Source organism: Chiloscyllium punctatum, chromosome 33, assembly GCF_047496795.1.
Source record: "Chiloscyllium punctatum isolate Juve2018m chromosome 33, sChiPun1.3, whole genome shotgun sequence".
NCBI lineage: Eukaryota > Metazoa > Chordata > Chondrichthyes > Orectolobiformes > Hemiscylliidae > Chiloscyllium > Chiloscyllium punctatum.
The window spans coordinates 8,473,672-8,538,698 of record NC_092771.1 but is presented as its reverse complement, the minus strand read 5'-3'; the positions used below and the strand labels follow the sequence as shown (position 1 = coordinate 8,538,698).

The 65,027-nt window shown below is 57.9% G+C and overlaps 1 protein-coding gene across 1 annotated transcript; it reads right to left on the bottom strand.

Moving 5' to 3' along the window:
• Positions 1-9,943: 9,943 nt before the first annotated feature.
• Positions 9,944-64,507, bottom strand: LOC140458401 (TP53-binding protein 1-like). The gene is made up of 12 exons (XM_072552902.1): positions 63,627-64,507; positions 62,838-62,990; positions 61,573-61,862; positions 60,587-60,751; positions 58,694-59,112; positions 52,986-53,177; positions 52,019-52,195; positions 50,661-50,873; positions 15,761-15,855; positions 14,220-14,419; positions 11,608-11,753; positions 9,944-10,317 (listed from the first exon to the last, which is right to left on the bottom strand). Exons 1-12 carry the CDS (start codon positions 64,023-64,025, stop codon positions 10,127-10,129), a joined length of 2,640 nt encoding a protein of 879 aa, XP_072409003.1. The 5' UTR covers positions 64,026-64,507; the 3' UTR covers positions 9,944-10,126.
• Positions 64,508-65,027: the final 520 nt, after the last annotated feature.

Sequence of the window (65,027 nt, the reverse complement as noted above, 5' to 3'; positions counted from 1 at the left end):
CCCGTGTCTGCGTGGGTTTCCTCCCACAATCCAAAGCTGTGCAGGTCAGGTGAATTGGCCATGCTAAATTGCCCATAGTGTTAGGTGCATTAGTCAGAGGGAAATGGGTATTGGGGGCGGGGCGGGGGTGACTCTTCGGAGGGTCAGTGTGGACTTGTTGGTCCAAAGGGCCTGTTTCCACACTGTAGGGAATCTCATCCAAATAAAAAAGGGCTTTTGCCTGAAACGTTGACTTTCCTGCTCCTCGGATGCTGCCTGACCTGCTGTGCTTTTCCAGCACTACTCTAATCTTGACTTTAATCTCCAGCGTCTGCAGTACCCACTTTCACCCAACTCATTCAAAATGTAATTTCACTCAAAAAATGGGTTTTACAGCAATGGATAATAGTTTTGTGGTTCACTTTCACTGCGAGCAGCTCTCCATTCCAGATTTTGTTAATTGAATTCAAATTTCAGTTGATCCTGTGTACCCAAAGGATTAGCCTGGACCTCCATCCACAATGCCACCATCCAGTTGTTCTCTGTCAGCCCCTGCCCGGACACACCTTCACATGCCTATTTACCCGCCGGCCGGTGGGAATGCCCAGAGGGAGGGTTCTGAATGTGGCAGTCCTCCCTCTTTCCCGTGGAGATCTGGGTTGGTGGGTGCTGCATGCAGCAGTCCGGTATAACCGGGGATTGTGGTGGTTCACCAACTCCCAGCCCAACTGCTTATTTTGCGGCGCCGTGAAGTCAGGTGCAAGTTGGTTGTGGGAATCTGCGTTCCCTTTTCAGTTACCTAAAAGAAACCCTGTTATTATCTTTATGATTGCATTTCAGCCCCATGCTCCTGATCTTTGGGCACCTGGTGCTGAGGCAGATCGGAGGATCTCCTGGTGGGTTTGTTCCTGGGCCTGACCAGACTGGCTATAAACAGCTCCAGGCAGCAGGCACTGGAGGGGTGCCATTTCTGCTGACTGTCTGCCCCTCTTCCGTGGTTATGTTCAAGCCTGGGTGTCCCTGGAGAGGGAGCACCTGGTGTCCATCAGTGCTCTCAATGCCTTTCGAGAGAAGTGGGCACGTAGGGGATACAGTGCTTTATTTCCCCTTCCAGCTCTATTTTGATTTGATCTGCCCCAGTCACTTATTTCACGTAAGCATTAAACTCGTCGGGCTTTGCTTGCAACTGGTTCACTGGCCATGTTGAAAACATCTATTTAAAAACCAATTGCAATCCTTACTTCCTTTTATTAAAACCCAAGGTGATCTCAATGGGTACTGGAGATACATGTGTATAGACCTGTCCCTCTGTTGATTGATTTATGGTTACAGAACACTTCAGAAACACACTCTAACTAACTCTGGGAGGCATGAGTTTATGTTTTGGGACAAATTGTCCCTGGCTTTGTCTTGGCACTGCAACCTCTGCCCCTGACACTAGATGGCAGCATTGCTACACCACAGTGAGTTTGCCATTTGTGAGCTCCCTGGAGAATGGGGTCATGTGAGTGGATTCTAATTAACCGAACAAATTAGGACAAAACACAAAGTTTGTCATTTTGTTGCTATCTTTAAATTGGATGGGGTGGAGACGTCACTCAGGTGAAAAGCTGCAGCAGAGGGTTAAGAGCAGAATATTGAAAAGGGAACATATTCTGTAGGGATGGAGGAGAAGGGTAGCAGGGAGTGGTGACTAACTGGCTAGCTCTTACGAAGAGCCAGCGCAGGGACAATGGGCTGAAGGATCTCCGTCAAGCTGCATTACTGTGTGACCCTGTGAATCAAAAAACAGTAGCTCAGGTTTAGGAATTGACACAAAAAGGCAGACAAAGAAAAATATTCAACAGCAGCAACATAATTCAAATGATGTTGGCTGTATATTTAACATCACGTTGTCAGGTTAAAATAAGGATATCCACACTCACTCCTGGAAGGGTTGGTGTTTGCTAAGGTACAGTCCCCTCAGCAACACACTACATTTGGTCCCTCAGCCGTAGAACCCTAGAAGCAGGACATTCAGCCCATTGAGTCACACCTACCATCTCCCATGGCTAATCCAACTCACCTCCACATCTCTGGACTGTGGGCGAAAATTGGAGAACCTGGAGGAAATCTGCGCGGACACAGCGAGAATGTGCAAACTCCACACAGGCTGTCACCACAGGATTGAATCGAACCCAGGCCCCTGGTGATATGAGGCAACACCGCTAACCACTGAACCACCGTACTGCTTCCTGCTAGTGCCCACAGCTTCTTCACTCTATCAGCAAGCTGTTCACCTGTAAGGGGGCATTGTGGCCTGAGCCAAGCTCTGTCCTGACCCTTAGACTGGGAACAATCCCACTGGGAGGGGCAGGGTCTGGGCTGCGTGATGGGAACTGGTTTGAATTTGCTGGGATGGAATATTGTTCAAGGTGTTGGACAAGTTCACTCAATGCGCTCTCCAACCTCATTCTCCCCTCTCCCATGCACTGCCCTCACCTAGAACCTTAGAATATAGACCCCTTATAAATGATTCTGGGAAGACAGTTATGAGGAACGAGGAAATGGCAGAGGAGTTAAACAGATATTTTTGCATCAGTCCTTATAATGGAAGATGTTTTAAACATCCATTAATCCTAAAAAATACAGAGAAGGAACTAAGTACCATCACCATCACTGGAGGAGGAGTAATAGTCAAACCTAATGCGACTAACGGTAGATAAGTCCCTGGCCCTCATGGCTTGCATCCTAGGATTCTAAAAGAATTAGTTACATAGTAAAGGATGTAATGGTTATAATTTTTCAAAAATTGTTGGATTCTGAAGACATTTGAATTGGAAAACTGTCAATGTAACACCCCTGTTCAAAAAGGGAGGGCGGCAAAATGTGGATAACTATAGAGTTATTAGCCTCACATCAATTGTTAGGAAGGTATTGGAATTAATTATTAAAGAAAGTAGTAGAACATACAGAAGATCATAACTCGCAGGCAGATAGGATAATGGAGAAGGCATTTGGTATGCTTTTCTTTATTGGTCAGAGCATCGAATATAGGGATTGGGAGGACATGTTGTGGTTTTACAGGATATTGGTTAGGCCACAGTTGGAATATTGCGTTCAATCCTGGTCTCCCTCCAACCGGAAGGATGTTGTGAAACTTGAAAGGGTTCAGAAAAGATTTATAAGGATGTTGCCAGGGTTGGAGGATTGAGCTACAGGGAGAGGCTGAACAGGCTGGGGCTGTTTTCCCTGGAGCGTCAGAGGCTGAGGGGTGACCTTATAGAGATTTGTAAAATCATGAGGGGCATGGATAGGGTAAATAGGCAGGTCATTTTCCTGATGTCGGGGAGTCCAGAACTAGAGGGCATAGGTTTAGGGTGAGAAGGGATAGATTTAAAAGAGACCTAAGAGTCAACCTTTTCACTCACAGGGTGGTACGTGTATGAAATGATCTGCCAGAGGATGTGGTGGAGGCTGGTACAATTACAACATTTAAAAGGCATTTGGGTGGGTATATGAATAGGAAGGGTTTGGAGAGATATGGGCCGAGTGCTGGCAAATGGGTCTAGATTAATTTAAGATATCTGGTCGGGATGGGCAATTTGGACTGAAGGGTCTGTTTCCATGCTGTACATCTCTATGACTATATAATCTAATCAAGCAGTGTTAACATGGGTTCACGAAAGGGAAATGTGTCTGATTAATTTATTAGAGTGATTCAACCAGAGTAAATAGAGGGGAAGCAGTTGAAGTGCTGTATTTTGACTTTCAGAAAGTGACAAAGGGTGAAATGATAAGAATCAGTTAATGGGCATGATACAGTGTGGGAATAAGGAGTTACTTTTCAGGTTGGCAACCTATAACCAGTGAGGTTCCACGGGCATTAGTGCTGGGGTTACTCATGTTTGGAGGACAGGAGTGAATGTCTTGTACCTAAACTTGTAGACCACACAAAAGTAGGTGGAAAATGGTAGATTACGAGAGGAATACAAATAGTTGATGGAGACATTGATGGGATAAGTAAGTGAACAAAAAGTTGACAAATCGAGTATAATGTGGGAAAATGTAAAGGTGGAAAATAGAGCAAAAGAATGGGGTATTATTTAATTGGAGAAAACCTACAGAAAGCTGCAACACACAGGGACTTGGGGAGGACTTACATATGAAACACAGAAAGCTAGCTCCCAGGAGCAGCAGTGAATCTGGGAGGCTGTTGGGATGTTGGCTCTAATTTCACAGGGGGTTGGAGGGTAAGTAGAGACGTCTTACTCTACAAGGGGCCAGTGAGGCCACATCTAGAGCACTGGGAGCAGTTATGTTCCCTTAATTTAAGGAAAGCTATAATTTCATTGAAGGCAGTTCAGAAAAGGTTCACTGGGATGACCCCTGTTATGGAAGAATTGTCTTATGAGCAAAGGTGAAACGGGTTGGGAGCCTACATACTGGACTTGAGAAGACTGCGAGGTAATCTCATTGATACACATCAGATTGTTAAGGCACTTGACAGGGTCAATATTGAGGGGGATCCCCCCCCTCCCCCCCCGATAGGAGAGTCAAGGACCAGAGGGAGCAGTTTCAGGATAAAAGGACACCAATTTCAGATGGAGAGGAGGAGGGATTTCATCTTTCAGAGTGTCTTTGGAACTCCTAGGCGCAGAGAGAGCTGTGGGAGAGGGTGCTTGTTAAGGCTGAGATAGAGAGATTCTGAATCAAGGGGAATCATGGGGAACGGGCAGGAAAGTGGCCGTGAGGAATGTCAGATCAGCCAGGACCCTACTGAATGGTGGAGCAGCATCAAGGGGCTGAATGACCTCCTCCTCTTCATGTTTCTTATGGTCTTCACCCTCATCTTCCCCCTCACTGACTCTACTCTAACCACTCAAATGAACAAGGTGACTGGGGACAGTGACAGAGCCGCATCCAGCCCACCCCACCACATGCCCACTCACATCCACATCCAACCCACTGTGTGAATCAACGTCCCACATTACCTCTTCAGGCCTTCCTGGCTGCTGAGAGGATCTAGCAATTTGGGCATGTGTCCCATCAATCCCCACCCTCCCCCTCACCATTACCCCCACCCTCCCCCCCACCCTCCCCCTCCCCCTCACCATCACCATCACCCTTACCTCCTCTCACCCTTAGCTTCACCATCACCCCCACCCTCACCCTCCCCCCGACCCTTCCCCTTCCCTCCACCCTCACCTTCACCCCCACCCTTTCCCTCCCCCTCACCCCCACCCTCACCACCACCCCCCCCTCCACCCTCACCCTCCCCCTCACCTTCACCCCCACCCTCAACCCCACCTTTCCCCTTCCCTCCACCCTCACCTTCACCCCCACCCTATCCCTCCCCCTCACCCCCACCCCCCCTCCCCCCCTCCACCATCACCCTCCTCCTCACCCCAGCAAATGATGTCTGTGTTAAGGCAAGTTGGAACCGTGTTACAGAACCCTGTTCTGTAAGAGCCTGCCTTGTTTATGTCCTTGATTGTAACCTTCCCTTGCACTGTTTATCTCATCACTGACCACCATGACAAAGCACTGCTTTGTTTCTGAGACTTTCAATCCCATTATTAAGAAACATAATGCAGCAATGTTCAAAGTGATTGTGAAATGGCAAATGGCCAGAAATCCATCAGGTTCACTCATGCTGTTTTGTGGGGGAATATTGTTGTAGGGAATCAATCTCCAAACACCACCTTGCACATCCCCAATTTTAAAAGCCCTCCCTCCTGCGGATGGGAATCAAACCGGTGTCTTTGGTGCTGTGAGGCAGCAGTGCTAACCACTGAGCCACTATACCACCCAATCTGTGACCTGTGCTGGTTTGTGAAACGAGGCTTGTGTTATCGCAAAGGGGACAAAGAGAAATCCACAGATTCGCCCAACAAATAAAAGCAAAATCCTGCAGGATGCTGGAAAACTGAAATTAAAATAGGAAGCGCTGGAGGAACTCAGCAGATCTGACAGCATCTGTAGGGAGAGAAAGAGTTGACGTTTTGAGGCCAGTGTGATTCTTGAGCATTGATTTCTAAAGGGAAAACAGACACAACTAACTTGCTGATGCATTTTGAAACAATAACAAAGAGGGGTGAAGCTGTTAATATGATGTTTATGGATGTTTCCAAAAGGCAGACTTGTGAGGAAAGCAATAGGTCAAGGAATAAAAGGGACAGGAACAACATGTGTAGCAATTGACCGAGGGAAAGGAAACAGACCGTCATGGTCAATAGATATTTTTGGGCTGGAGGCAGGTTTTTAGTAGAGTTCACCAGGGGTTGGTATTGGGACTCTGGCTACTTTCTGGTCTAGATCTTGATACAGAGCGACCAATTTCAAAGTTCGCAGATGACACACTTGGGAGATTTGTAAATTGAGTTGTGTAGTGATTATTAATGAGGTCAGCCAGCTAGACCTCATAGAATAGGAGTTCCCTAATTGGGGCTGTTAATCTGGTCCAATCAGGGAGCCCTGGCTGACATGGAACAGTTGTGTTCTTGATGAGGGGCTTTTGCCAGAAACGTCGATTTTCCTGCTCCTCGGATGCTGCTTGACCTGCTGTGCTTTTCCAGCACCGCACTGATCTTGACTCTAATCTCCAGCACCTGCAGTACCCACGTCTGCCATGAAAAGGTTGGGTGTCAGGGATACTGTCACTCTGGTACCTGACTCTGAATGGGGCAGTGCTAAAGTCAAGGACTGTTCGTGTGGAAATGAAAGGTGACTTGGTGACAGGATACTGGCCTCTCTGGAGTTACCTCAAGGTGGAGCAGAATTTCAAGAAGATCTCGACAACTTAGTGGAGGGGGCAGAGAGAAGGCAGATAAAGTTTGATGCAGAGAAGCACGAGGGGATGCTCTTTTCTACTGAGAACGTGGAGAAACAGGGAGGGTTCTGTTCGGAGGGGTGTGCCTAAGTTATTCAAAGTGGCAGGATCAATGAAGAGAGCTGTAAAAAAAAGCATATAGTGTTCCAGATGTCACAAGTGGGCACAAAGAGCAGAGAGGTTCTGCTGACTGAGTGGAACAATCTTCAATTCTGGTGTCCCTCCTATTGGAAGGATGTTGTGAAACTTGAAAGGGTCCAGAAAAGATTTGCAAGGATGTGGCCAGGGTTGGAGGGTTTGAGCTATAGGCAGAGGCTAGGGCTGTATGCCCTGGAGTGTCAGAGGCTGAGGGGCGACCTTATAGAGGTTTATAAAATCATGAGGGGCATGGATAGGATAAATAGACAAAGTCTTTTCCCCAGGGTAGAGGGTCCAAAACTAGAAAGATAGGTTTAAAGTGTGAGGGGAAAGATTTAAAAGAGACCTAAAGGGGCAATGTTTTTATACAGAGGGTGGTACATGCATGGAATGAGCTGCCAGAGGAAGTGGTGGAGACTGGTACAATTACATTTTAAAGATGTCAGGATAGGTATATGAATAGGAAGGGTTTACAGGGATATGGGCCATGTGCTGGCAAATGGGACTAGATTAGTTTAGGATATCTGTAATGTATGGAGGAGTTGGAGTGAAGGGTCTATATCTGTGCTGTACATCTCTAGGACCCTGATAGTTCCACCTTAGCTGCAGTGTTGGCTCCGGGTTCGGCTGTCCACACCACTGAAAGGGTATGAATGCATCAGTGAGATCGTGGAAGGGGTTTACAGGAATGGTTCCAGGAAGGAGAAACTGCAGTGATGAGGAATGACTGGAGAACTTGGGACCGTTTTCACTGGAGAGAAAAAGGCTAAGACAATAGTCTTCATAACGAGAAGGGGGTCAGGAGACAGCGATTGGGAACAACTGCTCCACTCATAAAAGGATGGGGAACTCCGAGGGAACAGTTTGATAAAGTGTCATAAAAGACGCAAACACGTGATGGGAATGAACTCGAAGACAGTAAGCGGTTGGGAGGTAGGACCCACTGCCTGAGACTTGTGAGGGCAGACCCAAATGAGGCACTCAACAGGGCACCGCAAAATTATTTGGAGAGAAACACTGCAGTTTATTGGAGAAATGGCAGGAGATCAGTACCGAGGCAAAATGCCCAGAGAGCCAGCGCAGACACGATGGACTGAATGGTCTCCGTCTGCACTGAAACAAATCTGAGATTCCAGGGAAGTGCTGCACTGTTGGAGGTGCCAGGAGGAGACATTAAGCTGACGCCCCACCTCTCAGCCCACGAACGGGGACCCAAAATGGGGCAAGGCTTTTCCCAGTGGCCTGGTCATGTGACTCCACCATCAATGGCACCAAAGCGAAATTAATTACCCCTTCACCTCATTGGCATTTGTATGGATCTTCCTGTGCACAATATGGCAGGCCCACTCAGCAGGATCACCTCTCAACATATTTAACATCCTGAGGAGAGTGACAGGGCACAGTATAGGAAAAGGCCTGTGCTAATGTGTGACTTTCTGCAGTCAGGACATCTCTAAAGACGAAACTGGGGGCCAGTGGTTTAAAGAGCTCAGCCAAAGGGCCTGAGGGGAGATGAGCAGAATATTTTTAATGGGGTGAGTCATTGTGATCTGGGATGTGAGGCCTTTTTGGGAGCTGGTTGCAAAGTAACTTTTCAAAAGGGGTAAAAGAAATCGATAGGTAGGTGAACAGCAGCTGTTGGCGGGGGGGGGGGTGCAGAGTGGGCAGCAATGGAATAATTGGATCACTCTTTGAAGGGGCTGACACAGGCACCCTGGGCTGAATGGCCTCACCTCGTGCTGTACAATTCTATGAATTGATTAGAGCTGTACAGGAGATGCCCTTCAGCCCATACCACCAAACCGATACTAAATCTGTACTAGTCCCATCAACAGGCAATAGGTGCAGGAATAGGCCATTCTGCCCTTCAAGCCTGCACCACCATTCAATATGATCATGGCTGATCATCCTTAATCAGTATCCTGTTCCTGCCTTATCTCCATAACCCTTGATTCCACTATCCTTGAGAGCTCTATCCAACTCTTTCTTAAATGAATCCAGAGACTGGGCCTCCACTGCCCTCTGGGACAGAGCATTCCACACAGCCACCACTCTCTGGATGAAGAAGTTTCTCATCTCTATCCTAAATGGTCTACCCTGTATTTTTAAGCTGTGTCCTCTGGTTCGGCACTCACCCATCAGCGGAAACATGTTTCCTGCCTCCAGAGTGTCCAATCCTTTAATAATCTTATATGTCTCAATCTGATCCCCTCTAAGTCTTCTAAACTCAAGGGTATACAAGCCCAGGCGCTCCAGTCTTTCAGTGTAAGGTAGTCCCGCCATTCCAGGAATTGACCTCGTGAACCTACACTGCACTCCCTCAATAGCCAGAATGTCTTTCCTCAAATTTGGAGACCAGAACTGCACACAGTACTCCAGGTGTGGTCTCACCAGGGCCCTGTACAGCTGCAGAAGAACCTCTTTGCTTCTGTACTCAATCCCTCTTGTTATGAAGGCCAGCATGCTATTAGCCTTCTTCACTACCTGCTGTACATGCTTACCTTTATCGTGTTGAACGTTTGTGACATTTCAGGTTGCTCATCCAAGGGGGTTTCCCACCTCAACTCCCCTCCCAGCCTGGGCGTTCCAGACCCCCAGGGTGCAAACATTTTCAACAGAAACAGAAACTTCTGGAAAAGGGTGACTGGACCCAAAATGTTAATTCCATCTGCGCTCCCCAACCGGGTGCTGATAGACTTGCTGAGTTTCTCCAGCACTTTGTTTGCCGTTTCAGATTTCCAGCACCTGCAGTTATTTGGGTTTTTTTTTGAAGAAAACCCATTTAATTTGTTTGATGTGGACAGGAAGCAGGTTTAGCCTTCCCCTTAAAACGACCGAAAGAAATTGACCAACAGCAGAGCTAGTTATCGGGTGAAGGTGAATTTCACTCACTCAGTGAAAATAACCACCATAAAACTCCGGCTGGAATTACACCGGGCTCGGACTTGGCCTTTCTGACCTGGTCACAAATATCTCCAAAATAAAATGGATTTGAAACTGACACACAAACACCAGTTTATTCGATTATTTTTTAATAAAAATGAAACCAATAAAACTATGTACATTTTCATACATGCAGTTACAAACACAGACGATTAAAAGCTTCTAAAATGTAAAACAACGGCACAATTGATTGGCGGTTGAGGGAGCAAGGAAGGGGGAGGGAGGAGGAGAAGGGACACAATGGGACATTTCCCTTTAACTGGGTTTGTAGGTGTGTTTGTACTTGGGGTGGCTGTTGTTACTGACTCTCTGTCCCGTGATCAAACTCTGGATGATGACCCACTCCTGAGACACCACAGGGAGAGCAAGTGATTCCGCACATTTCAGCAAAGACACTGGACAGGAGGGATCCGTGATCACCATGTCGAAGATTCCCAACGGGACGTCTGAAAACACAAACAGCAAACCTTAAGCGAGTTCAAGCGGGAACTCAGAAGCCCTACAGTGTGCAAAGCAGGACATTTGGCCCACTGAGTCCATACTGACCCTCTGAAAAGCCTCCCATCCAGACCCAACTCCCCCCCACCCTGCCCAACCTCTGTAACCCTGCGTTTCCCATGGCTAACCCACCCTAACCTGGGCATCTTTGGATTGACAGAGGATACCGGAGCATCTGGAGGAAACCCACGCAGACACGGGGAGTGTGTGTAAACTCCACACAGACCGTCGCCCGAGGCTGGAATCGAACCTGGGACCCTGGTGCTGTGAGACAGCAGTGCTAACCACTGAGCCACCGTGCCATCCAAGCATGCAACTCAAGTAATCAAAGGTCAGGTAAGGTGGCAAATTCTTTTACAGGATTTGAGCATCACACACAAGCGCAGCATTGGTCATCCCTGGACATGAAGGTCCTGTCACCCATTTCAGTAGCATTACTGTGGGCCTGGAGTGACGTGGACACAAGAATGGAGAAGGAAGGCAGGTTCCCCCCCCAGCTGGGGTTTCTTTTCACAACTGTCACTATTATGATGACCAGTTTTCCAACTCCAACTTCACTGGGAGAACTAAATCGATTAATGAACTGAACTTCCAATAGCTTCACTGGTGGCTATTTGAACCGGTGACTCCACAGCATAAATAAAAAGGTATGGAGAGGAAGCAGGAATGATGTGCACAGTAGGACAAATCAACCATAGTCAGACTGAATGGGTAGCAGGGTTGAAGGGCTGAATGGCCTACACTCTGTCCAATATTGACCCAATGTCTCAACCATTCATCATGTGCCAACCTCAGGTCAATCCAGTAAACCTTTCCTAGAGCTTTTCCAACACAACGTTCTGCTGAGGCTGCATAAGGTTCTGATCAGATCACATTTACTCTGCATCTGACCCCGTGCTGTCCCTGTCCTGGGGAGGGTATGATGGGGACAGTGTAGAGGGAGCTTTACTCTGTATCTGACCCCGTGCTGTCCCTGTCCTGGGGAGGGTATGATGGGGACAGTGTAGAGGGAGCTTTACACTGTATCTAACCCCGTGCTGTCCCTGTCCTTGGGAGTGTTTAATGAGGTTGGTGTCAGAAGCACAACTTGCTGCAATCCTCATTTCCAAAACTCCACATTTTAGGAGGAAGAACCCGCTCCCCTATTTCCACAGTAAAGCAGATAAACAGTGTACAGACTTCCCATAACATCACGGACTTCCCCCAGGACCAGGCCATGGGGTCAGGCAGACGCTGACCTTTGTTGTGAGCTGAGGAGTTGTGTTGTCTGACTGACATCGCCCCTCCCATCATCAGGATCTCTGACCACAGGCTGAGGAAACCCTCCTGCTGGTCCGACACCAACAACAACTTCATATTCTTGAACGGAGTGCTCCGGGGATGCCTGAGGAATGGAGAGAGCAAGGAGGGAATGGTGAATGAGAGGAGGGAAGGGGTGAACGAGAGGGGGGGAAGGGGTGAACGAGAGGGGGGGGAAGGGGTGAACGAGGGGGGGAGAAGGGGTGAACGAGAGGGGGCAAGGGGGTGAACGAGAGGGGGCAAGGGGTGAACGAGAGGGGGCAAGGGGGTGAACGAGAGGAGGGGGAAGGGGTGAACGAGAGGGGGGGAAGGGGTGAACGAGAGGGGGCAAGGGGGTGAACGAGAGGGGGGGAAGGGGTGAACGAGAGGGGGGGGAAGGGGTGAACGAGAGGGGGGGGAAGGGGGTGAACGAGAGGGGGGGAAGGGGTGAACGAGAGGGGGGGAAGGGGTGAACGAGAGGGGGGGAAGGGGTGAACGAGAGGGGGCAAGGGGTGAACGAGAGGAGGGGGAAGGGGTGAACGAGAGGGGGGGAAGGGGTGAACGAGAGGGGGCAAGGGGTGAACGAGAGGGGGGGAAGGGGTGAACGAGAGGGGGGGGAAGGGGTGAACGAGAGGGGGGGGAAGGGGTGAACGAGAGGGGGGGAAGGGGTGAACGAGAGGGGGGGAAGGGGTGAACGAGAGGGGGGGAAGGGGTGAACGAGAGGGGGGGGAAGGGGTGAACGAGAGGGGGGAGAAGGGGGTGAACGAGAGGGGGGGGAAGGGGTGAACGAGAGGGGGGGAAGGGGTGAACGAGGGGGGGAGAAGGGGGTGAACGAGAGGGGGCAAGGGGTGAACGAGAGGAGGGGGAAGGGGTGAACGAGAGGAGGGAAGGGGTGAACGGGGGGGGGGGAAGGGGTGAACGAGAGGGGGGGGAAGGGGTGAATGAGAGGGGGGGGAAGGGGTGAACGAGAGGGGGGGGGGAAGGGGTGAATGAGAGGGGGGTAAGAAGGGGTGAACGAGAGGGGGGGAAGAAGGGGTGAACGAGAGGGGGGTAAGAAGGGGTGAACGAGAGGGGGGGAAGAAGGGGTGAACGAGGGGGGGGAAGAAGGGGTGAACGGGGGGGGGGGGGGAAGGGGTGAACGAGGGGGGGGGGAAGGGGTGAACGAGAGGGGGGGAAGGGGTGAACGGGGGGGAAGGGGTGAATGAGAGGGGGGGAAGAAGGGGTGAATGAGAGGGGGGGGAAGAAGGGGTGAACGAGGGGGGGGGAAGAAGGGGTGAACGGGGGGGGGAAGGGGTGAACGAGGGGGGGGGGAAGGGGTGAATGAGAGGGGGGGAAGAAGGGGTGAATGAGAGGGGGGGGAAGAAGGGGTGAACGAGGGGGGGGGAAGAAGGGGTGAACGAGGGGGGGGGAAGAAGGGGTGAACGAGGGGGGGGGAAGAAGGGGTGAACGAGGGGGGGGGAAGAAGGGGTGAACGAGGGGGGGGGAAGAAGGGGTGAACGAGGGGGGGAAGGGGTGAACAAGGGGGGGGAAGGGGTGAACGGCGGGGGGGGGAGAAGGGGTGAACGAGAGGGGGGGAAGAGGGGGGGGAAGAAGGGGTGAATGAGAGGCGGGGAAGAAGGGGTGAACGAGGGGGGGGGGGAAGGGGTGAAAAGGGGTGAACGAGAGGGGGGGAAGCGGTGAACGAGGTGGGGGGGGGGGGGGAAGGGGTGAACGAGAGGGGGGGGGAAGGGGTGAACGAGAGGGGGAGAAGGGGTGAACGAGAGGGGGGGGAAGGGGTGAACAAGAGGGGGGGGAAGGGGTGAACAGGAGGGGGGGGAAGGGGTGAACAAGAGGGGGGAAGGGGTGAACGAGAGGGGGGGGAAGGGGTGAACGAGAGGGGGGAGAGAAAGGGTAACGAGAGGGGGGGAGAGAAGGGGTAACGAGAGCGGGGGAAGGGTGAACGAGAGGGGGGGGGAAGGGATGAACTGGGGGAAGGGGTGAACGAGAGGAGGGGGAAGGGGTGAACGAGGGGGGGGAAAGGGGTGAACGAGGGGGGGGGGGAAGGGGTGAACGAGAGGGGGAGGGAAAGGGGTAACGAGAGGGGGAGGGAAAGGGGTAACGAGAGGGGGGAAGGGGTGAACGAGAGGGGGGGGAAGGGATGAACGGGGGGGGGGGAAGGGGTGAACGAGAGGAGGGAAGGGGTGAACGAGAGGAGGGAAGGGGTGAACGAGAGGGAGGGGAAGGGGTGAATGAGAGGAGGGGGAAAGAGGGAGCATGAATATATTGGGAAGGAGAGGAGTCAGAGATCGCATCAACGATACCTCAGTTGGTTTTGGGATGTTAGAATGTTTTGAGACTTGAACAAGGTCAAGTATGAGGGGGCAAACGGGTGGGGAGAGTCAGTGATGGGGGGGGGGGGGGGGGGAAAGAGTGTACACGGGGCTGTGTGAGGGGGTAAATGGATGGGGGGAGTCAGTGATGGGGGGGGAGAGAGTGTACGTGGTGGAAGGGGGTGTGGGGTAAATGGGGGTGGGTGAATGTGTTTGGGGGGGGGATTCGGGGGCCCGTTCTAAGCAAGGTTCCATGCTCTCACCATTCCAGGATCCGATCCGCCTCCACACTGTATCCCGCCGGAAGCAGGTAATTCTTGTAAGGCTGCAGCTGATTGGCCAGGGCGCAGTCCCGCACCCAAAGGTTAGACACACACGGGATGCCGCTGGCGATACACAGGAAGTATTTCTTGGTCCGACAGTGCTGGTCTGCGATCAGGATACACTGGTACGCAGCTTTACACTGAAACACAACAGCTACACAGTGTCAGTGTGACTGAGGCCAGTGATGGGCAGCTTGGAAATGATCAACATCCCTCTACGTTGGGAGATTCAGCTGATGAGTATTGGCCCAGGGTTTCACACTAACTGGACCACATTTTCAAACGACAGTGTCCAGTCCTGAAGCAAACGGAACTGGGCACCTCACCAGCCCTTACTCCCACAGGGGCTCTCTCTCTCTCTCTCTGTCCCTGCTGGGATCAGACAGGAGGTAGGGGTTCTCTCTGTGTCCCTGCTGGGATCAGACAGGAGGTAGGGGCTCTCTCTGTGTCCCTGCTGGGATCAGACAGGAGGTAGGGGCTCTCTCTCTGTCCCCGCTGGGATCAGACAGGAGGTAGGGGCTCTCTCTCTGTCCCCGCTGGGATCAGACAGGAGGTAGGGGCTCTCTCTCTGTCCCCGCTGGGATCAGACAGGAGGTAGGGGCTCTCTCTGTGTCCCTGCTGGGATCAGACAGGAGGTAGGGGCTCTCTCTCTGTGTCCCTGCTGGGATCAGACAGGAGGTAGGGGCTCTCTCTGTGTCCCTGCTGGGATCAGACAGGAGGTAGGGGCTCTCTCTCTGTCCCCGCTGGGATCAGACAGGAGGTAGGGGCTCTCTCTCTGTCCCCGCTGGGATCAGACAGGAGGTAGGTCAGTGCTGAGGTAGCTGCACCTCCCCTCGAGCAGTCGCAGCCTGCATGTGGGACCGGGGAGACTCTGACTCCCTCCCGGCCCCATGGCAATGCTGTCCTGTGGGGGTGAGTGCACACTGCTGCTGCAGTATCGGCTCTCTCTCGGAGTACCGCATGTCTGTCTCCGATGTGACAGGGGTGGCTCAGAGTTGGGGGGGGGGTGGGGGGCTGACCACGCAGCCCCACTGAAGAGGAACAAGTCCGTCCTCCAGCACCGCGCACGCCCCTCCAACCCGAGGGAATGTCAGGTCCGTTGTTCAATCAAAAGGCCCCGTCTCCCCCGGTTTTAACAGATCCCCAGCCTGTCTCAGGGGGCAGTCCCCTCCACCGCCCTGGTCAACACCCGTCCCTCGACCAAGACCTAGGGTTATAGCCCTCATCATTACACTGCTGCCTGTGGGATCTTGCACAAATCTGCAGCCGCCATTACAGCAAGGGTTACACGCTCAGAACCATTAAATTGGCCGTGACATGCTCCAGGGCGCCCGGAGCTGGGCAAAGGCACTATATAAATGCAAGTCTTGTTGAGAACAATCTTATCTGGAGCTCATTGCCCCCGCTTTTCTGCTGGTGCTCTTCCCCGAGATGGGGTAGGGGACAGGCAGGGGGAGTGGGGAGGGGGAGATCTCTCTTACCTGGGCTTCATTGAAATCCTGCAGAATATAACCCCCACCAGCGCGAAGCTGTCTCTCGGTGTACTGCTTGTTGTAGGCTGCAGTCTCCACGTACTCTAACAGAAAAACACAGGCACAGTCAGATCCCAGCACCAATCACCCCCCTCATCCTTAACCAGCCAGATACTTGGGGGAGGGGAGGGGAGGAGAGGGGAGGAGAGGGGAGGGGAGGGGAGGAGAGGGGAGGGGAGGAGAGGGGAGGGGAGGGGGCTTAAAGAGGTGCCTGATGTCTCCATTCCCTTCCCCCTTCTCTGCTCCAGGAGCGAAGGGATCACTGACAGAATCTCAGCAGAGCCCTGGTCTGGGATCTCCCTGTGTCTGTGCAGGCCTCACAGGATTGGTGGGGGGGAGCGAAGGTAGAATCACTAATTCAGTTTTGACCTGCCCCCAATACACTCACTCCCCCTCCACCCCCTTTTAGGCCACAGTGGTAATGTCCCTACGTCTAGGCTAGGAGCCCCGGGCTCGAGTCCCACTTCTCCCTGTCGGGTATCATATCGTCTCGGAACAGGTTCATTAAAAACCGGGCATTAACTCCCAGTGTCTTCACTCATTCACAGGGATTGGCTGGAGATTAAAACGATTCCTACTCCATTGTACCCCTCCTTCCCACCCACCCGTGTCTCCCTCCTCCCCCCATTGCTCCACCACCCCGTATCCATCCCTCCCCACCCTGTATCGATCTCCCACTGCCCCGTGTCTCCCTCCTCCGTCCCTATCCCTGCCACCCCCTCTCCCCTGCCCCATATCCATCCCTCCCACCCACCCACCCATCCCACCCCACCCCACACCATGACTCCATCTCCCTCTCCTCTGGTATCTCCCTCCTCCCCATCCTGCAGTAGCTCAGATGAAGTGGTGTAGTCCCTTGGTCTCCAGGTCTCTCTAGACCCTAACAACAGGCTGGACCAATCAGCAACCAGCCGGGGGCCTGGCTACAGTAAACAAGCAGTGGACACGGTTAGACATTACAGTGAGGGTGGGGGGAAGGGGGGGAGCGCAATGATGACGACGACAAGGCGGGAGGCGATGATGATGATGACGGGGCAGGGGGCTATGACGATGACGACGACGGGGCGGGATGATGATGACGATGGGGCAATGATGATGACAATGATGGGGCGGGGGGGCGATGATGATGACAATGATGAAGTGGGGGGGGGCGATGATGATGACGATGGGGCGAAGGGGCGATGATGATGACAATGGGGCAGGGGGCGATGATGATGACAATGGGGCGGGGGGGGCGATGATGATGACAATGGGGCGGGGGGGCGATGATGACGACGACGATGGGGCAGGGGGCGATGATGATGACGACGATGGGGGGGGAACGATGATGATGTTGGGGCGGGGGGAGACGATGATGATGATGGGGCGGGGGGACGAAGATGATGTTGGGGCGGGGGGGACGATGATGATGATGACGGGGCGGGGGGCCGATGATGGGGCGGGGGGGACGATGATGATGATGACGGGGCGGGGGGAGACGATGATGATGATGTTGGGGCGGGGGGAGACGATGATGATGATGTTGGGGCGGGGGAGACGATGATGATGATGTTGGGCCTGGGGGACGATGATGATGATGTTGGGGCGGGGGGAGACGATGATGATGATGTTGGGGCGGGGGGAGACGATGATGATGATGTTGGGGCGGGGGGAGACGATGATGATGATGTTGGGGCGGGGGGAGACGATGATGATGATGTTGGGGCGGGGGGAGACGATGATGATGATGTTGGGGCGGGGGGAGACGATGATGATGATGTTGGGGCGGGGGGAGACGATGATGATGATGATGGGGCGGGGGGACGATGATGATGATGACGGGGCGGGGGGAGACGATGATGATGATGTTGGGGCGGGGGGAGACGATGATGATGATGTTGGGGCGGGGGGGACGATGATGATGACGATGGGGCGGGGGGACGATGATGATGATGTTGGGCCTGGGGGACGATGATGACGATGGGGCGGGGGGACGATGATGATGATGTTGGGGCGGGGGGAGACGATGATGATGATGTTGGGGCGGGGGGAGACGATGATGATGATGTTGGGGCGGGGGGAGACGATGATGATGATGTTGGGGCGGGGGAGACGATGATGATGATGGGGCGGGGGGAACGATGATGATGATGTTGGGGCGGGGGGAGACGATGATGATGATGTTGGGGCGGGGGGAGACGAGGATGATGATGTTGGGGCGGGGGGAGACGAGGATGATGATGTTGGGGCGGGGGGAGACGATGATGATGATGATCGGGCGGGGGGGACGATGATGATGATGGGGCGGGGGGACGATGATGATGACGGGGCGGGGGGGACGATGATGATGATGGGGCGGGGGGGACGATGATGATGTTGGGGCGGGGGGACGATGATGATGATGATGGGGCGGGGGGACGATGATGATGATGATGGGGCGGGGGGGACGATGATGATGATGACGGGGCGGGGGGGACGATGATGATGACGGGGCGGGGGGACGATGATGATGATGATCGGGCGGGGAGACGATGATGATGATGACGGGGCGGGGGGGACGATGATGATGATGACGGGGCGGGGGGGACGATGATGATGACGATGATGATGACGGGGCGGGGGGACGATGATGATGACGGGGCGGGGGGGACGATGATGATGATGATCGGGCGGGGAGACGATGATGATGATGACGGGGCGGGGGGGACGATGATGATGACGATGATGATGACGGGGCGGGGGGACGATGATGATGATGATGATGATGACGGGGCGGGGGGACGATGATGATGATGGGGCGGGGGGACGATGATGATGATGGGGCGGGGGGACGATGATGATGACGATGGGGCGGGGGGGACGATGATGATGACGATGATGATGACGGGGCGGGGGGACGATGATGATGATGATGATGATGACGGGGCGGGGGGGACAATGATGATGATGACGGGGCGGGGGGACGATGATGATGATGACGGGGCGGGGGGACGATGATGATGATGATGATGATGACGGGGCGGGGGGGACAATGATGATGATGACGGGGCGGGGGGACGATGATGATGATCGGGCGGGGGGGACGATGATGATGATGGGGCGGGGGGACGATGATGATGATCGGGCGGGGGGGACGATGATGATGATGATCGGGCGGGGGGACGATGATGATGATGATCGGGCGGGGGGACGATGATGATGATCGGGCGGGGGGGACGATGATGATGATCGGGCGGGGGGAACGATGATGATGATGGGGCGGGGGGAACGATGATGATGATGGGGCGGGGGGATGACGATGATGATTGGGTGGGGGGGACGATGATGATGATTGGGTGGGGGGGACGATGATGACGATGATGGGACCAGGGGAACGATGATGATGATGACGGGGCGGGGGGGACGATGATGACGATGACGGGGCGGGGGGACGATGATGATGATGATGGGGCGGGGGGACGATCATGATGATTGGGTGGGGGGGACGATGATGATGATTGGGTGGGGGGGACGATGATGATGATGATGGGGCGGGGGGACGATGATGACGATGACGGGGCGGGGGGACGATGATGACGATGACGGGGCGGGGGGACGATGATGATGATGAAGGGGCGGGGGGACGATGATGATGATGAAGGGGCGGGGGGACGATGATGATGATGTTGGGGCGGGGGGACGATGATGATGATGACGGGGCGGGGGGACGATGATGATGATGACGGGGCGGGGGGACGATGATGATGATGTTGGGGCGGGGGGACGATGATGATGATGTTGGGGCGGGGGGACGATGATGATGATGACGGGGCGGGGGGACGATGATGATGATGACGGGGCGGGGGGGACGATGATGATGATGATGGGGCGGGGGGGGACGATGATGATGATGACGGGGCGGGGGGGACGATGATGATGATGACGGGGCGGGGGGGACGATGATGATGATGACGGGGCGGGGGGGACGATGATGATGATGACGGGGCGGGGGGGACGATGATGATGATGACGGGGCGGGGGGGACGATGATGATGATGACGGGGCGGGGGGGACGATGATGATGATGATGGGGCGGGGGGGACGATGATGATGACGGGGCGGGGGGACGATGATGATGATGATGATGGGGCGGGGGGGACGATGATGATGTTGGGGCGGGGGGACGATGATGATGATGATGGGGCGGGGGGGACAATGATGATGATGATGACGGGGCGGGGGGGACGATGATGATGACGATGATGGGACCAGGGGGACGATGATGATGATGTTGGGGCGGGGGGGGACGATGATGATGATGACGGGGCGGGGGGACGATGATGATGATGGGGCGGGGGGGACGATGATGATGATGGGGCGGGGGGACGATGATGATGATGACGGGGCGGGGGGACGATGATGATGATGGGGCGGGGGGACGATGATGATGACGATGATGGGACCAGGGGGACGATAATGATGATGACGGGCCGGGGGGGACAATGACGATGATGACGGGGCGGGGGGGACAATGACGATGACGGGGCGGGGGGGACAATGATGATGATGATGGGGCGGGGGGGACGATGATGATGATGACGGGGCGGGGGGGACAATGACGATGACGGGGCGGTGGGGACGATGATGATGATGACGGGGCGGGGGGGACGATGATGATGACGATGATGGGACCAGGGGGACGATGATGATGATGACGGGGCGGGGGGACGATGATGATGATGGGACGGGGGGGACGATGATGATGACGATGGGACGGGGGGGACGATGATGATGACAACGATGGGGCGGGGGGGACAATGATGATGACGATGGGGCGGGGGGGACAATGATGATGACGATGGGGCGGGGGGGACGATGATGATGACGATGGGGCGGGGGGACGATGATGATGATGATGATGATGATGACGGGGCGGGGGGACGATGATGATGATGTTGGGGCGGGGGGGACGATGATGATGATGATGACGGGGCGGGGGGACGATGATGATGACGATGGGGCGGGGGGGACGATGATGATGACGATGATGATGATGGGGCGGGGGGACGATGATGATGATGATGATGATGACGGGGCGGGGGGACGATGATGATGATGACGGGGCGGGGGGACGATGATGATGATGATGATGATGTTGGGGCGGGGGGACGATGATGATGATGATGGGGCGGGGGGGACGATGATGATGATGTTGGGGCGGGGGGACGATGATGATGATGACGGGGCGGGGGGGACGATGATGATGATGACGGGGCGGGGGGGACGATGATGATGATGACGGGGCGGGGGGGGACGATGATGATGATGACGGGGCGGGGGGGACGATGATGATGATGACGGGGCGGGGGGGACGATGATGATGATGACGGGGCGGGGGGGACGATGATGATGATGACGGGGCGGGGGGGACGATGATGATGATGACGGGGCGGGGGGGACGATGATGATGATGATGGGGCGGGGGGGACGATGATGATGACGGGGCGGGGGGACGATGATGATGATGATGATGGGGCGGGGGGGACGATGATGATGTTGGGGCGGGGGGACGATGATGATGATGATGGGGCGGGGGGGACAATGATGATGATGATGACGGGGCGGGGGGGGACGATGATGATGACGATGATGGGACCAGGGGGACGATGATGATGATGTTGGGGCGGGGGGGGACGATGATGATGATGACGGGGCGGGGGGACGATGATGATGATGGGGCGGGGGGGACGATGATGATGATGGGGCGGGGGGACGATGATGATGATGACGGGGCGGGGGGACGATGATGATGATGGGGCGGGGGGACGATGATGATGACGATGATGGGACCAGGGGGACGATAATGATGATGACGGGCCGGGGGGGACAATGACGATGATGACGGGGCGGGGGGGACAATGACGATGACGGGGCGGGGGGGACAATGATGATGATGATGGGGCGGGGGGGACGATGATGATGATGACGGGGCGGGGGGGACAATGACGATGACGGGGCGGTGGGGACGATGATGATGATGACGGGGCGGGGGGGACGATGATGATGACGATGATGGGACCAGGGGGACGATGATGATGATGACGGGGCGGGGGGACGATGATGATGATGGGACGGGGGGGACGATGATGATGACGATGGGACGGGGGGGACGATGATGATGACAACGATGGGGCGGGGGGGACAATGATGATGACGATGGGGCGGGGGGGACAATGATGATGACGATGGGGCGGGGGGGACGATGATGATGACGATGGGGCGGGGGGACGATGATGATGATGATGATGATGATGACGGGGCGGGGGGACGATGATGATGATGTTGGGGCGGGGGGGACGATGATGATGATGATGACGGGGCGGGGGGACGATGATGATGACGATGGGGCGGGGGGGACGATGATGATGACGATGATGATGATGGGGCGGGGGGACGATGATGATGATGATGATGATGACGGGGCGGGGGGACGATGATGATGATGACGGGGCGGGGGGACGATGATGATGATGATGATGATGTTGGGGCGGGGGGACGATGATGATGATGATGGGGCGGGGGGGACGATGATGATGATGTTGGGGCGGGGGGACGATGATGATGATGACGGGGCGGGGGGGACGATGATGATGATGACGGGGCGGGGGGGACGATGATGATGATGATGGGGCGGGGGGGGACGATGATGATGATGACGGGGCGGGGGGGACGATGATGATGATGACGGGGCGGGGGGGACGATGATGATGATGACGGGGCGGGGGGGACGATGATGATGATGACGGGGCGGGGGGGACGATGATGATGATGACGGGGCGGGGGGGACGATGATGATGATGATGGGGCGGGGGGGACGATGATGATGACGGGGCGGGGGGACGATGATGATGATGATGATGGGGCGGGGGGGACGATGATGATGTTGGGGCGGGGGGACGATGATGATGATGATGGGGCGGGGGGGACAATGATGATGATGATGACGGGGCGGGGGGGACGATGATGATGACGATGATGGGACCAGGGGGACGATGATGATGATGTTGGGGCGGGGGGGGACGATGATGATGATGACGGGGCGGGGGGACGATGATGATGATGGGGCGGGGGGGACGATGATGATGATGGGGCGGGGGGACGATGATGATGATGACGGGGCGGGGGGACGATGATGATGATGGGGCGGGGGGACGATGATGATGACGATGATGGGACCAGGGGGACGATAATGATGATGACGGGCCGGGGGGGACAATGACGATGATGACGGGGCGGGGGGGACAATGACGATGACGGGGCGGGGGGGACAATGATGATGATGATGGGGCGGGGGGGACGATGATGATGATGACGGGGCGGGGGGGACAATGACGATGACGGGGCGGTGGGGACGATGATGATGATGACGGGGCGGGGGGGACGATGATGATGACGATGATGGGACCAGGGGGACGATGATGATGATGACGGGGCGGGGGGACGATGATGATGATGTTGGGGCGGGGGTGGGACGATGATGATGATGACGGGGCGGGGGGACGATGATGATGATGGGGCGGGGGGACGATGATGATGACGATGGGACGGGGGGGACGATGATGATGACAACGATGGGGCGGGGGGGACAATGATGATGACGATGGGGCGGGGGGGACAATGATGATGACGAGGGGGCGGGGGGGACGATGATGATGACGATGGGGCGGGGGGACGATGATGATGATGATGATGATGATGACGGGGCGGGGGGACGATGATGATGATGTTGGGGCGGGGGGGACGATGATGATGATGATGACGGGGCGGGGGGACGATGATGATGACGATGGGGCGGGGGGGACGATGATGATGACGATGATGATGATGGGGCGGGGGGACGATGATGATGATGATGATGATGACGGGGCGGGGGGACGATGATGATGATGACGGGGCGGGGGGACGATGATGATGATGATGATGATGTTGGGGCGGGGGGACGATGATGATGATGATGGGGCGGGGGGGACGATGATGATGATGTTGGGGCGGGGGGACGATGATGATGATGACGGGGCGGGGGGGACGATGATGATGATGACGATGGGGCGGGGGGACGATGATGATGATGACGGGGCGGGGGGACGATGATGATGATGACGGGGCGGGGGGGACGATGATGATGATGACGGGGCGGGGGGACGATGATGATGATGATGGGGCGGGGGGGACGATGATGATGATGTTGGGGCGGGGGGAGACGATGATGATGATGATGGGGCGGGGGGACGATGATGATGATGACGGGGCGGGGGGAGACGATGATGATGATGTTGGGGCGGGGGGAGACGATGATGATGATGTTGGGGCGGGGGGGACGATGATGATGACGATGGGGCGGGGGGACGATGATGATGATGTTGGGCCTGGGGGACGATGATGACGATGGGGCGGGGGGACGATGATGATGATGTTGGGGCGGGCGGAGACGATGATGATGATGTTGGGGCGGGGGGAGACGATGATGATGATGTTGGGGCGGGGGGAGACGATGATGATGATGTTGGGGCGGGGGAGACGATGATGATGATGGGGCGGGGGGAACGATGATGATGATGTTGGGGCGGGGGGAGACGATGATGATGATGTTGGGGCGGGGGGAGACGATGATGATGATGATCGGGCGGGGGGGACGATGATGATGATGGGGCGGGGGGACGATGATGATGACGGGGCGGGGGGGACGATGATGATGATGGGGCGGGGGGACGATGATGATGTTGGGGCGGGGGGACGATGATGATGATGATGGGGCGGGGGGACGATGATGATGATGATGGGGCGGGGGGGACGATGATGATGATGATGGGGCGGGGGGGACGATGATGATGATGACGGGGCGGGGGGGACGATGATGATGACGGGGCGGGGGGGACGATGATGATGACGGGGCGGGGGGACGATGATGATGATGATCGGGCGGGGAGACGATGATGATGATGACGGGGCGGGGGGGACGATGATGATGACGATGATGATGACGGGGCGGGGGGACGATGATGATGACGGGGCGGGGGGACGATGATGATGATGATCGGGCGGGGAGACGATGATGATGATGACGGGGCGGGGGGGACGATGATGATGACGATGATGATGACGGGGCGGGGGGACGATGATGATGATGATCGGGCGGGGAGACGATGATGATGATGACGGGGCGGGGGGGACGATGATGATGACGATGATGATGACGATGATGATGACGGGGCGGGGGGACGATGATGATGATGGGGCGGGGGGACGATGATGATGACGATGGGGCGGGGGGGACGATGATGATGACGATGATGATGACGGGGCGGGGGGACGATGATGATGATGATGATGATGACGGGGCGGGGGGGACAATGATGATGATGACGGGGCGGGGGGACGATGATGATGATGACGGGGCGGGGGGACGATGATGATGATGATGATGATGACGGGGCGGGGGGGACAATGATGATGATGACGGGGCGGGGGGACGATGATGATGATGGGGCGGGGGGGACGATGATGATGATGGGGCGGGGGGACGATGATGATGATCGGGCGGGGGGAACGATGATGATGATGGGGCGGGGGGACGACAATGATGATTGGGTGGGGGGGACGATGATGATGATTGGGTGGGGGGGACGATGATGACGATGATGGGACCAGGGGGACGATGATGATGATGACGGGGCGGGGGGGACGATGATGACGATGACGGGGCGGGGGGACGATGATGATGATGATGGGGCGGGGGGACGATGATGATGATTGGGTGGGGGGGACGATGATGATGATTGGGTGGGGGGGACGATGATGATGATTGGGTGGGGGGGACGATGATGATGATGATGGGGCGGGGGGACGATGATGACGATGACGGGGCGGGGGGACGATGATGATGATGAAGGGGCGGGGGGACGATGATGATGATGTTGGGGCGGGGGGACGATGATGATGATGACGGGGCGGGGGGACGATGATGATGATGATGTTGGGGCGGGGGGACGATGATGATGATGTTGGGGCGGGGGGACGATGATGATGATTGGGTGGGGGGGACGATGATGATGATGATGGGGCGGGGGGACGATGATGATGATGTTGGGGCGGGGGGACGATGATGATGATGTTGGGGCGGGGGGACGATGATGATGATGATGGGGCGGGGGGACGATGATGATGATGACGGGGCGGGGGGGACGATGATGATGATGATGGTGCGGGGGGGACGATGATGATGATGACGGGGCGGGGGGGACGATGATGATGATGACGGGGCGGGGGGGACGATGATGATGATGATGGGGCGGGGGGGACGATGATGATGACGGGGCGGGGGGACGATGATGATGATGATGATGGGGCGGGGGGGACGATGATGATGTTGGGGCGGGGGGACGATGATGATGATGATGGGGCGGGGGGGACAATGACGATGACGGGGCGGGGGGGACGATGATGGGACCAGGGGGACGATGATGATGATGTTGGGGCGGGGGGGGACGATGATGATGATGACGGGGCGGGGGGACGATGATGATGATGGGGCGGGGGGGACGATGATGATGATGGGGCGGGGGGACGATGATGATGATGACGGGGCGGGGGGACGATGATGATGATGGGGCGGGGGGACGATGATGATGACGATGATGGGACCAGGGGGACGATAATGATGATGACGGGGCGGGGGGGACAATGACGATGATGACGGGGCGGGGGGGACAATGACGATGACGGGGCGGGGGGGACAATGATGATGATGATGGGGCGGGGGGACGATGATGATGATGATGATGATGACGGGGCGGGGGGGACAATGATGATGATGACGGGGCGGGGGGACGATGATGATGATGGGGCGGGGGGGACGATGATGATGATGGGGCGGGGGGACGATGATGATGATCGGGCGGGGGGAACGATGATGATGATGGGGCGGGGGGACGACGATGATGATTGGGTGGGGGGGACGATGATGATGATTGGGTGGGGGGGACGATGATGACGATGATGGGACCAGGGGGACGATGATGATGATGACGGGGCGGGGGGGACGATGATGACGATGACGGGGCGGGGGGACGATGATGATGATGACGGGGCGGGGGGACGATGATGATGATGGGGCGGGGGGACGATGATGATGACGATGATGGGACCAGGGGGACGATAATGATGATGACGGGGCGGGGGGGACAATGACGATGATGACGGGGCGGGGGGGACAATGACGATGACGGGGCGGGGGGGACGATGATGGGACCAGGGGGACAATGATGATGATGATGGGGCGGGGGGGACGATGATGATGATGACGGGGCGGGGGGGACAATGACGATGATGACGGGGCGGGGGGGACAATGACGATGACGGGGCGGTGGGGACGATGATGATGATGACGGGGCGTGGGGGACGATGATGATGACGATGATGGGACCAGGGGGACGATGATGATGATGACGGGGCGGGGGGACGATGATGATGATGTTGGGGCGGGGGTGGGACGATGATGATGATGACGGGGCGGGGGGACGATGATGATGATGGGGCGGGGGGACGATGATGATGACGATGGGACGGGGGGGACGATGATGATGACGACGATGGGGCGGGGGGGACAATGATGATGACGATGGGGCGGGGGGGACAATGATGATGACGATGGGGCGGGGGGGACGATGATGATGACGATGGGGCGGGGGGACGATGATGATGATGATGATGATGATGATGATGATGACGGGGCGGGGGGGACGATGATGATGATGACGGGGCGGGGGGACGATGATGATGATGGGGCGGGGGGGACGATGATGATGATGGGGCGGGGGGACGATGATGATGATCGGGCGGGGGGAACGATGATGATGATGGGGCGGGGGGACGACGATGATGATTGGGTGGGGGGGACGATGATGATGATTGGGTGGGGGGGACGATGATGACGATGATGGGACCAGGGGGACGATGATGATGATGACGGGGCGGGGGGGACGATGATGACGATGACGGGGCGGGGTGACGATGATGATGATGATGGGGCGGGGGGACGATGATGATGATTGGGTGGGGGGGACGATGATGATGATTGGGTGGGGGGGACGATGATGATGATGATGGGGCGGGGGGACGATGATGACGATGACGGGGCGGGGGGACGATGATGACGATGAAGGGGCGGGGGGACGATGATGATGATGTTGGGGCGGGGGGACGATGATGATGATGACGGGGCGGGGGGACGATGATGATGATGTTGGGGCGGGGGGACGATGATGATGATGTTGGGGCGGGGGGACGATGATGATGATTGGGTGGGGGGGACGATGATGATGATGATGGGGCGGGGGGACGATGATGATGATGTTGGGGCGGGGGGACGATGATGATGATGATGGGGCGGGGGGACGATGATGATGATGACGGGGCGGGGGGGACGATGATGATGATGATGGGGCGGGGGGGACGATGATGATGATGACGGGGCGGGGGGGACGATGATGATGATGACGGGGCGGGGGGGACGATGATGATGATGACGGGGCGGGGGGGACGATGATGATGATGATGGGGCGGGGGGGACGATGATGATGATGATGGGGCGGGGGGGACGATGATGATGACGGGGCGGGGGGACGATGATGATGATGACGGGGCGGGGGGGACGATGATGATGACGATGATGGGACCAGGGGGACGATGATGATGATGACGGGGCGGGGGGACGATGATGATGATGTTGGGGCGGGGGTGGGACGATGATGATGATGACGGGGCGGGGGGACGATGATGATGATGGGGCGGGGGGACGATGATGATGACGATGGGACGGGGGGGACGATGATGATGACAACGATGGGGCGGGGGGGACAATGATGATGACGATGGGGCGGGGGGGACAATGATGATGACGATGGGGCGGGGGGGACGATGATGATGACGATGGGGCGGGGGGGACGATGATGATGACGATGGGGCGGGGGGACGATGATGATGATGATGATGATGATGATGATGATGATGACGGGGCGGGGGGACGATGATGATGATGTTGGGGCGGGGGGGACGATGATGATGATGATGACGGGGCGAGGGGACGATGATGATGACGATGGGGCGGGGGGGACGATGATGATGACGATGATGATGACGGGGCGGGGGGAAGATGATGATGATGATGATGATAACGGGGCGGGGGGACGATGATGATGATGATGATGATGACGGGGCGGGGGGACGATGATGATGATGATGATGATGTTGGGGCGGGGGGACGATGATGATGATGATGGGGCGGGGGGGACGATGATGATGATGTTGGGGCGGGGGGACGATGATGATGATTGGGTGGGGGGGACGATGATGACGATGATGGGACCAGGGGGACGATGATGATGATGACGGGGCGGGGGGGACGATGATGACGATGACGGGGCGGGGGGACGATGATGATGATGATGGGGCGGGGGGACGATGATGATGATTGGGTGGGGGGGACGATGATGATGATTGGGTGGGGGGGACGATGATGATGATTGGGTGGGGGGGACGATGATGATGATGATGGGGCGGGGGGACGATGATGACGATGACGGGGCGGGGGGACGATGATGATGATGAAGGGGCGGGGGGACGATGATGATGATGTTGGGGCGGGGGGACGATGATGATGATGACGGGGCGGGGGGACGATGATGATGATGATGTTGGGGCGGGGGGACGATGATGATGATGTTGGGGCGGGGGGACGATGATGATGATTGGGTGGGGGGGACGATGATGATGATGATGGGGCGGGGGGACGATGATGATGATGTTGGGGCGGGGGGACGATGATGATGATGTTGGGGCGGGGGGACGATGATGATGATGATGGGGCGGGGGGACGATGATGATGATGACGGGGCGGGGGGGACGATGATGATGATGATGGTGCGGGGGGGACGATGATGATGATGACGGGGCGGGGGGGACGATGATGATGATGACGGGGCGGGGGGGACGATGATGATGATGATGGGGCGGGGGGGACGATGATGATGACGGGGCGGGGGGACGATGATGATGATGATGATGGGGCGGGGGGGACGATGATGATGTTGGGGCGGGGGGACGATGATGATGATGATGGGGCGGGGGGGACAATGACGATGACGGGGCGGGGGGGACGATGATGGGACCAGGGGGACGATGATGATGATGTTGGGGCGGGGGGGGACGATGATGATGATGACGGGGCGGGGGGACGATGATGATGATGGGGCGGGGGGGACGATGATGATGATGGGGCGGGGGGACGATGATGATGATGACGGGGCGGGGGGACGATGATGATGATGGGGCGGGGGGACGATGATGATGACGATGATGGGACCAGGGGGACGATAATGATGATGACGGGGCGGGGGGGACAATGACGATGATGACGGGGCGGGGGGGACAATGACGATGACGGGGCGGGGGGGACAATGATGATGATGATGGGGCGGGGGGACGATGATGATGATGATGATGATGACGGGGCGGGGGGGACAATGATGATGATGACGGGGCGGGGGGACGATGATGATGATGGGGCGGGGGGGACGATGATGATGATGGGGCGGGGGGACGATGATGATGATCGGGCGGGGGGAACGATGATGATGATGGGGCGGGGGGACGACGATGATGATTGGGTGGGGGGGACGATGATGATGATTGGGTGGGGGGGACGATGATGACGATGATGGGACCAGGGGGACGATGATGATGATGACGGGGCGGGGGGGACGATGATGACGATGACGGGGCGGGGGGACGATGATGATGATGACGGGGCGGGGGGACGATGATGATGATGACGGGGCGGGGGGACGATGATGATGATGATGGGGCGGGGGGACGATGATGATTGGGTGGGGGGGACGATGATGATGATTGGGTGGGGGGGACGATGATGATGATGATGGGGCGGGGGGACGATGATGACGATGACGGGGCGGGGGGACGATGATGATGATGACGGGGCGGGGGGACGATGATGATGATGAAGGGGCGGGGGGACGATGATGATGATGTTGGGGCGGGGGGACGATGATGATGATGACGGGGCGGGGGGACGATGATGATGATGTTGGGGCGGGGGGACGATGATGATGATTGGGTGGGGGGGACGATGATGATGATGATGGGGCGGGGGGACGATGATGATGATGTTGGGGCGGGGGGACGATGATGATGATGATGGGGCGGGGGGACGATGATGATGATGACGGGGCGGGGGGACGATGATGATGATTGGGTGGGGGGGACGATGATGATGATGATGGGGCGGGGGGACGATGATGATGATGTTGGGGCGGGGGGACGATGATGATGATGATGGGGCGGGGGGACGATGATGATGATGATGGGGCGGGGGGGACGATGATGATGATGACGGGGCGGGGGGGACGATGATGATGATGATGGGGCGGGGGGGACGATGATGATGATGACGGGGCGGGGGGGACGATGATGATGATGATGGGGCGGGGGGGACGATGATGATGATGACGGGGCGGGGGGGACGATGATGATGATGACGGGGCGGGGGGGACGATGATGATGATGACGGGGCGGGGGGGACGATGATGATGATGATGGGGCGGGGGGGACGATGATGATGATGATGGGGCGGGGGGACGATGATGATGATCGGGCGGGGGGAACGATGATGATGATGGGGCGGGGGGACGATGATGATGATCGGGCGGGGGGAACGATGATGATGATGGGGCGGGGGGACGACGATGATGATTGGGTGGGGGGGACGATGATGATGATTGGGTGGGGGGGACGATGATGACGATGATGGGACCAGGGGGACGATGATGATGATGACGGGGCGGGGGGGACGATGATGACGATGACGGGGCGGGGGGACGATGATGATGATGACGGGGCGGGGGGACGATGATGATGATGATGGGGCGGGGGGACGATGATGATTGGGTGGGGGGGACGATGATGATGATTGGGTGGGGGGGACGATGATGATGATGATGGGGCGGGGGGACGATGATGATGATGACGGGGCGGGGGGGACGATGATGATGACGATGATGATGACGGGGCGGGGGGACGATGATGATGATGATCGGGCGGGGAGACGATGATGATGATGACGGGGCGGGGGGGACGATGATGATGACGATGATGATGACGATGATGATGACGGGGCGGGGGGACGATGATGATGATGGGGCGGGGGGACGATGATGATGACGATGGGGCGGGGGGGACGATGATGATGACGATGATGATGACGGGGCGGGGGGACGATGATGATGATGATGATGATGACGGGGCGGGGGGGACAATGATGATGATGACGGGGCGGGGGGACGATGATGATGATGACGGGGCGGGGGGACGATGATGATGATGATGATGATGACGGGGCGGGGGGGACAATGATGATGATGACGGGGCGGGGGGACGATGATGATGATGGGGCGGGGGGGACGATGATGATGATGGGGCGGGGGGACGATGATGATGATCGGGCGGGGGGAACGATGATGATGATGGGGCGGGGGGACGACAATGATGATTGGGTGGGGGGGACGATGATGATGATTGGGTGGGGGGGACGATGATGACGATGATGGGACCAGGGGGACGATGATGATGATGACGGGGCGGGGGGGACGATGATGACGATGACGGGGCGGGGGGACGATGATGATGATGATGGGGCGGGGGGACGATGATGATGATTGGGTGGGGGGGACGATGATGATGATTGGGTGGGGGGGACGATGATGATGATTGGGTGGGGGGGACGATGATGATGATGATGGGGCGGGGGGACGATGATGACGATGACGGGGCGGGGGGGACGATGATGATGATGAAGGGGCGGGGGGACGATGATGATGATGTTGGGGCGGGGGGACGATGATGATGATGACGGGGCGGGGGGACGATGATGATGATGATGTTGGGGCGGGGGGACGATGATGATGATGTTGGGGCGGGGGGACGATGATGATGATTGGGTGGGGGGGACGATGATGATGATGATGGGGCGGGGGGACGATGATGATGATGTTGGGGCGGGGGGACGATGATGATGATGTTGGGGCGGGGGGACGATGATGATGATGATGGGGCGGGGGGACGATGATGATGATGACGGGGCGGGGGGGACGATGATGATGATGATGGTGCGGGGGGGACGATGATGATGATGACGGGGCGGGGGGGACGATGATGATGATGACGGGGCGGGGGGGACGATGATGATGATGATGGGGCGGGGGGGACGATGATGATGACGGGGCGGGGGGACGATGATGATGATGATGATGGGGCGGGGGGGACGATGATGATGTTGGGGCGGGGGGACGATGATGATGATGATGGGGCGGGGGGGACAATGACGATGATGGGGCGGGGGGGACGATGATGGGACCAGGGGGACGATGATGATGATGTTGGGGCGGGGGGGGACGATGATGATGATGACGGGGCGGGGGGACGATGATGATGATGGGGCGGGGGGGACGATGATGATGATGGGGCGGGGGGACGATGATGATGATGACGGGGCGGGGGGACGATGATGATGATGGGGCGGGGGGACGATGATGATGACGATGATGGGACCAGGGGGACGATAATGATGATGACGGGGCGGGGGGGACAATGACGATGATGACGGGGCGGGGGGGACAATGACGATGACGGGGCGGGGGGGACAATGATGATGATGATGGGGCGGGGGGACGATGATGATGATGATGATGATGACGGGGCGGGGGGGACAATGATGATGATGACGGGGCGGGGGGACGATGATGATGATGGGGCGGGGGGGACGATGATGATGATGGGGCGGGGGGACGATGATGATGATCGGGCGGGGGGAACGATGATGATGATGGGGCGGGGGGACGACGATGATGATTGGGTGGGGGGGACGATGATGATGATTGGGTGGGGGGGACGATGATGACGATGATGGGACCAGGGGGACGATGATGATGATGACGGGGCGGGGGGGACGATGATGACGATGACGGGGCGGGGGGACGATGATGATGATGACGGGGCGGGGGGACGATGATGATGATGGGGCGGGGGGACGATGATGATGACGATGATGGGACCAGGGGGACGATAATGATGATGACGGGGCGGGGGGGACAATGACGATGATGACGGGGCGGGGGGGACAATGACGATGACGGGGCGGGGGGGACGATGATGGGACCAGGGGGACAATGATGATGATGATGGGGCGGGGGGGACGATGATGATGATGACGGGGCGGGGGGGACAATGACGATGATGACGGGGCGGGGGGGACAATGACGATGACGGGGCGGTGGGGACGATGATGATGATGACGGGGCGTGGGGGACGATGATGATGACGATGATGGGACCAGGGGGACGATGATGATGATGACGGGGCGGGGGGACGATGATGATGATGTTGGGGCGGGGGTGGGACGATGATGATGATGACGGGGCGGGGGACGATGATGATGATGGGGCGGGGGGACGATGATGATGACGATGGGACGGGGGGGGACGATGATGATGACGACGATGGGGCGGGGGGGACAATGATGATGACGATGGGGCGGGGGGGACAATGATGATGACGATGGGGCGGGGGGGACGATGATGATGACGATGGGGCGGGGGGACGATGATGATGATGATGATGATGATGATGATGATGACGGGGCGGGGGGGACGATGATGATGATGACGGGGCGGGGGGGGACGATGATGATGATGGGGCGGGGGGGGACGATGATGATGATGGGGCGGGGGGACGATGATGATGATCGGGCGGGGGGAACGATGATGATGATGGGGCGGGGGGACGACGATGATGATTGGGTGGGGGGGACGATGATGATGATTGGGTGGGGGGGACGATGATGACGATGATGGGACCAGGGGGACGATGATGATGATGGACGGGGCGGGGGGGACGATGATGACGATGACGGGGCGGGGTGACGATGATGATGATGATGATGGGGCGGGGGGGACGATGATGATGATTGGGTGGGGGGGGACGATGATGATGATTGGGTGGGGGGGACGATGATGATGATGATGGGGCGGGGGGACGATGATGACGATGACGGGGCGGGGGGACGATGATGACGATGAAGGGGCGGGGGGACGATGATGATGATGTTGGGGCGGGGGGACGATGATGATGATGACGGGGCGGGGGGACGATGATGATGATGTTGGGGCGGGGGGACGATGATGATGATGTTGGGGCGGGGGGACGATGATGATGATTGGGTGGGGGGGACGATGATGATGATGATGGGGCGGGGGGACGATGATGATGATGTTGGGGCGGGGGGACGATGATGATGATGATGGGGCGGGGGGACGATGATGATGATGACGGGGCGGGGGGGGACGATGATGATGATGATGGGGCGGGGGGGGACGATGATGATGATGACGGGGCGGGGGGACGATGATGATGATGACGGGGGCGGGGGGGGACGATGATGATGATGACGGGGCGGGGGGGACGATGATGATGATGATGGGGCGGGGGGGACGATGATGATGATGATGGGGCGGGGGGGACGATGATGATGACGGGGCGGGGGGGACGATGATGATGATGACGGGGCGGGGGGGACGATGATGATGACGATGATGGGACCAGGGGGGACGATGATGATGATGACGGGGCGGGGGGACGATGATGATGATGTTGGGGCGGGGGTGGGACGATGATGATGATGACGGGGCGGGGGGACGATGATGATGATGGGGCGGGGACGATGATGATGACGATGGGACGGGGGGGACGATGATGATGACAACGATGGGGCGGGGGGGACAATGATGATGACGATGGGGCGGGGGGGACAATGATGATGACGATGGGGCGGGGGGGACGATGATGATGACGATGGGGCGGGGGGGACGATGATGATGACGATGGGGCGGGGGGACGATGATGATGATGATGATGATGATGATGATGATGATGACGGGGCGGGGGGACGATGATGATGATGTTGGGGCGGGGGGGACGATGATGATGATGATGACGGGGCGAGGGGACGATGATGATGACGATGGGGCGGGGGGACGATGATGATGACGATGATGATGACGGGGCGGGGGGAAGATGATGATGATGATGATGATAACGGGGCGGGGGACGATGATGATGATGATGATGATGACGGGGCGGGGGGGACGATGATGATGATGATGATGATGTTTGGGGCGGGGGGACGATGATGATGATGATGGGGCGGGGGGGGACGATGATGATGATGTTGGGGCGGGGGGACGATGATGATGATTGGGTGGGGGGGACGATGATGACGATGATGGGACCAGGGGGACGATGATGATGATGACGGGGCGGGGGGGACGATGATGACGATGACGGGGCGGGGGACGATGATGATGATGATGGGGCGGGGGGACGATGATGATGATTGGGTGGGGGGGACGATGATGATGATTGGGTGGGGGGGACGATGATGATGATTGGGTGGGGGGGACGATGATGATGATGATGGGGCGGGGGGACGATGATGACGATGACGGGGCGGGGGGACGATGATGATGATGAAGGGGGCGGGGGGACGATGATGATGATGTTGGGGCGGGGGGACGATGATGATGATGACGGGGCGGGGGACGATGATGATGATGATGTTGGATGATGATGATGTTGGGGCGGGGGGACGATGATGATGATTGGGTGGGGGGGACGATGATGATGATGATGGGGCGGGGGGACGATGATGATGATGTTGGGGCGGGGGGACGATGATGATGATGTTGGGGCGGGGGGACGATGATGATGATGATGGGGCGGGGGGACGATGATGATGATGACGGGGCGGGGGGGACGATGATGATGATGATGGTGCGGGGGGGACGATGATGATGATGACGGGGCGGGGGGGACGATGATGATGATGACGGGGCGGGGGGGACGATGATGATGATGATGGGGCGGGGGGGACGATGATGATGACGGGGCGGGGGGACGATGATGATGATGATGATGGGGCGGGGGGGACGATGATGATGTTGGGGCGGGGGGACGATGATGATGATGATGGGGCGGGGGGGACAATGACGATGACGGGGCGGGGGGGACGATGATGGGACCAGGGGGACGATGATGATGATGTTGGGGCGGGGGGGGACGATGATGATGATGACGGGGCGGGGGGACGATGATGATGATGGGGCGGGGGGGACGATGATGATGATGGGGCGGGGGGACGATGATGATGATGACGGGGCGGGGGGACGATGATGATGATGGGGCGGGGGGACGATGATGATGACGATGATGGGACCAGGGGGACGATAATGATGATGACGGGGCGGGGGGGACAATGACGATGATGACGGGGCGGGGGGGACAATGACGATGACGGGGCGGGGGGGACAATGATGATGATGATGGGGCGGGGGGACGATGATGATGATGATGATGATGACGGGGCGGGGGGGACAATGATGATGATGACGGGGCGGGGGGACGATGATGATGATGGGGCGGGGGGGACGATGATGATGATGGGGCGGGGGGACGATGATGATGATCGGGCGGGGGGAACGATGATGATGATGGGGCGGGGGGACGACGATGATGATTGGGTGGGGGGGACGATGATGATGATTGGGTGGGGGGGACGATGATGACGATGATGGGACCAGGGGGACGATGATGATGATGACGGGGCGGGGGGGACGATGATGACGATGACGGGGCGGGGGGACGATGATGATGATGACGGGGCGGGGGGACGATGATGATGATGATGGGGCGGGGGGACGATGATGATTGGGTGGGGGGGACGATGATGATGATTGGGTGGGGGGGACGATGATGATGATGATGGGGCGGGGGGACGATGATGACGATGACGGGGCGGGGGGACGATGATGATGATGACGGGGCGGGGGGACGATGATGATGATGAAGGGGCGGGGGGACGATGATGATGATGTTGGGGCGGGGGGACGATGATGATGATGACGGGGCGGGGGGACGATGATGATGATGTTGGGGCGGGGGGACGATGATGATGATTGGGTGGGGGGGACGATGATGATGATGATGGGGCGGGGGGACGATGATGATGATGTTGGGGCGGGGGGACGATGATGATGATGATGGGGCGGGGGGACGATGATGATGATGACGGGGCGGGGGGACGATGATGATGATTGGGTGGGGGGGACGATGATGATGATGATGGGGCGGGGGGACGATGATGATGATGTTGGGGCGGGGGGACGATGATGATGATGATGGGGCGGGGGACGATGATGATGATGATGGGGCGGGGGGGACGATGATGATGATGACGGGGCGGGGGGGACGATGATGATGATGATGGGGCGGGGGGGACGATGATGATGATGACGGGGCGGGGGGGACGATGATGATGATGATGGGGCGGGGGGGACGATGATGATGATGACGGGGCGGGGGGGACGATGATGATGATGACGGGGCGGGGGGGACGATGATGATGATGACGGGGCGGGGGGGACGATGATGATGATGATGGGGCGGGGGGGACGATGATGATGATGATGGGGCGGGGGGACGATGATGATGATCGGGCGGGGGGAACGATGATGATGATGGGGCGGGGGGACGATGATGATGATCGGGCGGGGGGAACGATGATGATGATGGGGCGGGGGGACGACGATGATGATTGGGTGGGGGGGACGATGATGATGATTGGGTGGGGGGGACGATGATGACGATGATGGGACCAGGGGGACGATGATGATGATGACGGGGCGGGGGGGACGATGATGACGATGACGGGGCGGGGGGACGATGATGATGATGACGGGGCGGGGGGACGATGATGATGATGATGGGGCGGGGGGACGATGATGATTGGGTGGGGGGGACGATGATGATGATTGGGTGGGGGGGACGATGATGATGATGATGGGGCGGGGGGACGATGATGACGATGACGGGGCGGGGGGACGATGATGATGATGACGGGGCGGGGGGACGATGATGATGATGAAGGGGCGGGGGGACGATGATGATGATGTTGGGGCGGGCGGACGATGATGATGATGACGGGGCGGGGGGACGATGATGATGATGTTGGGGCGGGGGGACGATGATGATGATTGGGTGGGGGGGACGATGATGATGATGATGGGGCGGGGGGACGATGATGATGATGTTGGGGCGGGGGGACGATGATGATGATGATGGGGCGGGGGGACGATGATGATGATGACGGGGCGGGGGGACGATGATGATGATTGGGTGGGGGGGACGATGATGATGATGATGGGGCGGGGGGACGATGATGATGATGTTGGGGCGGGGGGACGATGATGATGATGATGGGGCGGGGGGACGATGATGATGATGATGGGGCGGGGGGGACGATGATGATGATGACGGGGCGGGGGGGACGATGATGATGATGATGGGGCGGGGGGGACGATGATGATGATGACGGGGCGGGGGGGACGATGATGATGATGACGGGGCGGGGGGACGATGATGATGATGATGATGGGGCGGGGGGGACGATGATGATGTTGGGGCGGGGGGACGATGATGATGATGATGGGGCGGGGGGGACAATGACGATGACGGGGCGGGGGGGACGATGATGGGACCAGGGGGACGATGATGATGATGTTGGGGCGGGGGGGGACGATGATGATGATGGGGCGGGGGGGACGATGATGATGATGGGGCGGGGGGACGATGATGATGATGACGGGGCGGGGGGACGATGATGATGATGGGGCGGGGGGACGATGATGATGACGATGATGGGACCAGGGGGACGATAATGATGATGACGGGGCGGGGGGGACAATGACGATGATGACGGGGCGGGGGGGACAATGACGATGACGGGGCGGGGGGGACGATGATGGGACCAGGGGGACAATGATGATGATGATGGGGCGGGGGGGACGATGATGATGATGACGGGGCGGGGGGGACAATGACGATGATGACGGGGCGGGGGGGACAATGACGATGACGGGGCGGTGGGGACGATGATGATGATGAACGGGGCGTGGGGGACGATGATGATGACGATGATGGGACCAGGGGGACGATGATGATGATGACGGGGCGGGGGGACGATGATGATGATGTTGGGGCGGGGGTGGGACGATGATGATGATGACGGGGCGGGGGGACGATGATGATGATGGGGCGGGGGGACGATGATGATGACGATGGGACGGGGGGGACGATGATGATGACGACGATGGGGCGGGGGGGACAATGATGATGACGATGGGGCGGGGGGGACAATGATGATGACGATGGGGCGGGGGGGACGATGATGATGACGATGGGGCGGGGGGACGATGATGATGATGATGATGATGATGATGATGATGACGGGGCGGGGGGGACGATGATGATGATGACGGGGCGGGGGGACGATGATGATGATGGGGCGGGGGGGACGATGATGATGATGGGGCGGGGGGACGATGATGATGATCGGGCGGGGGGAACGATGATGATGATGGGGCGGGGGGACGACGATGATGATTGGGTGGGGGGGACGATGATGATGATTGGGTGGGGGGGACGATGATGACGATGATGGGACCAGGGGGACGATGATGATGATGACGGGGCGGGGGGGACGATGATGACGATGACGGGGCGGGGTGACGATGATGATGATGATGGGGCGGGGGGACGATGATGATGATTGGGTGGGGGGGACGATGATGATGATTGGGTGGGGGGGGACGATGATGATGATGATGGGGCGGGGGGACGATGATGACGATGACGGGGCGGGGGGACGATGATGACGATGAAGGGGCGGGGGGACGATGATGATGATGTTGGGGCGGGGGGACGATGATGATGATGACGGGGCGGGGGGACGATGATGATGATGTTGGGGCGGGGGGACGATGATGATGATGTTGGGGCGGGGGGACGATGATGATGATTGGGTGGGGGGGACGATGATGATGATGATGGGGCGGGGGGACGATGATGATGATGTTGGGGCGGGGGGACGATGATGATGATGATGGGGCGGGGGGACGATGATGATGATGACGGGGCGGGGGGGACGATGATGATGATGATGGGGCGGGGGGGACGATGATGATGATGACGGGGCGGGGGGGACGATGATGATGATGACGGGGCGGGGGGGACGATGATGATGATGACGGGGCGGGGGGGACGATGATGATGATGACGGGGCGGGGGGGACGATGATGATGATGATGGGGCGGGGGGGACGATGATGATGATGATGGGGCGGGGGGGACGATGATGATGACGGGGCGGGGGGGACGATGATGATGATGACGGGGCGGGGGGGACGATGATGATGACGATGATGGGACCAGGGGGACGATGATGATGATGACGGGGCGGGGGGACGATGATGATGATGTTGGGGCGGGGGTGGGACGATGATGATGATGACGGGGCGGGGGGACGATGATGATGATGGGGCGGGGGGACGATGATGATGACGATGGGACGGGGGGGACGATGATGATGACAACGATGGGGCGGGGGGGACAATGATGATGACGATGGGGCGGGGGGGACAATGATGATGACGATGGGGCGGGGGGGACGATGATGATGACGATGGGGCGGGGGGGACGATGATGATGACGATGGGGCGGGGGGACGATGATGATGATGATGATGATGATGATGATGATGATGACGGGGCGGGGGGACGATGATGATGATGTTGGGGCGGGGGGGACGATGATGATGATGATGACGGGGCGAGGGGACGATGATGATGACGATGGGGCGGGGGGGACGATGATGATGACGATGATGATGACGGGGCGGGGGGAAGATGATGATGATGATGATGATAACGGGGCGGGGGGACGATGATGATGATGATGATGATGACGGGGCGGGGGGACGATGATGATGATGATGATGATGTTGGGGCGGGGGGACGATGATGATGATGATGGGGCGGGGGGGACGATGATGATGATGTTGGGGCGGGGGGACGATGATGATGATGACGGGGCGGGGGGACGATGATGATGATGACGGGGCGGGGGGACGATGATGATGATGACGGGGCGGGGGGGACGATGATGATGACGATGATTGGACCAGGGGGACGATGATGATGATGTTGGGGCGGGGGGGACGATGATGATGATGACGGGGCGGGGGGGACGATGATGATGATGACGATGGGGCGGGGGGACGATGATGATGATGACGGGGCGGGGGGACGATGATGATGATGACGGGGCGGGGGGACGATGATGATGATGACGGGGCGGGGGGGACGATGATGATGATGACGGGGCGGGGGGGACGATGATGATGACGATGATGGGACCAGGGGGACGATGATGATGATGACGGGGCGGGGGGACAATTTTGATGATGACGGGGCGGGGGGGACAATGACGATGACGGGGCGGGGGGGACAATGATGATGATGATGGGGCGGGGGGGACGATGATGATGATGACGGGGCGGGGGGGACAATGACGATGACGGGGCGGTGGGGACGATGATGATGATGACGGGGCGGGGGGGACGATGATGATGACGATGATGGGACCAGGGGGACGATGATGATGACGGGGCAGGGGGACGATGATGATGATGTTGGGGCGGGGGGGGACGATGATGATGATGACGGGGCGGGGGGACGATGATGATGATCGGGCGGGGGGGACGATGATGATGATGGGGCGGGGGGACGATGATGATGATGATGATGACGGGGCGGGGGGGACGATGATGATGATGATGACGGGGCGGGGGGACGATGATGATGACGATGGGGCGGGGGGGACGATGATGATGACGATGATGATGACGGGGCGGGGGGACGATGATGATGATGGGGCGGGGGGACGATGATGATGACGATGGGACGGGGGGGACGATGATGATGACAACGATGGGGCGGGGGGGACAATGATGATGACGATGGGGCGGGGGGGACAATGATGATGACGATGGGGCGGGGGGGACGATGATGATGACGATGGGGCGGGGGGACGATGATGATGATGATGATGATGATGATGATGATGATGACGGGGCGGGGGGACGATGATGATGATGTTGGGGCGGGGGGGACGATGATGATGATGATGACGGGGCGAGGGGACGATGATGATGACGATGGGGCGGGGGGGACGATGATGATGACGATGATGATGACGGGGCGGGGGGAAGATGATGATGATGATGATGATGACGGGGCGGGGGGACGATGATGATGATGATGATGATGACGGGGCGGGGGGACGATGATGATGATGATGATGATGTTGGGGCGGGGGGACGATGATGATGATGATGGGGCGGGGGGGACGATGATGATGATGTTGGGGCGGGGGGACGATGATGATGATGACGGGGCGGGGGGACGATGATGATGATGACGGGGCGGGGGGACGATGATGATGATGACGGGGCGGGGGGGGACGATGATGATGACGATGATTGGACCAGGGGGACGATGATGATGATGTTGGGGCGGGGGGGACGATGATGATGATGACGGGGCGGGGGGGACGATGATGATGATGACGATGGGGCGGGGGGACGATGATGATGATGACGGGGCGGGGGGGACGATGATGATGATGACGGGGCGGGGGGGACGATGATGATGACGATGATGGGACCAGGGGGACGATGATGATGATGACGGGGCGGGGGGACAATTTTGATGATGACGGGGCGGGGGGGACAATGACGATGACGGGGCGGGGGGGACAATGATGATGATGATGGGGCGGGGGGGACGATGATGATGACGATGATGGGACCAGGGGGACGATGATGATGATGACGGGGCGGGGGGACAATTTTGATGATGACGGGGCGGGGGGGACAATGATGATGACGGGGCGGGGGGGACAATGATGATGATGATGGGGCGGGGGGGACGATGATGATGATGACGGGGCGGGGGGGACAATGACGATGACGGGGCGGTGGGGACGATGATGATGATGACGGGGCGGGGGGGACGATGATGATGACGATGATGGGACCAGGGGGACGATGATGATGACGGGGCAGGGGGACGATGATGATGATGTTGGGGCGGGGGGGGACGATGATGATGATGACGGGGCGGGGGGACGATGATGATGATCGGGCGGGGGGGACGATGATGATGATGGGGCGGGGGGACGATGATGATGATGATGATGACGGGGCGGGGGGGACGATGATGATGATGATGACGGGGCGGGGGGACGATGATGATGACGATGGGGCGGGGGGGACGATGATGATGACGATGATGATGACGGGGCGGGGGGACGATGATGATGATGATGATGATGACGGGGCGGGGGGACGATGATGATGATGATGATGATGACGGGGCGGGGGGACGATGATGATGATGATGGGGCGGGGGGGACGATGATGATGATGTTGGGGCGGGGGGACGATGATGATGATGACGGGGCGGGGGGACGATGATGATGATGTTGGGGCGGGGGGGACGATGATGATGATGTTGGGGCGGGGGGGACGATGATGATGATGTTGGGGCGGGGGGACGATGATGTTGATGACGGGGCGGGGGGGACGATGATGATGACGATGGGGCGGGATGGACGATAATGATGATGTTGGGGCGGGGGGGACGATGATGATGATGTTGGGGCGGGGGGACGATGATGATGATGACGGGGCGGGGGGGACGATGATGATGACGATGGGGCGGGGGGGACGATGATGATGACGGGGCGGGGGGACGATGATGATGATGTTGGGGCGGGAGGGACGATGATGATGATGATGATGATGACGGGGCGGGGGGACGATGATGATGATGTTGGGGCGGGGGGACGATGATGATGATGACGGGGCGGGGGGGACGATGATGATGACGATGGGGCGGGGGGGACGATGATGATGACGGGGCGGGGGGACGATGATGATGATGACGATGGGGCGGGGGGACGATGATGATGATGGGGCGGGGGGACGATGATGATGACGATGGGGCGGGGGGGACGATGATGATGACGATGATGATGACGGGGCGGGGGGACGATGATGATGATGTTGGGGCGGGAGGGACGATGATGATGATGATGATGATGACGGGGCGGGGGGACGATGATGATGATGTTGGGGCGGGGGGACGATGATGATGATGACGGGGCGGGGGGGACGATGATGATGACAATGGGGCGGGGGGGACGATGATGATGACGGGGCGGGGGGACGATGATGATGATGACGATGGGGCGGGGGGGACGATGATGATGACAATGGGGCGGGGGGGACGATGATGATGACGGGGCGGGGGGACGATGATGATGATGACGATGGGGCGGGGGGACGATGATGATGATGGGGCGGGGGGACGATGATGATGACGACGGGGCGGGGGGACGATGATGATGATGTTGGGGCGGGGGGGACGATGATGATGATGTTGGGGCGGGGGGGACGATGATGATGATGTTGGGGCGGGGGGACGATGATGATGATGTTGGGGCGGGGGGACGATGATGATGATGACGACGGGGCGGGGGGACGATGACGATGATGTTGGGGCGGGGGGGACGATGATGATGATGACGGGGCGGGGGGGACGATGATGATGACGATGATTGGACCAGGGGGACGATGATGATGATGTTGGGGCGGGGGGGACGATGATGATGATGACGGGGCGGGGGGACGATGATGATGATGTTGGGGCGGGGGGACGATGATGATGACGATGATTGGACCAGGGGGACGATGATGATGATGTTGGGGCGGGGGGGACGATGATGATGATGACGGGGCGGGGGGGACGATGATGATGATGACGGGGCGGGGGGACGATGATGATGACGGGGTGGGGGGGACGATGATGATGATGACGGGGCGGGGGGGACGATGATGATGACGATGATGGGACCAGGGGGCGATGATGATGATGACGGGGCGGGGGGGACGATGATGATGATGGGGCGGGGGGACGATGATGATGATGATGGGGCGGGGGGACGATGATGATGATGATGGGGCGGGGGGGACGATGATGATGATGACGGGGCGGGGGGGACGATGATGATGACGGGGCGGGGGGACGATGATGATGATGATCGGGCGGGGAGACGATGATGATGATGACGGGGCGGGGGGGACGATGATGATGACGATGATGGGACCAGGGGCACGATGATGATGATGGGGCGGGGGGGACGATGATGATGACGATGATGATGACGGGGCGGGGGGACGATGATGATGATGGGGCGGGGGGGACGATGATGATGATGACGGGGCGGGGGGACGATGATGATGATGATGATGACGGGGCGGGGGGGACAATGATGATGATGACGGGGCGGGGGGACGATGATGATGATGGGGCGGGGGGGGACGATGATGATGATCGGGCGGGGGGACGATGATGATGATCGGGCGGGGGGGACGATGATGATGATGGGGCGGGGGGACGACGATGATGATGATGGGACCAGGGGGACGATGATGATGATTGGGTGGGGTGGACGATGATGACGATGATGGGACCAGGGGGACGATGATGATGATGACGGGGCGGGGGGGGACGATGATGATGACGATGATGGGACCAGGGGGACGATGATGATGATGACGGGGCGGGGGGGACGATGATGACGATGACGGGGCGGGGGGGACGATGATGATGATGATGATGGGGCGGGGGGACGATGATGATGATTGGGTGGGGGGGACGATGATGATGATTGGGTGGGGGGGACGATGATGATGATGATGGGGCGGGGGGACGATGATGATGATGATGGGGCGGGGGGACGATGATGACGATGACGGGGCGGGGGGACGATGATGATGATGATGGGGCGGGGGGACGATGATGATGATGTTGGGGCGGGGGGACGATGATGATGATGTTGGGGCGGGGGGACGATGATGATGATGTTGGGGCGGGGGGACGATGATGATGATGGGGCGGGGGGACGATGATGATGATGACGGGGCGGGGGGACGATGATGATGATGATGGGGCGGGGGGGACGATGATGATGATGTTGGGGCAGGGGGGACGATGATGATGATGATGATGGGGCGGGGGGGACAATGATGATGATGACGGGGCGGGGGGGACGATGATGATGATGACGGGGCGGGGGGGACGATGATGATGACGGGGCGGGGGGACGATGATGATGATGATGATGGGGCGGGGGGGACGATGATGATGATGACGGGGCGGGGGGACGATGATGATGATGATGATGGGGCGGGGGGGACAATGACGATGACGGGGCGGGGGGGACGATGATGATGACGATGATGGGACCAGGGGGACGATGATGATGATGTTGGGGCGGGGGGGGGACGATGATGATGATGACGGGGCGGGGGGACGATGATGATGATGGGGCGGGGGGGACGATGATGATGATGGGGCGGGGGGACGATGATGATGACGATGATGGGACCAGGGGGACGATGATGATGATGACGGGGCGGGGGGGACAATGACGATGATGACGGGGCGGGGGGGACAATGACGATGACGGGGCGGGGGGGACAATGATGATGATGATGACGGGGCGGGGGGGACAATGACGATGACGGGGCGGGGGGGACGATGATGATGATGACGGGGCGGGGGGGACGATGATGATGACGATGATGGGACCAGGGGGACGATGATGATGATGACGGGGCGGGGGGACGATGATGATGATGTTGGGGCGGGGGGGACGATGATGATGATGTTGGGGCGGGGGGGACGATGATGATGATGTTGGGGCGGGGGGGACGATGATGATGATGTTGGGGCGGGGGGACGATGATGATGATGTTGGGGCGGGGGGACGATGATGATGATGACGACGGGGCGGGGGGACGATGATGATGATGTTGGGGCGGGGGGGACGATGATGATGATGACGGGGCGGGGGGGACGATGATGATGACGATGATTGGACCAGGGGGACGATGATGATGATGTTGGGGCGGGGGGGACGATGATGATGATGACGGGGCGGGGGGACGATGATGATGATGTTGGGGCGGGGGGACGATGATGATGATGACGGGGCGGGGGGGACGATGATGATGACGATGATTGGACCAGGGGGACGATGATGATGATTTTGGGGCGGGGGGGACGATGATGATGATTTTGGGGCGGGGGGGACGATGATGATGATGACGATGGGGCGGGGGGACGATGATGATGATGACGGGGCGGGGGGGACAATGACGATGATGACGGGGCGGGGGGGACAATGACGATGATGACGGGGCGGGGGGGACGATGATGATGACGATGATGGGACCAGGGGGACGATGATGATGATGGGGCGGGGGGACAATGACGATGATGACGGGGCGGGGGGGACAATGACGATGACGGGGCGGGGGGGACAATGACGATGACGGGGCGGGGGGGACAATGACGATGATGATGGGGCGGGGGAGACGATGATGATGATGACGGGGCGGGGGAGACAATGACGATGACGGGGCGGTGGGGACGATGATGATGATGACGGGGCGGGGGGGACGATGATGATGACGATGATGGGACCAGGGGGACGATGATGATGATGACGGGGCAGGGGGACGATGATGATGATGTTGGGGCGGGGGGGGACGATGATGATGATGACGGGGCGGGGGGACGATGATGATGATTGGGCGGGGGGGACGATGATGATGATGATGGGGCGGGGGGACGATGATGATGACGATGGGGCGGGGGGGCCGATGATGATGACGACGGGGCGGGGGGGACGATGATGATGACGATGGGGCGGGGGGGCCGATGATGATGACGACGGGGCGGGGGGGACGATGATGATGACGATGGGGCGGGGGGGACGATGATGATGACGATGATGGGACCAGGGGGACGATGATGATGATGATGGGGCGGGGGGACGATGATGATGACGGGGCGGGGGGGACGATGATGATGATGGGGTGGGGGGGACGATGATGATGACGACGATGGGGCGGGGGGGCCGATGATGATGACGACGGGGCGGGGGGGACGATGATGATGACGGGGTGGGGGGGACGATGATGATGATGGGGTGGGGGGGACGATGATGATGACGGGGTGGGGGGGACGATGATGATGATGGGGTGGGGGGGACGATGATGATGACGACGATGGGGCGGGGGGGCCGATGATGATGATGACGGGGTGGGGGGGACGATGATGATGATGTTGGGGCGGGGGGACGATGATGATGACGACGATGGGGCGGGGGGGCCGATGATGATGATGACGGGGTGGGGGGGACGATGATGATGACGGGGTGGGGGGGACGATGATGATGATGGGGTGGGGGGGACGATGATGATGACGACGATGGGGCGGGGGGGCCGATGATGATGACGACGGGGCGGGGGGGACGATGATGATGACGATGATGGGGCGGGGGGACGATGATGATGATGGGGTGGGGGGGACGATGATGATGACGACGATGGGGCGGGGGGGACGATGATGATGACGATGGGGCGGGGGGACGATGATGATGACGATGGGGCGGGGGGGACGATGATGATGATGGGGTGGGGGGGACGATGATGATGACGACGATGGGGCGGGGGGGACGATGATGATGACGATGGGGCGGGGGGACGATGATGATGACGATGGGGCGGGGGGGGACGATGATGATGACGATGATGGGACCAGGGGGACGATGATGATGATGATGGGGCGGGGGGACGATGATGATGACGATGGGGCGGGGGGACGATGATGATGACGATGGGGCGGGGGGACGATGATGATGACGATGGGGCGGGGGGGCCGATGATGATGACGACGGGGCGGGGGGGACGATGATGATGACGATGGGGCGGGGGGGCCGATGATGATGACGACGGGGCGGGGGGGACGATGATGATGATGACGATGGGGCGGGGGGGACGATGATGATGACGATGATGGGACCAGGGGGACGATGATGATGATGATGGGGCGGGGGGACGATGATGATGACGATGATGGGGCGGGGGGACGATGATGATGACGATGATGGGGCGGGGGGACGATGATGATGACGGGGCGGGGGGGACGGTGATGATGACGGGGCGGGGGGGACGATGATGATGATGATGACGGGGCGGGGGGGACGATGATGATGACGGGGCGGGGGGGACGATGATGATGACGATGATGGGGCGGGGGGACGATGAAGATGACGATGATGGGGCGGGGGGACGATGATGATGGGGCGGGGGGACAATGACAATGATGGGGCGGGGGGACGATGATGATGATGACGGGGCGGGGGGACGATGATGATGACGTTGGGGCGGGGGGACGATGATGATGACGATGATGGGGCGGGGGGACGATGATGATGACGGGGCGGGGGGGACGATGATGATGACGGGGCGGGGGGGACGATGATGATGACGGGGCGGGGGGGACGATGATGATGATGTTGGGGCGGGGGGACGATGATGATGATGATGACGGGGCGGGGGGGATGATGATGATGACGGGGCGGGGGGGACGATGATGATGACGGGGCGGGGGGGACGATGATGATGACGATGACAATGATGGGGCGGGGGGGACGATGAAGATGACGATGATGGGGCGGGGGGACGATGATGATGGGGCGGGGGGACAATGACAATGATGGGGCGGGGGGACGATGATGATGATGACGGGGCGGGGGGGACGATGATGATGATGACGATGGGGCGGGGGGACGATGATGATGATGACGATGACAATGATGGGGCGGGGGGGACGATGAAGATGACGATGATGATGACAATGAGGCGGGGGCTGTGTGGGAGTGAGGAATGATGATCTCACCCTCCTCCTCCTCGCTGCTGATGGCTCCATCGTGTTGAGCTTGTTTGTTGGTCCTTCGATCTGACTCACTGGCTGCTGTCAGGATGAAGGCGTAGCCCACAAACAGGGCGGGGTTTTTCGGCTTGGGACCGTGCTGAGTTTCTAACATGGAGCTAGATTCACTGGAAACCTCTCCCTCAGAGGGACTGAGAAACCCTGTCGGCTTCAGGATCCCTGCAATGGACAAAGCACAGCTTGTTATACAGGCCCTTCAGCCCAACCTGTGACTATCCCCCACTCGCGAGCACCTTCCCATCTTCATTGGCAGTGGGCTCCTCCCTTCTCCCTCAAAAACTTATCCAGCTTCCCTTTAAACACAGCTGGACCTCAACAGCACCTCCCCCACCCCTCTGCGGGGTTACACCGTCTCCCCCGTCTACAGACGGAAAACTTACACCTGAATTCCCAACTGGATTCATTATTATCTCTTACAGGTTAGGCTCAGGGTCAGGGTCAAGGTCACAGTTACAATTAGGCTCAGGGTCAGGGTCACGGTTACAATTAGGCTCAGGGTCAGGGTCACGGTTACAGTTAGGGTCAGGGTCATGGTTACAATTATGGTTAGGGCCAGGGTCACAGTTAGGGTCAGGATCATGGTTACAATTAGGTTTAAGGTCAGGGTCTCGGGTTAGGGTCAGGGTCATGGTTACAATTAGAGTTAGGGTCACAAGGTTAGAGTCAGGGTCATGGTCATGGTTACAATTAGGGTTAGGGTCATAATTAGGGTTGGGTTCAGGGTCACAGTTGGGTTAGAGTCAGGGTCATGGTTACAATTAGGGTTAGGGTCATAATTAGGTTTAGGATTCAGGGTCAGCGTTGGGTTAGGGTCAGGGTCATGGTTACAATTAGGGTTAGGGTTAGGGTTCAGGTCATAGTTGGGTTAGGGTTAGGGTTAGGGTCAGGGGTCCCTAGGATTAATCCACAGCACAAATGGACAGGAGATACCATCTTGATGTCCCCTCCTGTCAAACCCTTGCGCTGTCTCGGTGCAGCTCTCCTCCTTGTGCACTCTGACCATATCTCCAGGTTCCTGCTCACTGTATCCCTGTATCTCCGGCTGGGAGAGGCTGGTGAGCTGACAGCAGATTCCAGTATTCCCAGCCTCCAAGGGAGCTGGGTCACCCGCCAAAACGCTGGAGGGTCAGGATTAACGCAATCAATCACTCTCACCAGGAGCCAGCATACCCACAGTGGGATGAATGGCCTCCCCTCGAGCTGCTTTTCTTTCGATTGACTCCCCTACCCTGCTCCCACCCTTTTCCCTCACCCACCCTCTCTCCACTCCCCCCACCCCACCCCACCCCACCCCGGGCCATTACCGGATTTTCCCGTCCCCGGTCTGCGTCCACGTTTTGCGGGAGAGCGTTCCTCATCCGAGCCGATCAGCTTCCTCTTCCCGGAGAAGGTGGGACCCCGTGGGCTCTCTCCCTGTTTCCGGGTGGGAGTGCTGGCCCCAGCGTTACTGCGACGTTTACGTTTCCCCTCCACCAGGTTATCTGTCACAGCAGGAAACAGTGCGTGGTGACCAGAGAGGCAGCCCCCAGACAGAGGAAACCTCCGCGACACACCCTCACCCCACCCCGAACCCTACCCCGGAGCTCAGGACAATGCCCAAAGAAGTGCTGAGGGAAACCTCCATTTCTGTGCTTACAAAGGTGCTAAATAAATGCAGGGTGTTGTTGAACAACAGGGCCACCTATGGCTGCTCTGGCCTGGCTGTCCAACAACACCCTGCATTTAGGTAGCACCTACAAACACAGCGATTAAATCTCCCACAGCACTTTGTCAGATCCTAAGGCAATGCTATTTGACACTGAGCTACACAGCCAACTCACAGAAGGGACTGGGGGGTTTAATGAAGTGTTATAAACATGAGGGCAGAGGCACTCAGGGAGGGAGAGAGAGGAGAACAGGGGTCGTATGAGAGGCTGAGACTGGGTGTAACGTGGGTAGCTCAGCATCAGACAGCAGGAGAGATTACACAGGGACAGAGAGGAGAAAACCCCCTTTCCATCCCTCCGACCCCCACTCACTCCCTCCTGAAACCCCTTTCCCTCAAACAGAACAGGTCTAGGAGTCCCACGCCAGGAAAAAGGAGAGTGGGTCCAGCGACGCCCGCTGCAGTTGATCAGCCCGTCGACATTGTCTGCTGGGGTCCGCGGGGGGGGGGGGGGGGGGAAATGGGTGAAAGGTCCACCAAGCGACACAGCAACACGATGGCAGAGGTTGTGCCTGTGCCCTGGCAGAGGGAGACCCCGCTGTGTAGGAGGGATGGTGCCCACTTACCCAAGCTGATGTCCGCTGCCATGGTGAGGGGTGTGGTGGCCTCACAGGGGTCCAGACCAAACTGCTCCCGCAGTCGGTTGCCCTGCTCCAGTGACAGGATAACAGCCATCCTCTTGTACCACTTCTGCAGGCCATCCTTCTCGATACAATAGTAAAACTCCTCAGCTTCCTTACGGTGGGCCTTCACGATTCCTGCAGGCGGCACAACACGAGACAGTCACTCTCATGAGCCACCCCGCCTCTCCCCGAGCACTGGGATATCACTGGAACAAACCCTGCGCTGATCCAATTCCACTGACCCACCTTCCACACCACCTGAAACATCAACTCACCGGAAACAGCAATGTCACAGGGGCAGCAGGAGGCATTTGGCCCTTCCAACCTGCTCTCCAAAAGACATAGGAATGCAAGGAAGGCCATTCGGCCCATTGAGTCCAATCTGCCATTGAGTCATGGCTGATGGGCACTTCAACTCCACATTCCCGCACTCTTCTATTCTGTGTGATCGAGGCTGCTTTTTCAACTCAGTCCCAAAAACAGAAATTGCTGGCATCAGAGAAATCCGAGTTAACGTTTCTCTCCACAGATGCTGCTAGATGTGTTGAGATTTTCCAGCAACTTCTGCTTTTGTTTGTTTGTTGATTTACAGCATCCGCAGTTCTGTCGGTTCTGATCCGGCCCAGTCAGTGTTTCCACTTTCTCCCCCATTTCCTTGGACTCCTTCTGCCCCAGAGCTGTATCTAACTCCTTCCCCATAATGTTCACGGCTTTGGCCTCAACCGCTTTCTACGATAGGGATTTCCACAGCCTCATCACTAAGAAAACTCTCCTTGTCTCAGTCCTGCCCTGATCCCGAGGTGGTGACCCCCTCTGGTCCTGGACTCATCCTGGTCATCAGGGATATCCTTGCGGCATTTATCCTGTTGGAGTGTTAGAGGAGTCTCAGTGTACAAAGCCCCCAGCAAGTCCAGTGCCAACGGATCCACTCTCTCACACATCAAACCAGCCAGCCCAGGACAGAGCTCCCCCCAGCAAACACAGCATCGCCTGGGAGACAGTGGAAGATTTACGCCACCCTTTGTGTAAAGACGTGGCCAGCACTGCCCGGGTCAACATTTCCTGCCCATCCCCAACTGCCCCAGACAAGGTGCCTTCTGGAACACCTGCAGTCCATACGCTGTAGGGACACCCACAGAGCTGTGTGCAAAGGAGAAAAGCAAACAGATCCTTTCTTAAAGTAGTTGAGATTGGTTACTGCTGGGGAGGTTCAGTTAGATTTGGGGACTACAGAATCACACAGCACAAATACAGACCGTTCAGCCCAACTCGTCCGTGCCAACCAGACATCTTAACCTAATCTAGTCCCACTTGGCCCAAATCCCTCTGAACCCTTCCTATTCATATACCCATCCAGATGCCTCTTAAACATTGTAATTGTACCAGCCTCCACCACTTCCTCTGGCAGCTCATTCCATACACGCACCACCCTCTGTGTGAAACAGTTGCCCCTTAAGTGCCTTTTCGATCTTTCCCCTCTCACCCTAATACCATGCCCTCTTGTTTTGGACCCCTCTACCCTGGGAAAAACACCATGTGTATTCACCCTACCCATGCCCCTCATGATTTTATAAACCTCTATAATGTCATCCCTCAGCCTCCAACACTCCAGGGAAAATGCCTCAGTCTATTCAACCTCTCCCTCTAGCTGAAAACATCCAATTCCTGAACCCTTTCAAGTTTCACAACATCCTTCCGGTAGCAGGGAGACCAGAATTGCACACAATATTCCAGCAGTGGCCTAACCAATGTCCTGTACAGCCGCAACAATGACCTCCCAACTCCTGTACTCAATAGACTGACCAATAAGCTTCTTGAGTTTTGTTGGATCTGCACCCAACCAGGCAAGTATTCCATCACAGTACATGTTTGTGCCTTGCAGATGATGGACGCACTTTGGTTAGTTGGGTGGTGAGTTACTCACAGCAAGGTTCCTGGACTCTGACCTGTTCTTGTAGCCACAGTACTTATACGGATAGTCCAGTTCAGTTTCAGATGAGTGATAACTCCTAGGAAGTTGAAAGTGGGTCTTCATGGTGGTAATGGCATTAAATGTCAAGAAGAGATGGTTAGATTCTCTCCTGTTAGTAATGGCTGTTGTCTGGCACTTGTATGGCACAATGTTAATTATCACTTCTCAGCTAAACCGTGATATTGTCCAGGTCTTGAAGCATTTGGACATGGACTGCCTCAGTATCTGAGGAGCTGTGAATCAACCTGACACTGTGCAATCATCAGTGAACATCCCCACTTCTGACCTCATGGTGGAGGGAAGGTCATTGATGAAGCAACTCAAGATGGTTGGGCCAAGGATACTATCCTGAGGGAACCTTGCTGAGATGGACTGGAACTGAGATGACTGACCTTCAGCAACAACACTGTACTTCCTTTGTGCCAGGTTTTATTCCATCAGGAGGTTTTTCCCCAATTCCCATTAACTCCAGTTTCTTAAGGCTTCTTGGTGCCATACATGGCCGAATGTGGCCTCGGTGTCATAGAGTCATAGAGATGTACAGCACGGAAACAGACCCTTCGGTCCAACCTGTCCATGCCAAGAAGATATCTCAACCCAATCTAGTCCCACCTGCCAGCACCTGGCCCATATCCCTCCAAACCCTTCCTATTCATATACCCATCCAGATGCCTCTTAAATGTTGCAACTGTACCAGTCTCCACCACATCCTCTGGCAGCTCATTCCATAAACGTACCACCCTTTGCGTGAAAAAGTTGCCCACCTCACCTCTGGAGTTCATCTCTCATCCAGAACTAGGGCTGTGATGAGGTCAAGAACTGAGTGCCTCTGGTTAACCCAAGCTAAACATCACTGAGCAGGTTATTGCTCAACAAGTGCTTCTTGTTGCCACTGTTGATGATGACAACCTTCCATCATGTTACTGATGATCAAGAGCAGATGCATAAGGTGGGAACACTTTTCCCATGTTTGACCTGATGCTTTGAGATTTCATGGAGTTTGGGGTCAATGTTGAGGGTTCCTATGGTAACTCCCTCCCACCTGTATACCATTATGCCACCACCTCTGCTGGGTTTGTCCTGCCAGTGGGACGGAACTGAACCGAGGATGCTGCTGATGTCTGGAACATTGTGTTTAGGTATGATTCTGAGGACGACTATGTCAGTTTGTTGCTTTAGTATCTGTGAGACAGCTCTCCCAATTTTAGTCCTGGACTCCAGATGTTAGTAAGGAGGACTTTGTAGGTTTGACAGGATTGCGTTTGCTGTTGTTGTTTCTGGTGCCTTAGTCTGTGTCACGTAGTTCATAGGATTTCATTCCTGTTATTGATAGTTGAGTCATTCAGACTGACTGAGACGTCAGGTCAACTGTCATTATTTTTCCTGCAGAATTGTCTTAAAATGCAAAGTAAAATTTAATCATAGAAGTTATGCGCAAAAATAAACCATTCTGCCTGTGCTTATGGCAGTTCTTTAACTAGAGATGTCTGTTCTAATCCCATTTCCATAGCATTTCTTTTCAAATACTTATATAATTTCCATTTAAATGATGCAGTGTCTGCCACTTTGGAGAAGCATTTTGTGCTGTAATAAATCTCTGTGAAAGCACTTCTTTAACTTCCCCTCTGTTATTCTCCTGCTGCAGCTCAGCCTGTTTCCATATTATCATAATTTTGTAACCTCTATAAGGTCACCCCTCAGCCTTCGACGCTCCAGGGAAAACAGCCCCAGTCTGTTCAGCCTCTCCCTGTAGCTCAAATCCTCCAATCCTGGCAACATCCTTGTAAATCTTTTCTGAACCCTTTCAAGTTTCACAACATCCTTCTGATAGGAAGGAGACCAGAATTGCACGCAATATTCCAACAGTGGCCTAACCAATGTCCTGTACAGCCGCAACATGACCTCCCAATTCCTGTACTCAATACTCTGACCAATAAACGAAAGCATACCAAATACCTTCTTCACTATCTTATCTACCTGCGACTCCATTTTCAAGGAGCTATGAACCTGCACTCCAAGGTCTCTTTGTTCAGCAACATTTCCTGTCACCATACCAATAATTTTGTAAGTCCTGCCCTGGTTGGCTCGTGAACATTATTGTCAACGTCATAAGTTATTCTGCAAACAATTAGGAAGAAAATGGCTAGTTAACTTTTCTTAGAAAAATGTTACTGTGCAAGATTAAGGGAGTCTGGCTGCAGTTATGTATTTATTTCTAATGATGTGCATGTCTGCGTCTGTGTGCACGTGTATGTGAGAGAGAGACAGACACATAGTCTGTGTGTGTGTGCGCACGCGCGTGTGAGAGAGAGTCTGTCTGTGTGTGAGACAGTTTGTATGTGTCTGTGTGTGTGCAAGTGTCTGTGTGTGAGTGACCCCCTGTCCTCTGTGGTCTATCATCTCAGTCCTGAAGACAAAGACTTCGGAGAGGGATATTGGTCTTCGGTCCGGCATACATGTGACTGCAAACTCTCAGCCAATGTGTCTGACACGTGACTGCTCTGTGAAATGGCAAACCGCACAGCGTGAGTGTAATTAGGGATGGGAGAGAAATGTGAGGTTTACCTAGGACACCCACATCCCTGGACACAATAAAGACAGTTTACAGACTCGGGGTGGGGGAGATGTTTCTTCACTGAATTTGAAATGTTCGAAACTCTCCACTCCAACAGTGGGAAAAGAGAATCAGGGAGAGATCAGCAGGAAAAAAAGGTGGAATGGTCCTGGGTGTACGGATTAGAGGGCGGAATGGCCTCGGGGTGTACGGATTAGAGGGCCGAATGGCCTCGGGTTGTACGGATTAGAGGGCCGAATGGCCTCGGGGTGCACAGATTAGAGGGCCGAAGGGCCTCGGGGTGCACGGATTAGAGGGCCGAAGGGCCTCGGGGTGCACGGATTAGAGGGCCGAAGGGCCTCGGGGTGTACGGATTAGAGGGCCGAAGGGCCTCGGGGTGTACGGATTAGAGGGCCGAAGGGCCTCGGGGTGTACGGATTAGAGGGCCGAATGGCCTCGGGGTGTACGGATTAGAGGGCCGAATGGCCTCGGGGTGTACGGATTAGAGGGCCGAATGGTCCTGGGTGTACGGATTAGAGGGCGGAATGGCCTCGGGGTGTACGGATTAGAGGGCCGAATGGTCCTGGGTGTACCGATTAGAGGGCCGAATGGCCTCGGGGTGTACGGATTAGAGGGCCGAATTGCCTCGGGGTGTACGGATTAGAGGGCCGAAGGGCCTCGGGGTGTACGGATTAGAGGGCCGAAGGGCCTCGGGGTGTACGGATTAGAGGGCCGAATGGCCTCGGGGTGTACGGATTAGAGGGCCGAATGGCCTCGAAGTGTACGGATTAGAGGGCCGAAGGGCCTCGGGGTGTACGGATTAGAGGGCCGAAGGGCCTTGGGGTGTACGGATTAGAGGGCCGAATGGGCTCGGGGTGTACGGATTAGAGGGCCGAAGGGCCTCGGGGTGTACGGATTAGAGGGCCGAAGGGCCTTGGGGTGTACGGATTAGAGGGCCGAATGGGCTCGGGGTGTACGGATTAGAGGGCCGAATGGCCTGTCTCTGGAGGACAGTGGATTTCAGGTGGGTTATTTCGTGTTGAAGTGTGAACCTGCCCCTGGTGGGTTTGGAAGGCACTGATTCTACCCCCCCCCCACCCCCCTCTGGGCACTGCCAGCAGGTACCTGCACTGAAATACTCATCGTCAGACAGAGCTGTCACCTCCGTCTCCACGGGGATGGGGTCACACAGCAGGATGTCTTTCCCAGGCACTTCACACTCATAGCCATCGTCGAAGAGCACCTTGTATTTGCCGTCCCCGGAGTCACGGGTAATCGCTCCGGAGTAGAAGTACCCATTCGACGACCATTTGGCGACCACCCGCAGACCGACAAAACTGCTGCTCTGGGAGGCCGGCAGCTCCGAGCGAGGGCCCTGTGGACTCTGGGCTTGGGGGATCTCCGGGGAGGCTGACCTGGGGTACGGCACAGACACCAGCCGCTCTGGGCCACGGGCAGCGATCCGAGTGTAGGGTTCCTCGTCCGCGGATGTGGGACTCGACAGAGTCTCCCCCCGCGTCCTGGGCGAGGTCTGCATCATCTCCCTGGGGCCAGGGTATGAGAGATAAACAGAGAGAGAGAGACAGAGAGAGAGAGAGACAGAGAGAGAGAGAGACAGAGAGAGAGAGAGACAGAGAGAGAGAGAGACAGAGAGAGAGAGAGACAGAGAGAGAGACAGAGAGAGACGAGGAGGGCAAGAGAGAGGGAAGGCGAGAATGAGAGAGTGAGAGGAGAGAGTGGGTGAGAGAGAGAGAGAGCAAGAGAGTGTGAGTGAGAGGGAGACAGTATGGGGAGAGATAGAGGGGAGATAGAGGGGAGATGGGGGAGATGAGGAGTGATGGGGGGGATGAGGAGAGAGACCGCGCGAGAGCGAGAAAGAGAGAGCGCGAGAGGGAGAGGTGGGTGGGGAGAGACAGAAGAGGGTGGGGGCAGAGTGCATGAGCGTGAGCGTGGGCAGAGACAGCATGGGTGAAGAGAGAGACGGGGGTGGGGGGGGGTGAGAAAGAGACAGAGAGAGACAGACAGCGTGTAGGGGAGAAAGAGCGAGATCAAACAGCAGAAAGGGAAAACAGAGGCAAGATCACGAGGAATCACAATAAATCCCGAGGTAAAATGAAGAGCTCAAATGCCCGTGCTCTCAGACTGAAAATCAGGAATCCCCCGATATGAACATCCTGGAAATTACCACTGACCAAAAAGTGAACTGGATTTACCACATAAACACAGTGGCTACAAGAGCAGGTCAGGACTACAACGAGTAACTCAGCTTCCAACTCCCCTATCTGCCATCGAAAAGGCACAAGTCAGGAGTCCTGTACCACTACTTAATAAAATAAATCCTGGAACTCCCTCTCTCAAGGGCAATGTGGATCCAGCAGTGGCTCAGTGGTTAGCACTGCTGCCTCCCAGCACCAGGGATCTGGGTTCGATTCCAGCCTTGGGCGACTGTCTGTGTTGAGTTTGCACATTCTCCCCGTGTCTGTGTGAGTTTCCTCTGGTTTCCTCCCACAGTCCAAAGATGTGCAGGTCAGGGTGGATTGGGCATGCTAAACTGCCCATAGAGTTCAGGGATGTGCAGGTGAGGTGGTTTAGCCATGGGAAATGTGGGGTTACTGGGATAGGGTAAGGAGGTGAGTCTGGGTGGGATGCTCTTTGGAGGGGTTGGTGCAGACTCAATGGGCCGAATGGCCTGTTTCTGGGTTGTAGGGATTTTGTGACTGCAGCGGGTCAAGAAAACAGCTCACCCCCACATTCTCAAGGGCAACTCGGGATGGACAGTAAACACCGGGCCCAGCCAGGGATGCCCTGTTCTACAAATGAATAAAATAAAAATTAAATAGAGGAATCTGAATTTTGCTTTCCCCAAACCTGGAGGAGGAAGGGGGGGAAAATGGGAACGCTGGAGGGCAGCTGCGATTGGCTGGGATTTCTGCTCACTGCGAGGGTCCACAGTCTCATTACTGGGCACACCCCACCCCACCCCACCCCACCCCACCCCACCCCAGGAACAGCACTCACCTCCCAATGAGAGATCGGATGGGTGGCCGCCCTCGTTTACCCCTGCCCCGGGGCGGGGGGCTCCTCGGTGTCTGTTTGTTGCTGATGGTGATCTCCTCAGTCTCTGCAAGCCCAGCCAGCGGCTGCTTGGACGGTGACCAGTACTGAACTCCAACCTTCCTGGGGCTAAGCAAAAAGGAAGATGGTGTTACAGCTGACACATCCCGGGGTCCTGCTCAGCAAGTCCTGAAACACTCCCCGATGCCAGGGGGACACAACCCGCTGGAGATGAACCTCTTCTCGCTTGGGGCTGAAGGTCCGGTCTAACTCCCCCCTCCCACCTCCGCCTCCCCACAGCCACCCCCAGAGATACAACTGTCAAAGCTCCCTGATCACTGGGCTGTCTCACTGCAGCTACACAGAGTGAAGGAGGACACACACAGAAGGCCCACATCAGGTCAGCCTTTTAAATTGCTGCATAAAAATACTTTTAAACAGTAGGGGTGCAATCAATTCCTTAGTCAGCTCACAATAAAACCATCTGTAAATGGGAACATCAGAACGACCTCCAACAGAAGCAGCTGCAACAAACAATTCCCAGAGATACCACAATGTGGCAGCAGTGAGTCACAGTCAGCCATGCTGCCCCTGTCCTGGGAGTGTTTGATGGGGACAGTGTAGAGGGAGCTTTACTCTGTATCTAACCCCGTGCTGACCCTGTCCTGGGAGTGTTTGATGGGGACAGTGTAGAGGGAGCTTTATTCTGTATCTAACACCGTGCTGTCCCTGTCCTGGGAGTGTTTGATTGAGGGACAGTGTAGAGGGAGCTTTACTCTGTATCTAACCCTGTGCTGTCCCTGTCCTGGGAGTGTTTGATTGAGGGACAGTGTAGAGGGAGCTTTACTCTGTATCTAACCCTGTGCTGTCCCTGTCCTGGGAGTGTTTGATTGAGGGACAGTGTAGAGGGAGCTTTACTCTGTATCTAACCCTGTGTTGTTGGCCCCTACCTCAGTTTGGAGTGGATCCCTCTGCCACTGGGCACCACAAACTCTCGAGGGTCAGGACCCCCGTTCCTCCCTCGGGTGATAGTGGTACCTCTCCCCCGTTCCGGAGCGGCAGTGCCCGTTCCCAAGCTGCTGCTGCTACTGGTTCCACTTGACGCTCGAAGTAAACTGGACGCCTTGGAGGAGAAGGAGCTGATATCGCCCAGATCCCCAGAGGTCATGGAGCCTGTGGCCCGAGATGGTGACACCTCATTCTCATATTCCCGACACTCCACCACAGGATCCTCACTCTCCTGAAGGAACAAAACACAGACAGAAAGGAAAGGGCACTCGGTGTGAAATCCCCAAGGCTCCAGCTTTATCCACACCCGTCAGCCATTAGTGACACGGTCACTCCGGAGTCAACGTGGGCATGAGGGCGAGCCCCAAACTGGAGCCTTCATAACACGTTGGCATCTCCAGTCTAATACCAAGGGAGTGCCGCACTGTCGGAGGGTCAGCGCCGAGGGAGCGCCGCACCGTCGGAGGGTCAGCGCCGAGGGAGCGCCGCACCGTCGGAGGGTCAGCGCCGAGGGAGCGCCGCACCGTCGGAGGGTCAGCGCCGAGGGAGCGCCGCACCGTCGGAGGGTCAGCGCCGAGGGAGCGCCGCACCGTCGGAGGGTCAGCGCCGAGGGAGCGCCGCACCGTCGGAGGGTCAGCGCTAAGGGAGCGCCGCACTGTCGGAGGGTCAGCGTCGCACTGTCGGAGGGTCAGCGGCGAGGGAGCGCCGCACTGTCGGAGGGTCAGTGCTGAGGGAGCGCCGCACTGTCGGAGGGTCAGCGTCGCACTGTCGGAGGGTCAGCGCCGAGGGAGCGCCGCACTGTCGGAGGGTCAGCGCCGAGGGAGCGCCGCACTGTCGGAGGGTCAGCGCCGCACTGTCGGAGGGTCAGCGGCGAGGGAGCGCCGCACTGTCGGAGGGTCAGTGCTGAGGGAGCGCCGCACTGTCGGAGGGTCAGTGCTGAGGGAGTGCTCCACTGTCGGAGGGTCAGTGCTGAGGGAGCGCCGCACTGTCGGAGGGTCAGTGCCGAGGGAGCGCCGCACTGTCGGAGGGTCAGTGCCGAGGGAGCGCCGCACTGTCGGAGGGTCAGTGCCGAGGGAGCGCCGCACTGTCGGAGGGTCAGTGCCGAGGGAGTGCCGCATTGTCGGAGGGTCAGTGCTGAGGGAGTGCCGCATTGTCGGAGGGTACTTGGATCCTCTGCATTCCCATGCACCCCCCGATGCGTAGGTACCTCAGTTACTTTGCGTTCCACCTCTTTCCCGTCAATGTAGTAAACGTCAGTGATTATCCGGGTCAGCATCGTGCGCACCTCCCGGATCGTTCGGACATGTCTTCGCAGGAGCCGGCCAGGGGGAGGCGCTGGCAGCTCAAACTCCTCGTCCTCCTTCAGTGATGTTTCCATGGAAACAAACACAAGCAACAGCCTGTTAGAGAAAGTCAAGTGGGAGCCATCCCCACGTGGCAAAACCAGGTCTCAGGCCTAGGTTACAGCAGGAGCATGTGGGGGAGGGGTCAGGGGGAGCTGAGGAGCGGATTGGGCAGGGGGGGATGGAGGGAGGGGGGGGATGGAAGGAGGGAGAGAAGGATTGGAGCCTGTGGACAGCTGAGGGGTGAGGAGGTGTGAGGGGAGGTGTGAGAGAGGGTGCGGGGGGGGTGAGGGACTGCGGGGTGAGGGGGTATGGGAGGGTAAGGGGGTTGAGGGTGTAGGGGTGTGGGATGGGTGCGAGGGGAGGGGGTGCGAGGGGAGGGGGTGCGAGGGGAGGGGGTGCGAGGGGAGGGGGTGCGAGGGGAGGGGGTGCGAGGGAGAAGGTGTAGGGGATGTGGGGGTGAGGGGATGTGGGGGTGAGGGGATGTGGGGGTGAGGGGATGTGGGTGGTGTTAAGGGTGGCGGTGGGGCTGAGGGTGAGGGAGGCGGTGAGTTGGGATGAGTGTGGTGTGTGGGGGTGTGGGGGTGGGACTGTGAGGGGGGGTGAGGGTGTGGGACTGTGAGGGGGGTGAGGGAGGGGCTGCTGGGCCTTACCTGGCTGTGGAAGGAGTCTGTATCACGATCCTCCGGCCCTGCGTTGCTGTGGAAGGACGTGCTCCTCGATCTCATCTGGGGTTTCTCGGCCGAAGCCTCAGTCTGCACCATGGCGTCTTGGCACGGCCTCTTGCTGCCCTCTCCCAGGCTGGGGGACTCACTGCCAGCCGTCTGAGTGGCAGCATGAGAGAGCAAGATGGTGCCCACCACCTCCTCTTGCCCCTCGCCCCTGGGGCGCCCCCCTTGGGTCTCGCTGACCTCCACAGTCCTGTCTGAGGGGCTCTTCCTCCAGCTACTGGGCGGCCCCTGGGCACAGCTCACCACGTCCAGCTCCATGGCCTCGTCCTCGCTCTCTCCGGCACTCCCAGCTGACCGTTTGCCAACACTCGATCCGGGCATGGATTCCTCCGGAGTTTCCTCAACCTCCTCTTCATCGGTGTGTTCCGGTCGGATCTGGGGCAGCACACAGTGACGCCAAACCAGTGGCTTCAACCGCGGCTGGCGCAGCCAAGCTTTGTGGTCTTCGTGGGGCTCACCCACCCCCTCCTCACCCGGGAGACCATGAGGCGTACTTCTGGACAACAGAACCCGCAAAAAAAAAATGGCCAAACTTCAGAAAGGAACCTGCTTGGTTCAGCCAGCCCTCAGTGACCCAACAAGGGAACTCTCTCGAGGGAGAGGGCCCAAAGAGCGGGAGGATAACCAGAGGAAATCTAATTGTCGGAAAGCATCAGCCCCGAGGGGTAGAGTGGCCTACTCACACCGCCATGCCCCTCCAGGAGATCGTCACTGTGTCTGGGAGCAGTTTGGAGAAATAGTTTGACTCGGCAAGTTGTGGGAAAGCTGCAAGCCGGAACATTCCGGAACACACAGGAATGAATAATGTGTGGGAGAGCAGTGGGGGGGGGGGGGGGGGGGGGGGGGGGGGGGGGGGGGGGGGGGGGGGGGGGGGAGCTAAACAGAAGGTCTCACTCAAAGAGCCAGCAGAGGCAAGAATGGGCTGAATGGTCCCTCCGCGTGTTGCTATGATTCTGGGAGTCCGAGCAGTGCGTTAGCTACACAATACAGCAAGAATCCTCAACCCTGCTCCCAATCCAGCAGCGACACCGCCCAGTGTGTAAACACAAAGACGTTAGGAGGTATGGGGACTCTCTGACACTCCCCCTTCAAGCTCAAACATGACGAGTGGCTCATTCAGACTCCCCAGGGTAAAACCCCTGCGAGTAAATCAACCATGTCATCTATCCAGGAGATTAAGCTCACTTCGGAAAACACCTGCATTTCAATTTCACCCAATCCCTGATGGAGTGCCACTCCTCAGTTCCCCACTCGTCACCAGACAGTGAGAGAGTTCCAGTTCCTCTCCTACCCTCTTCTCAGTCTCACTCACAATCCGGTACC

Excerpts from the sequence above, each read along its gene's own strand:
- LOC140458401 (XM_072552902.1), bottom strand. The coding sequence starts at position 64,025 with ATGCCCGGATCGAGTGTTGGCAAACGGTCAGCTGGGAGTGCCGGAGAG. Across the intron at positions 60,752-61,572 it reads GGGATCCACTCCAAACTGAG|CCCCAGGAAGGTTGGAGTTC; the intron begins GTAGGGGCCAAC and ends CTTTTTGCTTAG. Across the intron at positions 10,318-11,607 it reads CTCCTCAGCTCACAACAAAG|ACGTCCCGTTGGGAATCTTC; the intron begins GTCAGCGTCTGC and ends TTGTGTTTTCAG.